The following is a 72,089-nucleotide window of genomic DNA, read 5'->3' as shown; positions in this document are numbered from 1 at the left end:
ATGCCTGACAATGTACTTTTCTGATGCCCGTGAATTTTGGGTCAATACACCTCAACCAGCGAATCACTTACAGCATGTCCACCAGCTTCAATAATTTTGGTCTGAGCCTCTACTTGTTCTGATCCAATGACCACCCCCATATGCAACCCAAGCTTCAATTGGATTTTTTCATTATCAACCGAAATCTGCCTAGGGTTTTTAATCAGTATTGGGTTCTGTTTTCCAGACCTAGATACACTATCCTAGCCTAACGCCTTCTTGCCCAAAGATTCTTCACACGTTGGTCCAAAATTTGACACCATATGCGACCCATACCTCAACTGGATTTTTTCATTAGCAACCGAAATCTACCCAATTGTTGGGTTTTATTTTCCAGACCCAGATACACTGTCCTGGCCTAGTGCCTTCTTACCTAAAGATTCCTCACCCGTTGGCCCAAAATTTGACTACAGCTTTTTGTCATTTAAAGATTTCAAAAATCTCCCTTCTCGAACCTAGTCCCCATAAAATCAGCTTCCTTTTCCTTCAATCTCATAGAATCTTTACCCAGTAGATTCATCGTCGTTAATCTAGAACCTGCCAAAATTTCCTCTGTATTTTTTGTATTTTGGATTTTGTTGTCTGCCTGGTTGCACCTAGACTTGCACTCAACGACCATCCAGGGATCGAAAGCTTCCTCCGTCATCGCCAGAGTTGGTTTAATCTCCACCGAGTTCGAAGCTTCTCCTTTTCCATCATCATTGCTCCGACCAGTAAAAAAAAAGGACAAATTTTTTAGATGCCCGTATTTGCCACAGGTAAAACATATCGCGGGTAAAGCCTCAAACTCCACCCTTTGAACCCTCTCGTTAATCATAACTTACGAGATAAGTGGTTTTTCTAGACCGAAAAACATCGCCATCTTGCTAAACTGACCTCTTGCTCCAATGTTTTTCTTGATATCTAACTTTTCCACTTTTTTTAACCAAACTTTCGATCTCCTCCAAAACGTATTTTTTGTATAGAAATCCCAGTAAACCAGGGAAATGGATCCAAGCCAGCAACATGCTTCGGAAAGGTCTCAACGGGTTGAAATGTTAGAGTATGCCCAAAACCAATCATGATATTATTGTAATCACATGCTTGTTTTACCTTATTTATTAATACGAGGTATTTCCATTATTATTTCAATTTCTTTTTGTGTATATAAATAAATTGAATTGTAATAAAGTCCTAAGAAAATATAATTATTCTTAAAAGGTCCTTAGTCAAGTATTATTGTGGGCTTGAATAACAATAATGCATTGAGAATAATGTGTAGTTGATTGATGACAAAAAGTTGTCATTGACATAGGGATGTCAAAATCAATACATGAGTATGTATTAGAGAACAACATATTGGACTGATCTGCTATGAGTATGTTTTTTGAATTATTATGTAATAGTCACAATATTACTCATAGTGATAACTATGTATATGATCCTTAGAATTGAGATCATCACTGTCCCAACATTATGAGTCATATATTTTGATACAATCAAAAAATGTCTATCGTAACAAGTTGTACTATAAAGACTGATGTTCGATATACCACAATCCATGTAATGATATGGTTGATCAAGATAGGATTTATCTCTCCTACATAATGGGAGCAATATCTTAGGTCTCTTGATGGAATGAGACTATAAATGAATGGTCATGCTCGAATAAGTTGATATGAGATATCACACTTATTTGTTTATAGTAGTTTGCTCAAAAAATCAAGAAATATGATATTGGACTAGACAAGTGTGACTATTCCATGACTTGTGTCTAATCTAGATATTAAGGATAAAAGGATATAATATATGAAAAGATTATCAAAGAAAGGTTGTGTCGAATCACGACTTCTTCTAACTTGGGTGGCAATGATGCATTGCTAGATGCCACTCATTGCTTGTAATATTATAAACGTTCCAATATTAGTACGAGCGTTATAAGAGCCTACAGGGTCACACCCTATAATTGAAATGAACAGAATCCAAATACATTTGGTATTGTATTTAGTTGTCACACGAATTAAATTAATTGTTGAATTAATTTAATTTGATAATTAAATATTAAACACATCATATGTACAAACTTGTTGTACACAAATAGAGAACATAGATAAAATTAATATATGTATTTGATTCATACAAAATACTAATTGTATATATTTTATCGAATTTATTAATATAAACAGTTATATTAATTAATTTCAGTCAAATTATAAAAGACATTAAAATTAATATTCTTTTGGAAAGAATATAATTAATATATAAATTTGATTCATACAAAATATAATTTTATATATTTTATCAAATTTATTAATATAAACAGTTATATTAATTAATTTTGGTCAAAATATAACAGACATGTAAATTAATATTCTTTTGGAAAGAATATAATTAATATATGAATTTGATTCATACAAAATATTAATTGTATATATTTTATCAAATTTATTAATATAAACAGTTATATTAATTAATTTCGGTCAAAATATACAATACATGAAAATTAATATTATTTTGGAAAGAATATAATTCTTTTTTCTAACTTTTCATTTGCCTTCTCTATTAATAAGGGAATAATTCTGATTTTCCTTTTTAATATGTGATATCAAAGAGGATAAAAGGAAGATAATCCCTTAGTGTATGAAGGTTACCTACTTAATAATTTAAAAGGTCTAGCAACCATTTCTAATTCTCTATGAAAAAGTTCAAGAGAAAGTGGTTGTTTGTTTTTTATGGTGTGGACTACGTAGAGGCCGAGATGTTTTCGTTGTGGCTTGGAATCGATATTGAATCAACAACATCCTCAACGTTTTCAATAAAGAAGGTATATTTTTAACCCTATTTCAACCCGACTCATTCCTCGTCCATAGATCCTTGGCTGTGGATCGTTAGAATATTTTTTTCCACTGCGCCACGGGGTGTACCAGCGGTCCCAACATGAAATCCACCATCCAGGGCTGTACTGTAAGATAGTATCCAAACACTATCCATGGACCTTGAGTCAGAGCCATACCGTAATCAACCTTGTTTTGAAATCGGACTAAATAATAGCCATTTTCCACGTCCATTAGTCGAAAATTTTGGGAGGGTTTCCAGAGACTGGAAATTTGATTATAGAGGACGCCATATCCTATATTACACCCCAAAAGTTTGAAGACGATAGTAGTCTCCATATCCTTTACCAGTATCCTTTTGAATCGTTCCGAGAAGTCGATGGCAAGGATTTTGTTCAGGGTGGATCTAAGAATGTCCCCATCTTCAAACTTTAGATCTAAATCAGGAGAATCAACCGAGATCGTGGGTGAGGCCGAAGAACCAGTACTTTCCCTGCCCAATAACTTATCTTTCCATGAAACTCTACTCACTGGAGCCAATTTAAAATTTATTTTCTTTTTAATTTTTTGTTCTCTTCTCTCCTTTCACTTTTTCGCTTAACCAAGTGTAGCCTTAAGGTGGAAAAGTGAAGGGATGGAAGAAGAGAGTGGAAAAGTAAAAAGAAAATAAATTTTGAGTGTGTTTAACAGTGGAGAAAAGTGAGAACAACAAAAATAAAAGAGATGATCAGTTTTTTAACTTAATGCATAAAAATCAATTCTTCCAATTTAAAATGATGAGAGAAGGGAAAGCGAGATAGGAGTGTATATTAGTTCAAAATTATATATTTTTTATATGTTCAGTTTTCTTTCATTTCAATTTTTGACTCTACTAAACAATGGATGTGTTTTTATTTTTTCTACATTTCCTACTAAGTATGCTTATGAAAAGAAATATTTTCATCATTCTATTTTTCTACCCACTAATTTTTCATTTTTTCAATTTTTTTTACTCTATTAAGGATGGGTTTGGATGGGCGGTGTGTTTACTGCGGTTAGTGTAAAAACAGCGGTGATGATGAAATTAAATACTATAGTATGAGACAAAAAGTTTGAAGGTTCGTTCAAAAATTGTGAAGGTTTAAGCAAAAATATAAATTCGAAAAATGGGCTTTGACAAAAAATAAGGTCCGTTTTTTAAATGAGTTGAGCCTCGGGTAGGATTTTTTGACCTGGGCCTAACCCAAATCAACTGTTTTGTTGTTATTTTGCTACTGTTTCGTTGTTGTTTTACTACTATTTTGTTATTATATTGTTATTGTTTGGATATTATATACCTCTCGTTTTATTGTTAATTTTGCTACTATTTTAGAGGTATTTGTTTGTTAAGTTGCAATTATCTTAATGTCATTTAAGTATAAATATTTTTTAATGTATTTTCAATTTTTTGAGAAACATTTATTTTAATATTTTTAGTGTATTTCATATATTATATGTTTTAATTTTTTTACATAAAAGAATAATTTAAAAAATAATATTGGCCTTGGACAAAATTTTAAACTTATTTTTCGAACAAAGACGGACCCGAACCTAGAAAATGGACCTAAAATTTTAAGCCAACCTGAGCCATGATCAAGTATACTAATAAATATTTTTTATTCATTATAAGCTTAATAAAACTCCAACTTTAATCTTTCAAGTTAATGTATAATAATTTCGCCATTTCCCTAATCATAATCCCTTCCAAACTAAAGATATAAACATTGTATTATTGTTTAAAAACAATATATATAACTCATATAATCGAAAAATAATTAAAAATTATATCTTAATTATGTAAAAGAATATAATATTTAAGCAAAATGTTGACAGTAAAAAGTCCATAAGAAGAGGGGTGAGCCAGAGGAAAAGAAAAGTAGAAGGTCCCACTTTAGAAGGTCGAGCTTATGATTATGAATCGAGTTGTGTAGTTTGTGGGATTGACATTTGGGCTATATCAGCTTTCACTTTTCTTTTTCTCAGCAGATATTCGAAAATTTTATTTTAACCCTAAACCCTAAAATTTTATAAACACTTCGACTTCTGTTTGGGAAAATATCAATCACTTTGTCTTGGAACCAAAGTAAGTGGGCCTTATTTAAAGACAAGAAAAGTGGTCCCTGAAAAACCAAATTTAAATGAGTTGAACTAACCTGCCAATATTTTCACACTCACATTATTTTAACTATCCTAATTTTTAAATTTTATATTAGTTAAATTTGAGATATTGAATATTATAGTGTTTTATCATACTTATTTTTCTAAATTTTATATAAAATATACAAGGACAGAAATATTCTTCTAACAATGTTTGTTATCCATAATATATATAAAAGCACAAGTTTAGAAGAATTTTTGAACTAACAAGAATATCTTTTATTTTTCATTGAATTATTAAATTCAAATTTAAAAATAATTATAATTTATTAGAAATTGAAGTTGTTAGAATTACACTTTTAAAAATAATTGTAATTTAATTTACAATTATTATTAAAGAAACGACCTGCTAATTCTAAAATAGAGTTATTAATTGAATAGATTTTTTTTTTTAGATTTCCTTCCTTTTATATAAGTGTAGTATCACGATTCCTAAGCTTTATTTTTTGATACAATGCCTAGAACTACCCATAGCCCCCTCAACAAACCCACATACTCTTATATTGGCAACAATACCGATACCAACTGAGCTAAGACTCAAACGGCACTTGAATACAAATTTAAGCATAAAATATAGCAAAAAAAAAGCTTAAATATAGATATAATTATAACTATTAGTTAAAAAATTTGACATAAAAAGGAAGTTGTATTAATTTTATTTTTAAAAAAATAGTACTAATTTTATTGATGTAAAATAGAATTATTACTAAATAAAATTCTAAGCATATTAATTATCACTTAATTAATATTAGAGTTAATTAGTTATTATTTTGAATAATGTTAATTTGCATTAATTACATAAAGTAAAATATATTATATGTTGAATATGTTAAAAATGATTTAATTATTATTTAAAAAATTTCTATTACAATATTTAAATTGATAAGTTAATGTATTTTAATTATATTTAATAATTCAAATAAGAAATATTTTATCATGTTAATTATTGTAATTAAAAAATAAAATATTTTCAAATTTTGATTAAATATTAAACATGTAAAATCACATGCAACACATGTGACATTAAAAGGTAGTTTAATAAAAAGGATGAGTTTTTGATAACTTCACAACCGAGTTGAGATTTGGTTGATGAATCATACCAACTCAATTAACCCTTTAAATAATAGTATAGAGTCTGCAAATGGATTTAAACATTACCATTTTTTAATAATTTATTTTAGGGTAAACTATACACAAAGTCATTAAACCATTATTAAGTTTACGTTTTGGTCATTCAACTTCAAAAAGTTAAAAATTGGCCATTGAACTATTCAAAAATTTTCATTTAAGTCAATGGGATGTTAAAAGAAAAACTTTGGAATAGTTCAATGACTATTTTATAATTTTTTTAAATTGAGTAACTAAAACATAAATTTACCAATAATTTAATGACCTTAGATGTAGTTTACCTTTTATTTTACTATATATATATCATTCCACTAAGCCAGGTTTTAGAGTTTCAATAATTTCATAACAATTATTCCTTACATCATTTTCATATGTTAGAGGCTTTGGACCGTCCAGTTGTATCCATTTAAGATCATTAAGAAGAAAATGAAACATTCCCCTCTATATGGGATTTCTAGGGCACTTTCTTGATTTCGTGATGGGGATGCGGTTTGACTAGCATTTACTTTTCTTAGTACTATTCATGTACTTTAGGATTATTATCTATTAAAATTAGCACCGGCGAATGCTTGTTGAATTTAAATAGTAAGTAGTTTGAGAAAATACTCTCTGTTTAGGGTTCAATTTGACTTAATTTTAAATTCAGTCCTAATTTAATGTAGCTATTACACAAAAGCATAAAATTAACATAATTTAGGGTGTATTTGGGAAGTAACATAGTAATTAGATTTTAATCTATTACATGTTTAGGTAAATATGTAATCACTAAATCGGGTATAATTAAAACACTCCAATTTTTATGAGATAATAAAAGTTGAAAGAATTATAAGGAAAAATTAAATTAATTACTTTAAAACTTGTTTCATTCATTTTAAATTTCAAATTACATTTTACCACGTATTAAAAAAAAATTATCATTATTATTCTAAAAATTACAATTTCCCTTTCAATAAAATTTCACATAATGAAGTGTTTTACCAAAGGAGAGCAAACAAATTGTCACCCACCGACTTCACAATGAGATGTGGCTGACATCCAGAACTGCCCTAATTTACTAAGCAAGGGTTGGATGGTGAGAAGATATGTCTAGTTTTTGTTGGCAAATTTTCATAGGTTTTTTAGACTTTAATGGCTTGCACATGTGAAAAAGCTTTTTATCTATAATCCCCAATCCCTCATTTATTCCATGCTTATCCAATTATATATATAAACAGTGACATGTACTATTTTTAATTCTTATTAAATAAATTGTTTTAAATTTTTAATGTCATTCCAAATAAAGAATCAAAATTAAAATCTAATTGCTTTGTAAAAAAAAACCACTGCATTTATCATTTTTATCCGCATCTCATTAGCACAATTACATAAATCCCTTTTTAGTTTTTCTGTTTTTTTTGGGGGGGAGGGAGAATGGAAGTAACCAATTGAGTAAAATCGAAATTTAGTGTTAAGAAATATAAAAAAATCTATTAAAAACAATCAAATCAATGCAAATAAGCCTTCACACAATTGGCAAAAGGTGAGACGAGTATTGAATATTTAGGTTCAGATTTTATTATGTACAATTGTGCTTGTATGGATCTCTAATTCTACTTTGTGCGTATATCATGTATGAGTTTTGTCTGATTCTTTCCAATTCTTCATTTGCGATCCTTTGTACTTGTTGATATTAAGAATCAACAAGGGAAGAGGTTGATGAAGGTACAAGGCAATTCACCCTATGAGGGTAGAGAGTCGTCATGGACGGAGAGGCGATAAAGGCGGAGAAAGAAGGAGAGAAGAAGAGAGATTGCTAGAGGAGTAGAGAGAGAAGGGGATTGTCTATCTAATGTCCCCTTTCTACCGAGGTGAGAAGGCTTTTATATGAGAGATTTGGGATGCAACGTATAGGCATCTTATTAGTGAATGGATCACCTCTTTGTCCCCTATTAGAGACGGCTCTATGATCCTGTAGATCGGTAGTGAGGCAATGTAGGGTGGCTTAACAAGTAATGGTCGTCTCATCATGATTGAAGGGCTTTAGGTGTTGGGTGCCAACTAGTCTTACTTTCGGTGAAGGTGATTGATGGCAAAGGTGCACTTGATGAGACAATGCTCAAGGGTGATATGTGGAGGTGGTATAACAATTGCCCCTAATTAAGGGAGAGGTCATAAAATGACCTCCATTGAGGCAATTGAATGGTCCTAAGAGGAAGTTGTTAAATGCTAATGACATCTTCGAAGTTTTGAATGTTATACTTTGAAATTTGTGTTGAAAAAATCAACCTAGAAAACTGTGTTTTAGGCACAATAAAAGTTTAATTTTTCTTTAAAATCGAGCCATTGTGATCTTTATAGTACCAAATTTTAATCGAAATATACATGTGCTTTGTACAAGGTGATTAAGTCGATCCGGACTTTCTATCGAACGATCTTCTCCGTTATTCTCGAACCACAAATAACTTTGAGTGTGGGTTAATCGAGCACTAAATTAGTTATAAAATTACTAAAATACTTTCTCATATATAAATTAAATTATATTTTATGAGGGTGTTTTATCTTTTTATATAGCAAAATGAGATTTGAACCTAGAATACCGTGCATAATAAACAATTAGCTTTACCATGATAACCAAAACATTAATTGATTTTTATGTAAAGTTTGAACAAAAATATTTGTTACATAATTTTGTTCACTCACATCGTGAGTGCACTGTAAACTTAATAAGAAGAGTTGTCATGGTTAATCTTAAAATTTTCAGTTAGTTTCTATAAACATTTATACTATCATTTAAGTTCTTAATTGAGTTGGTGTCACTAGCTAACCGAGCACCAACTCAACTAGAAAAATTACGAAATGTCTTTCCGCATTCAAATAAGCTAAATTATTCGATGGTACTTTAATCTTTTTAATTTTTTAAAATAGACAATAAAAAATTAGCATGTGATGAGATTTAAACATGTAATCTTTGAGCTCTTAAAATCTTAATTTTATCGCTTAACTAAAGCTTTATCTTATTCAATACATTTTAATTCTATTATGCATACTTTATTTCCTCTATCAATTCTATATATTGCTAAAGTTGTTAATTGATCTAGTGTCACATGTTAACTCGACACCAAAAAAAACAATTCTAGTGTATTTATGCATTTAAATTTCGTATTACACACAATTTAATCTATTTTTTTCATTTAATATTGTATATACTTCATATCGTATTATTAATTAGTCTCAAACAATATATTTCACTGTTTTTTTATAAATTATTTATAAACACATATCCATATTCTAAATATATAATTTGGAGGTGGGTAAGCATATTTTTATTTAAGAAGGAATAACTGAATTGGTACATCTTTAAGTAATAAGTGGGAAGAATGAATTGGTGTCCCAAAACAATAATCAAAAGTAAACAAATCCTTTTATTTAGGGTTCGCCGTTTGATGGGTTCCTAAAGCTGGTGAAAGCAACGGTGTTGATTAGCTCATAAATTTTATAATATAAACAATAAAGTAGATGATTTCTTTTTAAAGAAAAGAAAAAGTAATAATTATATCTAATGACATCTTAATTTAGTTCACTGTATATGATTTTCTTTTTAATTATAAGCTTCATCATTATCTCATAATTGGTTTTTTTGAGTATATCATAATTCTATTAAATTTTCATTTTATTTTTAAAATTTTAATTTAAAAATAATAATGGTTTAACCGAATGAGTTTTAGTTCAATTGGCATAAGTATTGTTGTTAATATAAGAGGATGTAGATTCGGGTGCGTTAAAGCATATGAATTGAGAAAAAATTATGAATAATTTTAAACCTTATATTAAAAATAACATGAGATTATTTAAAATAATAATAGTCTAAAAACATTGATTTTGCATAGTAGAAAGTAGGGAGCTCACCATTTTTGAATTCCCGCAATTATTTCTTTTGAAAATATCGAAAGAAAAACAAAATCTAACCCCACAAATTTCAATAGCTGCTTGTTTGGTTCACCGTGTTGGGTATGCGATTACGCCTCTATTACGCGCGCCCCACCCATTCCTGCATTTGGTTCACTGTAAAGCCCTATTACGGGCTTATGCGGTTACGGATGTAAACGTAATATTCTCCGCTTTCTGGCCGATTCTTATTCCCTTCCAAAAACGCTGATTAGCCTATTACGGACGCATTCCCGAAAACCTTCTCTGTTTTACCCTCGCCAAAATCGACCTGCAGCCTCTCCCTCTCCCTCCCTTCCGAAATCGCTGAAATCGACCAACATCAACAGAAGCTGTTTCTGCAAAATCACCTCCACCCTCTCCCTCTCCGTCCCTCCCGAAATCGCCGCTCCCGTTTCACTCCATCGTCTCAGATCTCCAGCCCAACTATTTCGGTAAGTTGTTCTTCTCTTTTTTTCATCTCGGATTTTTATTTTCTTCCTCATGATTTTCTTTTTTATTTGTTTATTCCCACCGATTATTCCCACCGGCCGAATGTTGTTTATTTTTAGAACTGATTTAGTTTACTGGATTTTGCCCAATTTTCGCTTTAGAACATTTACTATCATCATCTGTTTTTCAATTCTTTCTCCTCTTCCTCTTCCTCACCATCTGTTTCTCTATCCTTTCTGGTTCCTGTCGATAACTCTCTCCTCTTTCCCTGTTTTCTTTTTCTATTCTTTCTATCTATAATTATATTTATCTTCTTATTGACACGGATATAGCTATGAGATCTGAGGGCTTTGTTGAACATTTTGATTGAAGGATTATCATTCTGTTTTTTTCTCATGTGATTTGCATCTTGATTATACTCATGCGTACCCTTAGCTGAATGCATTGTTATTAGCGGTTTTCTGCAATGGGATTGTATTTTTGGCTGTTAATTGGCCTTTAGTAACTCCAGTGCAATATGGAGTTGTAATGCTATCGAATAGTTGTATGATCTCAACCAAATTGTGTATGGGTCTTTAGTTTCATTTATCTTATGAACTATGTCAATCTCACTGGCAATGTCAACCAAGTTGCTTTCTATTTTGGTGCACGATTTTCATTTGGCAAGAATGAGAGGTATGTTTGCTTTTTCTTTGTCTGCTATTGGAGCATTGAGTTTCTGTTTGGAAAGCTCAATTGCTGCAGTATCATGATTTACTTTTAAAAGCTCAATTGGCATCAAAGGTTTCTTGTGTTATGCTTGAATTCTAGCTTTCTTTTCAGTGTTTTCTATTTGTTTTCAAAGAAAACGGAGGAAAAAACGATGAGAAATGTATGTTTACTAATTTCCAACTCTATGCTTGTCAAAGTGGAAATATTTCCTTTATTTTAAATAAAATTTGACCTTTTTTTAAATAGATTTTTTATCCTTAAAATTTAGTTATTTTCCATTTGGTTTCTGAGAAAGTTAATGAGCCAGGTTTTTTTCTGAGAAAGTTAATAAACTGTTCAGTTTGTGTGGTTTCTATAGGTGAACTTAATTCTTTCATAAGAAGATGATTAGATTGTTCTTTTTTAGTTTTTAGATGCAACAATTGGATTTTGTTGCTTCCTTATGTCTATGTATATGTGCATGTAGTTTATGATAAATATTCTCTGGCATACTGATTTCTAAACTTAGAGGGTATAATATATTTTGGTTATAGGTCTTCGGTGGTTTGAAATGTTATAGGAATCTTCTTCCTTTCATGGTCTATTTGCATTTTAATTTGAAGTGAGACAAAAATAACTTGTCCTTTAGTGCAGCAAATGACCACTGCTTAAATTATTAGCTTTGATTAGGCTGTTTTCTGCTCTTTAATTATGAATATAATTAAAGTGTATTTACTGCATGTGATTCTTTAGTTCTACTTCAGTAATACTGAACAAATATTTACATGCCATTCTGATGATTACAATTTAAGCTGCTTTAGTGTGGTTATTTTGGTGCAGAATGGTGACAACGAATGTTCAGAGCTTCTAACATTTCTTTCCTTCTTGTTAACTATGAATTTACTAATATGAATTACAGACTACAATTGAGACAGACTAGCATATATAGTTTTAAATGCCATACTATAGTAATAGTTGATTCAATCTAATACCGATGTGAGATAATAATTAATAACATCCTTAAAATGTAGGAAGATCTTCCTTCAAATAATTATTGCTAGCGTGGTTTCGGCAGGAGTCATATAAAAAGAAAATGGAGTCCATTTATTCTCTCAAACTCACTCGAACTTCCTTTCTTAATTATTTTATTCTGCTTGTGGCTTGGTATATATCAATGTGCTTTGGCGTTGTCTATGTTATGAAATCCATGTATTACCTTCATCAATTTCTATTTAGTTGTAAAACTGTACTTAAAATTCGTTCCATGTAAAAATTGGACCTCATATTGTTGAATGAATTGCATGCTTATGCCCTTGTTATTTGTTATTTATTTTCTTTTGCTCGTGCTTTGGCTCGTTCTTTTGCTTAAAATGTGGCTGTCTGTCACTAGGTGGATTGGCTGATTGACTGTGATTCCTTTGTAGGTATTGGACTGTTACCTACCGATTTGCTCGAGACATAAATCGTTGGCAAGCTGAATCTCTAGTTGCATTTCAAGAGGTATTTTATAGTTGCAATTCCAGTAAATTGGACTGTTTTTTTTATGGTTTACTCCATAGTAATGTTTTGTGAAAAAAGTGATGTATTTCTTTTAATGAGAGGTTTGTCGCGTAACTTCCTTTCTTAATAATAAAAACTCCTCCTCTTCTTTTTCTTGTGTTACCTATTTATACATAAATATAAACAAATGATAACATTTATTTGCAATAAATTCCTTATTAAAAATAAGATTCTATATTTGCTTAATTAAGTAAGGTCAACAAGCTTTTATATTCCATAAAAAATTTATGTTTTATAGAATTGTTTTTTTAGGAAATTATTAAAAAATAAAAAGAATTTTACAAAATGAATATACTTTAATAAATTATTTACTAAAAAATTTTAAATTAGTATAAAAGTATTATTATTTATATCAAGTAAAAATGAAATAATCTTTTTTATAGAATTAATACAAATAAATAATTTCTAATTATTTATAAATTTTAAAATTAATTTAATTATAATATAAATTATTATTTATTTTTATTCGTATTTATTTATCCAACACCCAAATGTGGTAATAGAGTTTTGGTTTTCGAGTAATCTACATTTGAAACAATTCCCAATCTCCAGTGTCAAAAACATGGCCGTTGGTTCAGAAGGTCCAATATGATTCCCATTTATATACTCTCATTGGAAAATCTTTTCTCAACTCTCAATATTTCACAACAATGACATATATTTGAGTTGACATCATATCATTGGACATACCTGCATGTTTCTCGTCTATATCTTTGAAATAAGATATTTCATTAATTAAGTTCTATGTGTTAAATGAAAGAATATTTTTATTTTGGATAATTTTTATAGGTATTTAATAGAGAGTAAATTCCATTTCTTTATTATATTTCATTTAAGATTATATTATCTTATCAAATAATCTAATTATATTCACTATGTAGTTTTAATTAATATACTAAACAAAATTTATAACTTAAATTATAACTTTTTTCTGAAAATCTAATTACGTTAATTAATCCATAATTTTAAACTATTACCAACTTAAAGGTGAATCCGTTAAAATCGTAATTAAATGAAGGGGTTGAATGCTTGAACGTGCTTCTAAAAATTATGATTGAAAGAAAAACAAATATTCATTGTTATTATGATTGACAGTGCTTCTAAAAATTCTTTAAAGAAAAATGTGGTTTGTTAATGTTAAATTTGTAACATTGTTGTCAAAAAATACGGTTAAGATTCTAAACTAGTATTGTTCATTTTTCTTTGATAGTGTGATATTGCTTTCTATTGAAGCGGCTTGTTTGATTGCTTCCTCCACCCACAGTTGAGCGTCTTCTTTTCACGCAATCACTGTAAGTTCTTTGGCAATTAAATTATTTAATTAAGAATTTTTTTATAGGTTGTTATTATCTAGTTGATGCTGGATACACAAATTGTGAGGGATTTCTTGCACCTTTTAGAGGACAACGTTATCATTTGAATGATTGGCGTCAGGGTTATCAGCCAAGTACTCCGCAAGAATTTTTTAATATGAAACATGCCTCGGCACGTAATGTTATTGAAAGATGCTTTGGGTTATTAAAAATGAGATGGGGAATACTTAGGAGTCCATCATTCTATCCTGTGAGGGTGCACAATAGGATAATTATTGCATGTTGTTTGCTCCATAATTTTATTCGAACCCATATGAGTATTGATCCTATTGAAGCGGAGGTGGGAGAAGGATTACCTACTAATGTGGTAGATGACGATGAACCGAATATCGTCAATATTCATCCATCGGATGCTTGGGCTACTTGGAGGATGGAGCTAGCCAACCAAATGTTCATTTGTACAAACTTATTAGGTTTAGGGAGAAAATTAGTTTGAGTTCATTTGTTTATGTTATTTTATGTATCTAGTTTGTGAAACTTTGGTGGTGTTTTTGAGTTTTTTGTATTGTACCAAACTTGTTGAAATATAATTTGATTTCTTTTCATTCATCATGTGTTATAATTTTATACAGTGTTGAGTTTTTTATTCATGATATTGAACTCAATTTTAATTTTATAAAGTGTTCACCTTTTGATTCATGATATTAAACTTAATTTTAATTTGTTTTTTTTCTTAAGATAATTATGTCAGGTGTTTCGGAATCAAATGTTCCTTCCCAATCATCTCGAGGATCCAAAAGGAAATGGGTTCCAGAAGAAGATGCAGCACTGGTTTCCTGTATGGTGGACTTGCACAATGTTGGGACATTTAACGCTGATACGGGGTTCAAAGCCGGTTACTTAAACGAGTTAGAAAAAATGTTAGAGAAGGCTTTACCCAATGCGATGTTGAAGGCAAGACCTAATATCGAGTCAAGGATTAGGTTACTGAAAAGAGATTGGTCAATAGTGTATGACATGCTTAATGGCCAAAACAATAGCGGTTTTGGTTGGGACGACCATAGGCAGGTCGTTGTTGCTGAAGATGCGGTTTGGGACTCTTATTTAAAGGTAAGAATGAGTTCAACTCTTGATTATCCTATTCTTACCAAACTTATAACTAATATGATTTCCTCGTTTTTATAGAGTCATAAAGAAGCCGGTCAGTTCAGACATCGTAGTTTCCCCTACTACGACCAACTTACTGCCATATACGCAAAAGATCGAGCGACTGGGAAAGACGCTCAAACAGCCGCTGACGCTTTTGAAGAAATAAATGCTGAGGATGTACCTTCTGCATATATTAATGAAGACAGAAACGAATACTATGATTGTGATGCTAATGTCTCTTTGGATGACATGGATGTTTCTGCCACGGAGCCGCAAACAGACAAAAACCAAGGGGGTTCCTCATCTTCAAAAAGGAAAAAAAAGAATTCTGATGCAACTAGTCATTTTTCTTCTTCAGTTACTGATGCTGCCACTTTATTGGCTGAAAACATGCGGGCCATTGGCGAACAAATTAGTAGGAGTATTGCCTCCGATGTGGTAGTTCACCAGGGCATCCAAGAAAAAGCGGCAAATTTATATCCAACCTTATGTGAAATAGAAGGTTTAACTGTGGATGAACGGTTTCAAGCATTGACTAAAATTCCAGATCATCCAACTCAAATGGTAGTTTTCTTTAGTTTACCTTCTGATGTACGGTTGGAATGGGTCAGAAGATTTCTTGCTAACCATTAAAATTTATGGTTTTGTTGATGACATTTTCGTAACTTTTTCTGTTTGTAATATTTGGGATGGTATGTCATATAACTTTTTGATGTGGCAAAACTGTATAACATTTGGATTGTGACATAGAATTTCATGAATCTCATTTAACCTTTTGTTAATATTCATTGTTATTATGTTTATGCAAAATACAATTCTAAAGTTATTTATTACTGCTAATATTTTTTATTGTAGAATAATTAACTTATTTGTTCCACAAATGATATTTTAGCACATTAAATATGTATTGCAGTTTAATAATAATAAAGTATATTATAAATTATATTTAATAATAATTATTTAAATTATATTTTATAGTATTATATATTATGATTTTAGTAAATTCATATAAGAATAAGAATTTTATTTAATTATTTATTATTATTAAATTATATTTAATAATAATTATTTTAAATTATATTTTAGTATTATATATTATGATTTTATTAGTAAATTTATATAAGAATATTTATTAACAATTTTATTAAATTATATATTTTATTAAATTATATTTTATAACAATTATGTTAAAATATGATTAAATTATTTATTATTTATATTAATAATCTTATTAAAATTTAATAACAATAACAATAATCATCTACTTTAAAAAAATTCTGCTAAAGGTATTCTAGTCATTTTAACTTTTTTCCTTATGCTATTACACCTCTATTCCATTCAACCAAACACAAGAATACCATTACGCCTCTATTCCATTACATTCAACCAAACAAAAGAATTACCTATTACGCCTCTATTCCATTACAGCGAACCAAACGTGTTGTAGATGTTAGCCATATAGTAAGTACACCTAAATTATTATTTTATCCGACTTAATTATTATTTAAAAATAATATATAAAAATATCATGGAGATTTCTGTATTAGGAGTCAGATTGTATTTTGTTCTCTATTTAAAAATAAACAAATTAGTCCATATATGTTAGATTAAAAAGTAAATTGATCATTTTGTTAAAAATTTAATCCAGTTTTACGGTTAAAAACTAGTCCTTGTGCATCAATATAAGATACACGTGTCACTTTCTAGTTATTTTATTAACTATTCCAGTTTTTAATAGTACAAATGCATGAAATTTTTAACAGAAATGACCAATTTGTTTTTTGATTTAATGTATAGTAATTAATTTACCCATTTTTTTAGTAGAAAGGGCAACAACAATCTCACTCCTAATATAAGGGTATTCATGGTACTTTTACCAAAATAAAAATATTTTTATTAAATTCTGATTATATAAATATATAGAGGGGAGGGATCCACTTACACCAATTTAAAACTAAAGTAGTTTGCACCATCCTGTAACTTTTTATACGATTCAGTTTTTAACAATTCATCATATTTCATGTTCCAATCATTTGATCATGCACGTCAAATTTAGTGTAAATTAAAAAACTCTAACTATTTATTTTATGTAAAAAAAGAACTTTCAATAGTTCAATATATATTAATATAGATATATTTTAGTTCGACATGATAGAAATATCAAATTAATTTAAAATTTTACATGCATGATAAATTCAACAGTTGGATTATTAATATTCTAACAGTACAAAAAATTACGAAATAGTATAAAACTACTTTAATTTTAGATTCGTAAATGAATCCACCCCATATATAAATATTAAAACAATTTTTTTATTATGTGATAAAAAAAGAATTTAACCTCAAAAAATGTGTCATCATATTTGTTTCCCTAACAACACAAATCAATGCATTATTTGAAAAACTTTCAATGAGATGATAAATATATCAGATTAATTAAAATATCAATATTTTGATAAATTTTACTGTTAAATTATTAAAATATTAATTTATAGAGATTATTATAAGAATAAAAGAATGTGAGGTTATTCATATTATTCCTCCAATTGCATTATATATTAGTAAAGATGGGGTGGGAAGCAGAGCAATTGAGCACTGAGCTTCAAGCATCTGACCCTGTAAAATGGGAAGAGAATCTGAGTCAATGATCAGTCAAAACTCAAAAACCCAATAAAACTCACTCACTATATATCCCTAACTTCAAAAATTCTCAACTACTATATATAAAGTTAATTATACGTAACTAATTCTCAAAATATTAATAGTAGTAATTAATTTCTTTTAAAGAAATAAACAGTTCATTTTAATCTCTAACTTTATAATTTAGAGGATGAAATAAACAATGATCGTACCCATTGAATAAAAATCTTGGTTTTTCTTTTCATTTTCAGTATTTCTTATCTATTAATATCTTTTGTTGATTAAACAATGAAAATGGCACGATACCAATCATCCTTTCCCCTCTATAGGAAACACCATCATTGCTCCCAACAATCCTTTTCAACCTTAGAAATTTGAGCTTCTAAGATATATTCCTTTTAATTTCTTTTTCATCTTCATCATTTTCATATTTCATGAATTCCTCTCCATTTATATAAATCCCTTCTTTTCATACCCTTTTTTTCTCCACCCCCCCCCCAGTTTCAATGGATCCATCTTCCACGAGCTCTGTGAATGGATTCTACACTTTCCTTACTCGTGGGTTAGATGATCTTGAAAGGGTGTATCTCTCTAATAACTTCATGTCAATCCAATTTCTTCAAAGGGTTCTTTGCCTTCTCAGATCTTTCCATTCCCAGTTGCTCATCCTTGTTCAAAAACTACATCTTCCTGTTGGTGATAAGTGGCTTGATGAATACATGGATGAAAGTTCCAAGCTTTGGGATGCTTGTCATGTTCTTAAATCAGGCATATCCGGCATGGAAACTTATTATTCTTCTGGGTTTAACATCATTTCTTCTCTTGATAATCATCGACATCTTAGTCCCCAGCTTTCCAGACAGGTCCTTCAATTCCCAAACTTTCTTCATAATTTCAATCATTCAATTCATGATCTGATTCCTTTTTAAATTCAAAACAGGTAATCAGAGCAATTTCAAGATGCCGGAGAGAAGCCATGGGATTAGAAGAAGAAAACAGGGGGTTCATGGAAACAAGAATCCAACCACTTTCATTAAAGTTGGAAGAGAAAGTTACAATGGAATCAAAGTTGAATGGATTCAATGGCTTCCGAGGAGTTTTATATGCAATGAGGAATGTAAGTTCATTGCTACTAATGATGTTACTATATGGGGGGGTTCATTGTTGGCCAGAATCAAGTATGGTAAGAGGGGGAAACGAAGGGTGTGTGTGTTTTGGATCAACATTCATGATATCAACAGCAAGATTGCAACAAAGAGTAGCAGAAGAGATAAACGGGATGAATGGGAAAGCAGGGATATTGTTGTATGAGTTTAGGAGGTCAAAGATGGCAATGGAAGAGGTGAGAGGGGAGCTGGAGAGGAGAGGAGGAGGAGGAGGAGGGGTGGTGGAGTGGGAAACAGAGGTGGGGTTGAGGGAAAAAGTCGACAACATGAGAGGGTGTTTTGGGATATTGAGATCTGGGGTTGAAAATATTGTTGGACAGATTGATGATTTCTTTGATGAGATTGTTGAAGGGAGGAAGAAGCTTTTGGACTTGTGCAGTCACAGGTAAGAGATTTGGGTAAAAAATGTGAAGGGAATCAGTTGTTGTTTCTTTTAACCCTTCTCTTCCTTCTAATTTTTATTTTTATTTTATTACTTCTACCATGGAGATAGTAGTTTATTTTTTCTCTTCATATGGATGCTGGGGAGCGAAACAGATTGATTTGGGCTTCAAAAATCTTGAAGAATCCCCCAAAAAGAGGAATTTTTCATGCAGGGCTTTCTCTAATGTTGTTTTTAGTTCTTACCCTAGAAAAAAAGGACAGAAGTTTCTGCTATCTTGAATTAAGAAATAATAAAGTGAAGGAGAATATTAGGGCTACTTTAATTTAATTTTGAATGTGGGTTCCCTCTTGATCCAATGCTACAAAAAAGTAGAAGGTTCTATTTTGTAAGAATGGAAAGTGAATTATAAAATACCATATATATCAGTGGCAAAATAAAGTATGATGAAAATAATTATTATTTATCAAAATCATACCAGCCCCAAATTAGGTATCTAAATATTATATTTTGAATAACGATTTGAAATCTTGAAGTGACAAAGATTTTCTGTAGCGTTTCCTAACTCGCCATCAATGATAATTAGGGGTGAGCATTCGATCGAATCGAATCGAATTAAAAATTTTCGAGTTAATCGAGTTTTTAAATCTCATTTTATCATTCTAACTTTATTTGAAGTTTTCTCGAATCGAGTCGAGAGAGATGGAACTCGAATCGAATCGAATATATTTGTTCGAGTTAAATTTTAAAAAATAATTTTGGATCCTTGTAACCATTGTCACCCATCGTAATAAAATTTGTCCACCTTAATCAAATTTTTTATTAACTTTCATCACTTCATAATTTATTTATTAATTTTTTATATACTGGTTAGCTTCTTTGCTTGCTTAGTTGTTTCAATTATCTTCAGATTCTTCTCACTATATATTTTAGAATTAAAAAATAGATTAAATGTAAAAATATGATGTTTTAATAAAAGTTATTTTAAAAATAAAATGTGAAATTGATACCAATATAAAATTTTAACACGAATATTTTATGGCATAATTAATAATTCAATTTTAATATAAATATTCAATATGACTAAACAATTCAATAATATAAATAATATAAAATGTGAAATTTAATTTAATAATATAAATAGTAGATATAAATAAAATTATTACTATCTATGTTTAGTGATTTTTTTGGATAATTTTGATTTTTTATTTGAGAGTAAAGGGTGAGAAGTAAAAGTTTAGGGGAAGAATAAAAAATTTTGGGGAATAAAAGTTTGAGGGAAAGTAAATAGGGGGAGTAAAATTTTGGAGGGAAAATATTAAAAAAATTGGAGGGGGGAGGGTTTGAGATAGATGGGAGGTGGGATGGGAAGGGAATAAAAGTTTTAGGGGAAAAGTGAGAGGCAGTAAAAATCTTGGGGGAAAATAAAAGGTTTTGAGGGTTTTTGGGAGTAAAATTTTGAGAAAAAATAAATGGAAGAGTAAAATTTTGGTGGGAAATGGATTTTGGGTAGATTAGGGGGTTGGGAGGGGAGGGGAGGGGAGTAAAAGTTTTGGGGGGAAAGTGGGAAGGAGTAAAAGTTTTGAGGGAAAAGTAAAAAGGTTTGGGAGTTTGGGGTAAAAATGTAAAATATTATAGTTTGATATTCGAATTATTCGAATTATTCGAGTTATTTGAATTTGAAAACTCAACTCGATTCGAACTCAAAATTCGAAAAAAAATTTGAGTTGATTCGAATAACTCGATTCGTTTAACTCGAAATTCAAGTTTTTTTTTTATTTTTTCAAGTCGAATCAAGTTTTTCTCACCCCTAATGATAACAATTCCAGGCTCAAGATTCTCAAATTATCACCATTGGTGGCAATTTGGTGTTGAATTTATTAAAATGATAGTTCATTTCATATTATTTTATTAAGGATAAACTGTAAAAATAATCACTTTTGCTTGCTTCATATTATATTTTAGTCATTTCTGTTTGAAATGTTACATTTTAGTCACTTACGTTGAGTTTTGTTACGAAGTGGTCACTCTGTCATTAAACTCTGCTACCTCCTAACGGTAGCCCTACTTGACAGTCTAAATGGGTTTTAAATGTCAATTTAAATGTCCAGTTGGGATGATAATAGGTTTTTAATTAAATAATTAAAAATTTTAAATTAATTACACCTTAACTAAAAAAGAAAAACCTTTCATCTCCTTTTTCTTTTATACTCTAAAAAAACATACTGTTTAATGGCAACCCTAAATTAAAAACCTTGATATTTTCTTCCTTTGCATCCATCCATTATGGTATATCTTCCTTTTTTGATATTTTCTTCACAAAAGAAGAAACCCTTAAAAAGAACTCCACAAGATCAAATCTTTAGTGTTTTATCTCTGAAACACTATTTAATTTCTTTTCCCAAATCTTTTGAGATCCAATTTTTTCTTTTTTCAAACAGAAAGTCCAACAAATGAAGAAGAATACCTAAATACTCGAATGAACAAAAAATGGAGTTGTATAAATAGGGATTGCGTTTTTATACGAACCTATAATTGAAAAATGACTTTGAATTCACAAAAGAAGAAGAAGAATACCCAAATACTCGAATGAACAAAACATGAAGAAACAAACCTTGATCCAACCCTGAACATGGTTATATCAAGGGAAATTATGGCGTTTGAAAATCAGGAGACAAAGCGAAGGGGAAGGTAAGGTGAGCGAACTATAACCAAGAGGCAAACTTTTGCATTCTATTTTCATAAAAAAAAAATAAGAACTTATTCTTATCCCGCTGAACATCTAAGTTGGCATTTAAAATTCATTTAGACTGCCACATAGGATTGTCGTTAGGGATGTAACGGAGCTTAACGATAGAGTGACCGCTTCGTAATAAAACTCTGACATTAGTGACTAAATTGTAACATTTTAAACATAAATGACTAAAGTATAATCTGAAACAAATAAAAGTGACTATTTTTATAATTTACTATTTTATTAAATAATTCTAAGGATTTATGGTTAATGTACTATTTTAACTCTACAAACAAAGTAAAAAAATTGACATGTGTTGTATTTCTTTAATATATTTATTTAAAAAAAACTTACTACATTCTATGACACAGTTATCATCACTCTTTATCTTATTTGTGGAACAAATATATTTTTTTCTAATTCAAAACAGACATTGTTTGAGCAAATAATTTATTTGTTTATTTTATAATATTTAGGTAAAAGAGCCTAAAATAAACAACAAATAGACTAGGGGTAATGAAGAGGACAATGAGATTCCCCACCAGAGCTGGCCTTATTTGATCATTAGAAAGCTTTATGATGTCCGATTCGGGGTTTCAAAAAGCAAAAGTCCAATGGCCACTTCTTTTTAATCATGAAAATGCTTCTGTTTCATTAAAGGAAAAATGAAACGCACATATAAATAGAATCCCACTTCTTTTCCTGACATGTCTGTCCCTTTCTCCTTGTCTCTTTCTATTTTTGGGGAAGCTACTCGGTTTAGGGTCAAACTATACCATCATGTGAAGATCAGAAAATTTTACTTCTAATTTACCCATTAATGATTTCGAGACTGCTAATGAAGTCTCAATTTTAGTTTTATTATTGTGTTCTTTTTAAAACCAAAGTAATAAAAATAAATCACTTTCTCGTATCTCATGCTTTTTGTCTCATGCCTTGCCTCCCTTCAAGGGTGTGTTCCTGAATACAAACCTCAAACACAAAGAAACAGTATAAAATAATGTTGGAAGTTACATGACAGACATAAATCATAGTAGTGAAACAGCAAAAAACCAAAAATATAACTTAGTTCAACATCAAGCCAAGCCACCCATATCATATGTTTTCTTCATTTGCTTTACTTCTACTTTTCTTTAAAACTAAAGCTTTTCAGCTTTTGTTTCCTCTTCACTACAATTTGACAGTAGCAAACACCAACAATAATAATAATGAAATCCCTACAACAGCAGCAACTATATTGCAAGTAAATGCACCGACAATATCATGGTATGTGGTCATAGTCTTATAAACCATCTGTATTTTAAATAATACATCAATTACACTTTTCTTTCTATACATACACATTTCCCTATAAAAAGGACATTCTAATAAATCAATTCAGAAGGCTAAACATTACTTGACAATCCACATTACATAGTACAGTTGGGTTTCTGGCTATACACTCAACATACCAAATATGGAAACTAGACTGACTAAATAGACCTTCACCAAATGTATGTTTCTTGCATCATAAACATTATTACAGTATTTTAAAGAGATGGCTCTTTATAACTTTTATCAATATAATTTTTTAAAACATAAGCAGAACTGTATGACCTGCTTTCTTTATTTTACACACAAGTTCAATGGTAAACACAGGGATATGCAAAATAACTTTTGATTACCAGATAAAAATTGAGGGTATGCCAAGTAGCAGGCAGGCCATCTTATAAATCTTCAAGAATCATATCCAGGCATTGCAAACTGGGCAGCAAATGCCTCTACACGAATCCGGAGATCAATAACATCTTTATTATTGTGAAGACCCTTGAGAAACTCTTTCTGCAATTTTCCATGATCTCTCTGCACACAACTCGTAATTTCAGCTGCTGTACAGAGAAAGTCTGCGATTGTCTCAAAATCAGACTCTAAACAACCTCTTGATGTCATAGCAGGCGTACCTGAGAGAAAAATAGGCAATTAAGACATTAATGGAGCAAGACAGACTGTAAGCCAGCACATTGATAACATTAAAATAGAAGAATATAGTCGGAGGATCACTATAAATGAACTAAATTAATGATATAGTGGGTCAGATAGAAGTATAAAACATCCATATTTAATACACTAGGAACCTCTTCTGAATTTGCTTATGCTTTTTTTGGTATTTTAAGAACTAGTCATTAACACAAAGTCATGATCATATGGTTCTAAAAAATGTCTTAGTCCCCAATAAAACCAATGCTAGTTAGCTGACAAGAAGAACAAACCATAAACACTATGTCTCTTTCAACACCTTTGAATATTCACGAAACCTCAGTTGGTATGATACCACTCCAAATACTACATGAATTAGACAATTCTAAATATGTTATTAGGGTATATAGAACATATTAGTGCATTTGAAAGAATTGATTAATGGAAGTCCAGCACATTGTGCTATGAATTGGTTCACTTGAATGATATCATGTCCCAAAAAGAAAAAATAACCGCAAACAAACCAAAAAAATGTGCTTTGCCTGAAGGAAATAGAACATCACTACTGTTCTATGAAGCTATCAGAACGAAATAGAAATTTCTTCAACATTAAATACAAGAATACTGCTTACCAATTCTCACTCCTCCGGGAGAAATAGCACCATTATCACCAAATATAGTAGTTTTATTCAGAGTGATGTGGCACATCTCACAAACTTCCTCATAGCATTTGCCTGGGAAACAGAATATGGGAAGTGTTAATTATGGAAGGAATAGTCTAAGAAAGCATGTCTTCATATGCAGGAAATGCTCCATGCATATGAACAATTGAACATATAGGTTGCTTCTCATAGTAATAAATTACTTTTTAGCTAGTCAAACAGATGGGATGGTGAGATGTAGACGGAAAAAAAACTTCTAGCAAATACAGTTGACAAGCAACCGACTCACTTCTCTTATGATTCGCCGGAAAATTGACAGCCTTTAAACTTAAGTATCACCTTCTATTTTCACTAAGTAGAATCTTTAATTATATTTAATTATTGGCTTTCTAGATTTGATTCACAAGAATTAACTTATGCTCTTTAAATTGGAAAAGAAAAACACTTTGTTGTATGCTTTCCCCTTCTAAAATATAGCCATGAATAATTGGGGGGGGGGGGAAGTCAAGAATAAAATGGTAACAAACTAGAGTTCGATCTTTACAAGGGATTTTTGATAAATCAATGCCACATTTTGCAACAAGGGAAGATAACTTCGAAATGCAAACAGAGGCTGCCCGGAAAGAAGGGGAAAAAGAAGGTTAAAAAAGCCGTTAAGAAGTTCTGGATGAAAAATTGGAAACAAAGTGAATATGCAATTTTTTAACATAATCAAATGAAATTACAAGAAAGAATAACTTAATTCAAGCCAAAAGAAAATTTCAGGTGTTAGCACAGCACGTAAATAAACCAAATTTGTGATTTTGAGCAGGCACCTGTTAAGCCTAGTGTAGTGAGATCCCACAGCAACAAATGGTTGTCAGTGCCTCCGGTAACCAACTTGCATTTTCTTTTCAGTAGAGCAGATGCCAAAGCCTGAGCATTTTTCTTCACCTGTTGCATATAGGCTTTGTACTCTGGTGTAGTCACTTGCTTCAATGCTATGGCAAGAGCGGCAATGTGATTGTTATGAGGTCCTCCTTGTAATGATGCATGGACAGCAAAATTTATCTTTTCCTCAAAATCAAGCTGGTCAGTACAATCACCATTACTGAGACACATGCCTTGCTTTCTTGATTTTGCGCCCCTCTTATAAAAGATTATACCTCCCCTTGGGCCCCGTAGACTTTTGTGTGTTGTTGAAGTGACAATATCACAGTAATCAAATGGACTGGCACATTCCTGTAATGTACAAGGGTGAACATGCCAGTATGGAGAAAGAAGAACACAAAATTGCCTTGCATTAAAAAACAAATACTGAAAGATTCACCAACGTGAAGAGCCATTATAAGTTGAAGCTATTAATTTCTTACAAGGGCCGAGGCATATCGAATGGATTTTATTTTCTTTTTGGGGTGTGGGGAGACAACTCAAACAATAACTTAGCACACATTTCTAACAGTTCAAGCCTGAAAGTCACACAATTGTTCCTGTTAATTTGTACATAAATAACCCTAAAAAACTAGATTTATGAACTTTGAGAAGAAAAACACCCTGTAAAAAAATCAACAGTCTGTAAATTGTATAACTTTGAATTTCATATAGATCACGGTTGATCTAGCAACAGCGAAGTATTCAAACAAATAGAGCTCTCCTAAATGTATTTAGCATAAGGGAAACCGGAAACTATGAAATTCATATGCTTTATCATCACTGTAACAGTCAAAATATAAATCCTATCCTTACATGTCTTCCAAAAATCTCCTTTTTTCTGAAATAATTAGACTCATCCGACCAAAAGGAGAAAAGAACAAAAGGAATGAAACATCACATTGCCATGACTAACAAGTACAAAGGTACAAAGGATGAGATCCATTTACATTTATTCGTATATAAACCCAACGCATATGTGTTTAAATTGACATATTACCAATTCTAAGAAACTCAAAAGTTTTTAGGAACGGAAAAGAAAACAAAGAAAATTTTAGAAGATCCATACAGTTCACAGTTCATAATAGTATATGATAAATCAGCCCATCTGAAAAAATCTAATAGATAGGTTTACCCTTGGTTCAACTTCAATAAGTTAAGTTGTTTGGATATACAAATTCACAGGCTGACAGGATTTGGTTTCTGCCAAATAAGCTCAAGCTTTCTCTCCAGAAAGCAAGTAATGTGCCTTTTGTTTCAGGTCTTTGTTAAATGTAAATCTGAGCATGTATGGTTCGGTCCACATGGGATCGAAGGTTGGGTGTGAATCACAAGCATACTTGACAGGCAAACAGTAACACTAGTACATTACTTGATGTTTACCAACAGCAATGCTGCTTGTAAGTTAATCCCAGTGGTATCTAAGTGATTAATACTTTTTCTAGACTAGTTAAGTAATTTACCTCAAGCCTATCCACCGAACAAATTGCAAGAAACCTTAACTCGTGGAAAAGAACCTTTGAACTACAATCAAAACATCAAACCAATAAGTAATTTAAACAAGAAAATTTTCAAACCTTGGCTGCCACAAGACCACTAATATGAGCCATATCACACATCAAAACAGCTCCACATCTATCTGCAATTTGCCTAAACCTTGCATAATCCCACTCTCTGGGATAAGAACTCCCACCACAAATTAGAATCTTGGGCCGATAATCAAGCGCCTTTTCCTCAAGCTTATTATAATCAATAAACCCTGTTTGAGGATTCACCTTGTAAGGAAAACTCTCAAAGAATATCGACGCAGCAGACACTTTCTTCCCACTCGGCATATACCATCCATGGCTCATATGCCCTCCAGATGGCGAATCCAATCCCATCATCCGATCACCAGGCAACAAAAGTGCCGTATAAACGGCGAAATTTGCAGAAGTACACGAATAAGGCTGCACATTGACTCCCCATTTGTCGGAATCAAGATTAAAAGCTGCCAGTGCACGATCTTGACATAGGCTTTCGATTTGATCAATAAAATGATTGCCCGTGTAGTACCTCGCTCCAGGCATTCCTTCGGAGTATTTGTTTGTTAAATGGCTTCCCAAAGCTTCCATCACAGCTCGGCACACAAAGTTTTCAGAAGCAATAAGCTCAATTCCTAAGAATTGCCTCTGCTTTTCCTTGCTCATGATCTCACTCAATTCAGGATCGGCCTCTTGTAGCCGTTGGTTTCCCCACGACCTGACCGCGGCTCGTCTTTGGTCCAGACCAGGGTCGGGAGCAAACCGTTTACAAGGATTTGGAAGAGGTTTAGGATCCCTTTGTCTTTTCACACACATAGACTGCCCCCAAATCCTAATTTCTTCATCACTTTCGATGCGATTTTCACGGTGACCGTCGTCTTTTTCCTCGAACAACTGTAACGGAACGGGTGAGACGGAGAAGCGAAAGGTGGTGTCCATTTGAAGCGAAATCGGATCATCCGCAATGGAGGATTTAGTAAAACCCAGGGACAGACCCGATTTAGTATGAAATAAATCCATTGAAACCCTAAAAGGGAAATTTTTTGAAGTGTTTGGGGGAACTTTTCCCGAGGAGTTGAAATTCCTAATAACGGAAATAACGATGCTTCGCACAAACAGAGCTTCCCATAGAATATGTATAAATAAATTTTGTGAGTGTGTGTTTACAAATGGGTCCCTGAAACTGAAACCTTAGAAAAGGCAAGGAGGGGAGGTGGGTTACCGGAAGTGACAGGTGGTTGACGAAGATGTGGTTGAATGAAGGTAGATGAGATTTTAAAGAATGGAATGTTTTGTTGACCGGGGATAGCAGGTAGGGCATACCGGCTTGCTCCAGTAAGATTGCACGTGGACAAAATGGAAAATAGGTGGCGTACGAAGAATGGTTCACTTGGTTTGGTAAACTCATGCAGATTGAATGACGGCTAGGTTCATTCTTTTTAAACAATTAGATAAAAAATGATTTTAGTTTTTAGAAAATCACGATAAATTTGTATTTTCTGTCTTTCAAAATATTTTTTCGTTTTTCTCTCCCTTAATCAATTTCATTTTTTTTGTCTCTAAATTTATATTTTTTTAGAAATATTAATACATTTTTTGTTTATTTAAATCTAATCCAACTCAAAATAGTAACTTACAATTTTATCCAAATCAATTTATATTTGTAAATAGTTAATCTAAGCTCATTTGAGGCTTGCTTATATTGTTTTTAAAATATTTATATTAACTTTAATTTAAATTTTAATAATTTTATATTTTTTCATTTATTAAATTTTATATATAAGTAACTGAACATTTTTTAATGTTTACATCATGATTATATATACTACTATAGGTTTTATTTTTTGTATTATAAATTACCAATGGCAGAGCTAGGATATTAATTTTGGGGGCGGGGCAAGCTAAAATTAGAAGTGCTATGTAACAATTGGTTTAAACATATAAACAATCGATTAAAAAAAATCAGTATTCCAACATGATAATCAATTTAAACATATAAAAATATATTCAAAAGAAGCAGTATTCCTACAATTAAGACAAAATAGCTATCATTTGACTCAGTTAACCATTTTTTATTCCTTTTTCACAGGAATGCTCACTGCTCCACAAGCTATCATTTGACATAATTTTAAACAAAGTGACTAAGGTGTTCTTCCTCCCCTTTACTTTGGCCGAAACTTATTATAACATTATCTAACTACTTTTGTTTCATTTTTACACTTCTAACAAGTTAGAAATTGTCTCCTAATCATTTTTCATCCCAAAACATACACATTTCACTTAATTTTATAAGCTTCCAAGTTCCATCATTAATATCCTTTAATGGCAACTTTTAATATACTTGATAAAACAAAAAAACTATTGGTACATATATGTAAAACAAGTTTCAAATATTCAAAATCTATGAAAAGTTTGACGAAAAACATACCTTTAGAGAAAAAATGATAAAGAATTTTTTTTTTCTTCTTCTTTTCTTGGTAAGCACCAATATGAAGAAGAAAGATTATAAAAGTCTCTTCATCTTTTCTTTTCTTTTTATATATATTATTATATTACTTATAAAATATTATTATATTAAATAAACATTAATTTATTACTATTTAACAAAAATATCATTCAAAAGTTATCATGAGTAATTTAGCTTCTTCAAGAAGATTTTCTCTTTGTTTTTATCAAGAATAATTTTTTTAATATTATTTTTAATCCGGGCCTACTTATATTTTTAAGAGGGCTATAATATATATACAAAGGGGAAATTTTAAAAAATCTTAAACCTTTGGGGGACCTACTTATATTTTTGGGAGGACTGTAGTGTAAATTTACATAGGACTAAATTAAAAAAAAATTAAACTTTGGGGCGCCATGACCCCATGGGCTTCAATGTGGCTCCGCCATTGTAAATTACATAATCTATGGTTGTAATCTATTAGAGAAACTTTTGAATCGATAAAAATACGCTTTACTGTTCACTATATCACTAAACTGGCATTAAACTAATAACTACTTTTTTTAATAATAAAATTTTTATTCATTTAGTACATTAATTAATTAATTAATTATAATCTAATTTGTGTTACAATTATATATAAATTAATATTAATATTTATCATTATAAATTGCATTCAATAATAATTTTATATTTATTTGTTTGAATTACATAATTGAGTATAATAATTATTAGATATTATTTTAAATTAATCATCATCTAATTACTATTATAATTCTATTAATTAAAATTAAAATTAAAAATTACCATTATAAATAGCATTCAATACTGAAGTATTTTCAAATAGTAGAATCTAAAAAATATTAGTATTATTTATGCAACTCCACAAATAGAAAACAGCAACTTTATAATCAGACCAATCAAACTACTAATTTTTATTCAATCAGTTTAACACGGTTTAACCATTGTATCAACATATTTACCTATTAAAAGATTTGAGCAAAAGAAAATAAAAATTTAATAGATAATTGAACTTGTTGTCCACTTCTTTCTTTTCGTATTAAAATAATAATTTCCTATGAATGTTTCAATCAATCATACCTTTCCATAATATCAATAAACAAAGAAATTATTTTTAGTTCTTCTCAAAATGTTTCCTTAACTGAATTTTAGTCTTCGGAATCTTTTTTGGGGAATACCATGGAAAAGAAATTTATTTTAAATTGATAATCCACATGTCATATTTGAGTTTTAAAATCATCTTTTAATTTAAATAATTTTTTTTATAAATTTTATTTTTAAAAAACATATACTTTCGTCAGTCGCAAGGCCAATTTGAGTTTCGTTCTGATAATTATATTTTTTCCCTATTATTCCGATAAATAATTTTTTCCTTCCTAAAAGATTGAAGTTGCTTTCTATGTTTTTCCATGAGTTCATCTTTTTCACCATTTTCTTTGCTTTTATTATTATTATTTATTTAAAATCCTTCTTAAGCGTGAGAATTTTTTGTCAGAAGCTAACAAATTTCAAATCTTATTCTTGGTAAATGTTTTTCTTGTCTGATAAACTGAACATCTCTCAAATCTGAAATCACTAGTTGATGAAGTCATGAAGAGGGAAAGGAAGACGATAACCTAAAGCAATATTTTTATTTTGTTTGGATACATATGTTTTTTGTCAGTTTTAAGTTTTTAACACTAGGCTTTTGCTTTTATTTTATTTTTGTTTGCCAAATTTAGCCTAAATATTTGAAAAATCCTTTCGACCGTTTTTTTACCAGTTTTTTCCATCTTTATTGGTTAGCACTTCAACCGCGATTCTGGTTGGTTCGCGATTCAAACAGGATTTTAACCTGCTTCAAACCGGTGTACCAATCGGTACCTGGTTCAACAATTTCAAAAACATTGGTTGAAGATAAAACATTTCAATGGCAAGATGAAAATCATTTTTAGGGTGGATGATAGATTTTGTTCTCTCAACTCTATTTTTATATTCATGTACAATGTAAGATTATAATAATGATAATAATAATATTTGTTTGCACTTTTGATTCTATACTTTGTACCAGGGGTGAGTGTTCAAACATTCGAATTGAATCAAGTAAAAAAAATTTTGAGTTGACGAGTCTTATTTTATTTTCCTAACTTAATTTGACATTTTTTCGAATCGAGATGAGTGAAATTAATTTGAGTCGAATCGAATCGAATCGAATTAAGTGAAATTGTTTAAGTTAAATTAAAAAAATAAACATGTCAAATTAAAATTTTGTTACAGTATAACTAATTCCATGTTAAAGCACATAAATTTGAAACTATATATATTTGAAAACATTTTCAAAGCAAAAAAAAAAAGATGCTTTAGTATAATAAACTTACCATTAATTAACTTATTTAGGTTCCCAAAATTATTATTTTAGAACATGTTTAAAATTTTAAATTTTTTATATATTTAGAATTTTTTAAAATTTTTTATAACTTTTAAAAAAATATAAATTTTGAATTTTTTTATAAACATTTTGAATTTTTAAAAATTATTTTGATTATTTTGTAATTTTTGTTAAGATAGACCAATTTGCTCATTTTCAAAATTAATAGGGACCAAAAGGGTATTTACACAAACCTATTATTCGAATTATTCAAATTGTAAAATTCAACTCGGCTCGAACTTGAAGCTTGAATTACTTATTCGGATCTTTACTGGCGATCCAATTTAGTCCATTTTCATATTTTCTTTAAAAATCAATATTTTTGATAATGCAATTGTATTCTTTTAATTTTTATTTTATAATTCTCATATGCAATTATTATTATTATTTTATATGTATATTTAAGCATGTATTTATGATTTTCGCATACTTATATTTTATATACACATGTTTAATTTATTTAATTAATTTTAATATTATATTAATTGTTTAAAACTTATGTACTTTTTTTATGTGTACATGTATATTTTTTTATTCGCTTATTAATTTATGTTTGCATATTTTTATTATTATCTTGCCTATTTATTTGATATTTTGCACGTCATTATTTTGTTTATTTATTTGTTTATTCATATTATTTCTATGAAATTGTTGTATTTATTATTAATATTTGTTTAAGGGGCATTCATTCACATATTCAACATAACATTACCCTATCTCTTATTTAATTTTAAAATAAAACGCTTCAAAATAGAGGTAATACTCGTATTTAGGATTTCTCAAGGAAATTGAGACCTAACGTATTGGATTCTGATTTTTTTTGAAAATCTAACAATCGAGGATTTCTCTTTAATAAAAAAAATAAGAACTCATTATTGGGAATTCAACACGTTGTGTCCTAACGTATTGGATGTGACGCATTGATTTCTCAAAATGAATATTTTTTAAAAAAAATAATAAAGGAAATATTCCGAGTTTGAGATTTTAGAGGAATTGTGCCCTAACGTATTGGGCCGCGATTTCTTAAATCTTGAATAAATGGATATTCTTTTACATTTTTTATTGCATTAGTATTTTGCCCTAATTCATTTTTGGGGAAAATTAGAATGTCGTGCCCTAACGTATTGGGTGTGGTATTTTTTTTCTCTGAAATGATAAGGGTCTTAATACGTAACGTTTTAAGTTTTTGCTAAGGATTACGATTTTCAAATTTTCGACATTAAGACATTAATTAATTAACTAGGTACCATTTTTTGGGTGTAATGAGGGTGCTAATCCTTCCTCATACGTAACCGACTCCCGGACCTATTTTTCTAAAATTTGTAGACTAAAGTCATTTTTAGGTGACCCAATTACACCTTAATAAAAGATTGGTGGTGACTCTCAATTTTCATTTTTTAAAGTCGACAACCTAAAGTTTTTGTTTTTTTCAAAAAAATGGTTTCGACATAACTTTTATTAAAAAAATCATATTTTTACATTTAATATATATTTTAATTCCAAAATACATAGTGACAAGAATCTGAAGATAATTGAAACAACTAAGCAAGCAAAGAAGCTAACAAATATATAAAAAATTAATAAATAAATTATGAGGTGATGATAGTTAATAAAAAATTTGATTAAAGTGGACAAATTTTATTACGATGGGTGACAGTGGTTACAAGGACCCAAAATTATTTTTTAAAATTTTACTCGAACAAATATATTTGATTCGATTCGATTTGAATTTTATCTCACTTGACTCAATTCGAGAAAACTTCAAATAAATTTAGGATGATAAAATGAGATTCGAAAACTCGATTAACTCAAAAATTTTCGATTCAATTCGATTCGATCGAATGCTCACCCCTAATCATGTTACAATGGAACACTTTGAGTATTCTAAGGGTCGAACCCAAAGTATTATCAAATTGGTAAATGCATTTATCAAATTAATTATAAGTTAAACAATTGCTAATCTAGTTAAGCTGGAATCATTAGTGCAACCAATAAAATCATATTTAAGCTATATCTAAATTAACAAATAAAAATACCAAACTAACTTTCTTCTTTTTTACTAGAAATAATGCAAATGGATTGAAATGATGGTCGAATGATTTATGGATTACCAACTAAGCTAATAAAATTATGATGATTATATTGTTTGTCACTCTTAGTTAGGAATCTCCTTTTGATTTCATCCTAAACTAAAAGATACCACTTAAGCTCTCCTCTTGGTCTCATTTAGGCATATAGATCTCACATTGGTCTCACTATTTGGTACAAACGAATCAAAATCCTACATGATAGAGTTTCCTCTTGGTCTCGTCTATCTAAATCCTCCATTGGAGGCATCAATTCTAGTTTAATATGTAATTTAATACACTTGAACAAACAACTAATCAAGGCATAGATAATAACTTAGTTAAGTACCCACTTCTTAATCAACCAATAAAACAATTTAGTGCATGATTAAACTTAAATTCCACACAAGCATTTTAACAAACACATGGTAGGCATAAAATATAAAAGATAAGGGTTGAGAACAAGCTCATTAATAGATAAAAATTCGATGAAGTGCGAGAGTTTAATCCATCTCCATCCACAAGGTTCCAAAAAAAATTAAGAAACAAGAATGCCACATCAAAAAGAAAAGAAAAGGAAAGAAAAATGAAAACCTAAACTAAGAAAAAAAGAGTAAAACTTATCTAATGTCTAACCGCATTTTCTACACTAGCCTAGCCACTTAAATAGTTGGTATACGGTGGTATTTATAGGTAAAATTTTTTTTACCTAACATTAACAATAATTCCCTTTAAATGAAAAGTGACTTAAGCTTTTATTTGGACACAAAGTTGCCCTTGCAATTTTTCACCTATCAAACTTTAAAGTCACAACACCCAAGCTTTAGTGACGTGACATTCGTGAAAGTGTGCACGAGCTTGACTTGGGGGCACTTGGTGTCGCGACACAACCTTGCCGGTGTTGTAACCTCAATGATAATAGCCATTAGGTTTCTTCATTTCAAAAATTTTCTTGGATTTGCTACCTCGAGGGTTTGTAGTTGTGAATTTGAGGATCGGTGTCGTGACATAACATGCTTAGTGTTGCGACTTCAACGGCTAACTTCAAAGTCGCAACACCCAAGCTTTAGTGTCATGACACTCTTGAAAGTGGGCACGAGCTTGACTTAGGGGCACTTGGTGTCGCGACACAACCTTGCTGGTGTTGTAACCTCGATGATAATAGCCATTAGGTTTCTTCATTTCAAAAATTTTCTTGGATTTACGACTTCAAGGGTTTGTAGTTGTGACTTTGAGGATCGGTGTCATGACATAACATGCTTAGTGTCACGACTTCAACGATAGGTTGCTCCAAGTTGGGTTTTTATTGAAGTTCACTTCCTTGAGGTGATGGAGGGTCAGTGTTGAGACACACATGCACCAGTGTCGCAATCCCTACAACAGCTAGGATCCTCCTTGATGTTTGGCCTTAATCATCTCCCTACACAAGCTCAAATCAATTATTAGACTCTTAATGACATAGTTTTGCCAAATTGGGTCTCAAAAGAAGTAAGATATAAATAAAGCTATCAATAACACTAAAATCTAATAATCGATAAAAAATTAAAAAGGCTCGAAAACTATTTGAAAACAAGCTCATTAAGTACTCGAGAGAGCCTAATTTGACATATCAAATTACGACCGGTCACTTGTTTACGATTCTTGCTTTTCCTTTTCCTCGAGATTACCTAGCGCCGTCTTTAGCTAAGTTCAATAATTCAATTATAAAACAATGTCATTTCACATCCTAATCACATTAAAATACATAACCAATATATTTTTCATTTTATTCATTTTAGTCCCTATATCTAGGATACTAATATTTTTTCGTATTTAAAATCGAATCAAATTTTGATTTTACATTCTTTCATTATGGGCCTTATACTTTCTATTTATAGCATAATTTCATGACAATTTTTAATTTATTCAATTTAGTCTCTAATGTTACAAAGTTATCTAACAAGCATAACTTAATTTCTAACTTTGACCTTAACATAATCTAAGTTCACTATCTAATAATCTCTAATAATTTCAAGTCTAATTCATCAATTTTTCTCTAATGAAAAATTTTTAAACATCTAAAAATTGAATAAATTGATACATGGGCTAGCTAAATAAAGCTCCCATGATTAAGAATATGCAAAACATTCAAAGAAATTACTTGTTTACTTTAGCTAATTTTGAACTGAAACTTGAAATGGAGGCAAGGTTTTCTCCTTTAGCTTGGATGGCTGGAATGAAGAAGATTATATGTTTTTATATTTCATTCCACTAATTTTGTTATTTATACCTTGATTAAGGAATAGATAGATTTAACTAATCATGATTATGCCATTAATTAACATTATTTTTATTCTTTAATTATAATTACATATACTTAATGGCCATCATCATCATCATCATCATCATCATCATCATCATACTCCACTATCTCCTATTTATAATTGGTTAATTAATCATTTTAGTCCCTTGGATAATTATTATCTAGGTCCTTAAGCAGTTTCTAAATTAAAATTCAATAGCGATTGAATTTTTACAATTTAGTCCCTGAACTTTAATCAACGATTTTTTCAATTAAATTACTTAACTGATTTTTAATATATTTTCATATTATCTTTGTAAATATTTTTATTTTAGATTTACAGACTTGATTTATAAAAATAGAGTTTCAAATTCGCATTTTTTGACACCGACAAAAGTCGGGTCATTACAATAACCAAGCTCGACGGTTGCATTATCATTTGATTCATGTATTGCAATCATGATTTGTACATCATATCATGTTCAATGGTAACTACAAGATATCTTATTGGATCGTGACGCAGAATATATCCATACTTGAAAGAATCAACTTAAGCCTATTTTTAACTTCATCTTCTCTAATGTGAATTTTTTAACATCATATTAATTGAATATTATTACTTGAAGACTACACAATTTGGCCTTTAAAATTGAAAATTGCAACTGTTGCTCATCTTGTATATAATTTCTATATACGATATCAAATTAAATTAAGAATTTCATGAAATAGTAAAGTTCTTTTTCCAGAAAAACATAATATACATGTTCACACCACAAGACGTATTACAAATTCAAAATAGAAATATAACTTTTCCTAACTTTTAATTACATATTTCATATTCGAATCATAAACACATATGAAACCTTAGATATTTGTTTGTTCCCCCTCCTCAAAATCACATTTACTTTTACTGATGTAACTTTCTTTTCATTGGTAGTTAATTATAGTTTATTACTACGTTTTTATGATATATTTCAATTATTTTATTGTTTGTATTGTAAAAGGGATAATATCAAATTTATACATGAACTTTGATTTTGCGCTATTTTATACACTAAATTTTGATTTGATTCAACTTTCAGAAATCACTAACTATATTATCAAATTAGTACCATTTTCTGTTGATATATTGCACACACAAACTACTATATTAATTCAATATCAAAATAAATGTATTTATTTATTTATTCAAAATCAAAATTCCATGTATACATATGAACCACAATTTAAGATTGATATGTATAATTACATCAAATCAAAGCTCATATATCAAATTACACAATAAAATAAAGTTCATGCATAAATTTAATATTTATCTCTATTGTAAAATTATATGTACAATAAATAATGATGTAAAAATTAATTCAACCATAGTGGAGACTTGGAGTATTAAAAAAATTATGTTCAAGTTCGGCCATTGGGAAACTCCTATCTTACTCTTATCACAATTTAATCCCTTCCAAGAGTGCCTATAACAATTGATTAACTATGTAAGGAAATAAAAACATTGAATATTGCACTCCTTATTTAATTTACTTGTTTTATTTTGAATATTATAAAGATTCATTTTGATAAAGGGTAAACTACATTGGTAGTCACTTAACTATAAAAAATTTACATTTTAGACACCTAAAATAAAAAGTTTGCAATTTAAACATCCACATTATATAGTTTGCTCATTTTGGTCACTCCTGTTAAAAACTCTAACGGAAATCTGAATGACATTTTTCTACACGTAGACCAATCATTGAATTTCACATGGCACACTTTACGTGTTGCATACTACTTTAAATGACTAAAATATAATTTGCCCAATACTAATTATTAACCAAAATAAAAGAAAAATAATAATTAAATAGTTGAAAAACTCCAGAAATCCAAACCCTATCTTCCTCCTTTGATAAAAGAAAAGCATTTTTTTCTTCTGAATAGTAATATGAGATTTATTAATGCATTGAGGAAATACACAATACAAAAAAATGACGACTCTATGCTTAGATAAGAAAGAACGATAGAATGAACCAACAAATAGCGAACTCAAACATGACCATCTACAACCAGCTCTACAGAAATCAGATCAGCCCAAAAGAAGTAATCAAATTTTTTTCCTTCAATTTTTCTTAATTTCTCTTCCGTTGAGAAAACCCAATTTTTTCCATCAATTTTTGTTTTGGCTTTAAATAAAAAGAAAAAGAAAATCCATCAAGGATTTGCAATTGAAGTTTTGGGTTCTCCCCAATTTATTTTTGTAAGAGATTCGGATGCAATTCAAGAAACCCTTTCTATTTTGATCTTGATTGTTGTTGGTTATGGGCTATGTCTAACTTGTTGAATCTGGTCCATGAAGGGGAAAACAGACCATGAATATTGTGTTATTTGGTTGGGACTTTTTTTTCAATTGTCTGAATGTGGTTTTTTTCTTTTATCAGAACTTCTTTATTTTTTACCATTTAGAAGAGAAAACTGAAAAAAGGAAGCAAAAAGGAATATAAAATATGAGAAAGTTTATATTTTATTTTTCTTCTTTTGTATATATACTAACAAATTGAAAATATATTAAAAAATATCTTTATATTTAAATAATATTAAGATAGTTGCAACGCAACAAGTAAATGCCTCTAAAATAGTAGCAAAATTAACAATAAAACAAGAATTATACAATATCCAGACAATAACAACAAAATATTAGCAATATAATAGTGAAATGGAAGCAAAACAGTAACAAAAAAGAAAGTTAAGACTAATTCGGGCCGGGTCGAGTCCAAGCAAAAAAATCCTACCTGAGTCCCGACCCTTTTAGAAAATGAGCCTTATTTTTTTGTCCAAACTCATTTTTCGAATCTATATTTTCACCCAAACTCTCCCACTTTTTAAGCGGGCCTTCAGGCCAGAACGGATGACCCGACCCATGATCAAATCTAGCAATAGCCAAGTTGATTAAAACAAATCACAAAAAGAGAAATCTATATATTTGAGTTTATTATTTTTGGTCATGGAAAATTGGGGATGTGAAAAAGAATTTTTTTTTTAAAAAAATTATGGTTAAAATTTATTTTTTTAAAGTAGGGTTAAACCTCATTTATATTAAAAGATTGAGGACTAAAATGATAATTTTTTTTATTTTACTTATATTATGTGGAAAAACAAAATTTTAGAAATAATTTATCATTGGAGTTTTTAACGAGAGTGACAAAAATGATCGAACTATGTAACGTGGGTACCTAAATTGTAAACTTTTTATTTTAGGTGCCTAAAATAAGAATTTTTTTTAGTTCAGTGACTATCTGTGTAGTTTACCCTTTGATAAATACTAATTTGCTAGCATGATCTAAATTAGTACTTAGGTAAACTACACCTAAGATCACTAAACTATTAGTAAATTTACACTTTAGTCACTCAACTTAAAAAACATTCAAATTAGTTACTAAATTATACGAAGATTACAAGTTGGTCATTGACCTGTTAAGTTCCTAATGGATGTTAGATGTGAGGATGGATAAGTTTACAATTTGGTCACTAAATAATGCTCAAAATGACTTGTAAATTTGCTAATAGTCAAGTGACCAAATTATAATTTTACTAATATTTAATTGTCCAAATTGTAAATTTACTAATACAAGAGTGACCAAAGTGTAAACTGACTCATCCCCGCATCTAACATTGGTTAGGAACATAATGGCTAGTGACCAACTTATAATTTTCGAATGGTTCAATGATCAATTGTATCTTTTTGAAATTAAATAATCAAAGTATAAATTTATTAATAATTTAGTGATATTTGGTGTAGTTTAGGTTTAATACATTTATTTTTAGATGAAATAAAAGTTTTCATAAATATACGTATCGATCCGAGAGGGAGTTATAAGTAGAATTGTCCATGGATCGGGTCAAGTTCAGGTCAGGCCTTAACAAAATTTTAGGCTCGAGATTGGCCTGGGCTAGCCCGAAAAATGGCCTAAATTTTTGCCCAAGCTTAGCTTGGATTAAAAAATGCTAAAACCCGAGCCCAACCATATTAATTTTCTTATTTTTATTTTTTATATAAAAATTAAAAAATATAATACAAAAAATATACAAAAAATATTAAAATAAATATTTTCCTATAAATTGAAAATAAATTAAAAAAGTCTTTATAATTAAATAACACTAAGATAAGTGCTTGTTAGTAAAATTAATAATAAAACAAGTGTTATACAATGTGCAAAAATTAACAACAAAATAGTAGTAATATAATGGTAAAATGTTAGCATAACAGTAGAAAAAAGTGAGAAAACAGTAACAAAATATGGAAAAACAATAGCAAAACAACAAGATTCTTTTTATTGTAAATTCAAACAAGGTTGGGCCTAACCCAAGCAAAAATTTTTACCCAAAACTCAACCTATTCTCTAAACAGATCTTGTATTTTATCCAAATCCCCTCAGGCAGATGTTCCATCGGGCTGGTGACCCAACTGATGGACAACTATAGTTATAAGAGTGGAAAATAATGTTCAGCATATTAGCTGTACAGTTTTCTCTCTTTCTTTTTTGTTCCTTGTCAATTATTAGTCAATTAATTAGATCGGAGAACAATCAATCAAATGGAGTTAGGGGAACTGTGGGCGATCTTCGGTCCCGGCGTCGCTGGCGCAGTGTTCGGTGCCGGCTGGTGGTTTTGGGTCGACGCCGTCATATGCAGCTCCGTCAATGTCTCTTTCGTCCACTATTTACCTGGTACATCGTGTTTCACCTTTTTTTCTTCCATTAATTTATCAGCTTCCTTTCTAATTTCCTATTATCAATGTTTATATGGTTCATCATTATTATTATTTATTTATTTAGGAATATTTGCTTCTATCGCGGCTTTGATGTTCAATTGCGTTAGGAAAGAGGATATTGATTACTCTCCTTATGATGAAGGCGAGTGGAGGTTAGCTATTTCTTTTCCTTACCTATTTTAATTGAAGCTTTTTTCCCCGAGAAGTTTCCTTCCATATGCTCTACAGAGTTTGATTATACATTCTATTACTGAATTTTGCTAAAATTATAATAATCTTGCCAGTGTTTTGAAAGTTAAGTACTTAGTTAGGGTTTTACTATTTGCTCTGAGTTGTGATACTTTCTGGTGAAATTGAGCTGCTTTTTTTCATATGGCTACTTGAAACGAGGTTTATTGATTTTGTAATGATTACTTTTGAACTCCGAATTCCATAAGCATATTTCTTCGGATTCAACCATAAGCCTGGCAATAATCGTTTCTTTATGACTTGAAAATTTTCAGTAGTAAATGTAAAGAAGTTTGCAGCATGTATTGATGCCATTATCTGAGGGTGAGGGTGTTATATCGGCTAACAATATGTGTTATGCATGGTTTGTCCTGTTCATCCTTGTGTTTAGTGGTACTTAATAAGCTGATCTATTCATCGGCACTTGTAGAGATTAGAATTCTGGATTTGGCACTAGGGCTTTATTTGAATTAAAGCAATTGGGAATTGCTAATGGTGTTTATGCTTTTGATGCACATTCTATCTTGTTTTGTTTTCTTGCCATGCGCCTTGGTTTTCATGTAATTGTGTTTATTGCTTATATTAAGATTGTTTATGTGGCACGTTTCTAGTTGTCCCAACGAATCTGCTGACCATCCTCGTAAATGTTCTGCTATATATTCCAACTCTAGATTCCTTTTATGAAAATTGCTATAAGATTGCTTGTTTTGGGCTAATGGATGCTAATCCGTGATTACAACAGGTTGAAGCTCTGGCTTTTCTTTGCTTATGTTGTATCCTTTGTCTCACTAGCTGCTTCAGTTGGCCTCTTGATACAAGACTCACTAGTGAAATCTGGTCCTTCAATGTGGACGGGTACTGCAGGCATCTTACAGTGTGTGTTTGTCTTAATCAGGTAAATGTTTTCCGTATTTGAAATTGCAGCTATCATCCATATCATGTTAGGTTAATTTTTCTGTAATTATTTCAATTGGAAAATGAATATCAATCTTGTGTGTTGTTCCTATATGAGAATGAGACACAATAGTCAATCCATACATATACTGCCATAGACATTCTAGAAGAAATCCTCTGATTTCATTGAATCTCTGACTGCAGTGGGCTGATATATTGGACTTGTCACTCAGAATAACACATATATATATACAACCTAATCCGCCAGTTTGGAGCCTGGGACTTGAGAAGTGAGGTATCCTTTGTAATTAATCAATGGTTTAAGATGGTTAGAAAATTGCTTCACTTTCATAAATATTGTATTCTACTGTCATGAGTTTGATTATGAAAGAAGGATTGATCCTCTTCCCTTTTGGATATTTATGTGATGATGCTTTTTCGAGTCTAGTTTTCAACCACCTGCCTTTTGTCAATAGACTCGGCTTGGTTTTCAATGAGTTTGGATAGGATAGAGTTTCGTAGTTCAGATTTTTAAAGGTGAAATGGTCAACTCAGATTGCTTGATGCCCACAAATGCAAATTGCTTGATTTGGGTATCTATTTTAGCATAATGACTTATTTGATCTTTTAACTTCAAAAAATAGTCATACCCACCATTTGAATTTTTGCCCCTTTTAACCTTAAAATTTGTATTATTTATCAAATCATCTCAAAATGATTAAAAATTTTAACTAATTTTACTAACATGGGCTGCAATTAACTAATCTTCTAAAATTTTAAAAATTCAGAAAGTTATTTTTGCAAATTAAAAATTATAAAAAAATATTTTAATAAAATTAAAATTTAAAAAAATTAATTAATTATTAACATTACCCCACATTACACATTACGTTTATTTTGACCGAGTGATTTAACAAATAATAGCAGCTAAGGACAAAATTAAATAGGGTTAAAATATTTTTTTTAAATTGAAGGGACAAAAGTAACTTTTCGCAGTTATTAGTTGTGGTACTGAAATATGAGCAGGAATACCTTTTTGGGGCTTGAAAAAAAAATGAACAGTTCCCTAGAAGTTACGAGGCTATTAAGACATGCAAGAAAGAAAACAACATATGGAAATTTAGGCTAAACTAAAAATGGAACTTTTTTTGATTTCCCTTCTTTTTCCTTTCCAAACAATTGACCAAAAACCAACAATAAGATATTTTTGCCTGTAACATTGATTGAGCCTTCTTGAAAGGACCAAAAAGGAAGGAAAAGGAGGAAAATAACCCTAAAAGCTGCTTCTTTCCATCATCATCATCATCTTCCCACTGCACAGACAAAATAGCCCCAAATCAAATCTTTTCCCTATTCCATCAACCTTAGAAAAACCCTAAAGAATTCTCTTGTTATAAGTGAGCAGGACTTATTGTACTATTTGCAAAATGCACCCTCTCTCAAAACCCTAAATCCACCACCTTCCATACCCAACTCCACTAATCAGCTTTCTTTCAACCAGAAGACATCAAAAACAAAGGTGGGGAAAAAAAAAAAAGAAAAACTAATCATCTGCCATCAAAAATTGGAACTTCTTTGGATTTTACTATTCAAGGGCAAAGAAGAGTCAAGCTTCAGATCCAGAGTCAGACGAGCTCAATTCCGAAGAAGCTCCATCTAAATTAGTTGCAAAAGATTGAGCCAGCTTTGGTTGCACACCATGGCGCAGTTGCAGTGATGGCCTCAGTTTCATGTACTGCAAAACCAAATCAATACAAAATAAGCACAAAACATATAAGAATCATCTTATAAGGGTTCTTACTTCTTACTTTACATCTTTTTTTTTTAAACCACACTACTTTTACACAAAATTTACACAAAAGAAAGGAACTGAGTAGACATCATGTTGCAGATGAAAGCATATAACAAGAATACCCGAACCTTAACAACATTCCAATGGAAATAAAGAAAAGAAAAAGAGTTCCATTAGCATAACAGCTCGACATTATTTCCGATATACACTTAAAAGGTTCGATAGATATATTAATACTAGGAATCAAGTCATATAATAACTTCAAAGCAAATTTGTGGAATGAATCCGTTATATCAGTAAAGGGAAAGTAAAGCAAAAAAATTATAAGATATATCTTGCCTCCTGATAAAAAGCATTGATCTCCTCTTCTGTAAGACCTTCATCGTCACCAGAGTGTTCTTCCCAGCCAAGCGAACGAAGGAAAGCAGCCTCTTCCTCATCTGGATGAACCATAGCATAGGAGCTCATATTCTTTTCACCATCATCAGAAAATCTTTGAGCCTCTTGACAGGTGTCACCATTGCTAGTTGCTGCAGAACCATTCTCATTAGCATGAGTAGTCATAGAAGGACTATCTACATTCTTTGTAACTTCAGATTTCTCTGTGGTGGATGATGAAATATGAAGGTTTGCGCCTGAGAGACCAGCTGCAGTGTTTGCTGACGTTTTCTTCTTCAGGAGATTAAAAAAATCATTTCGACTCTGGGTTTGAGCCAAAGAAGGTTTCTTTTCCACAGTGAACCCAGCTATTGGATTCAAGGCAGCTGCTTTGCGCTCCCCAGAAGAAAGCTTTGTGTTGTTATTTCTTGCAGGAGCAGATGTAACAGCAGTAACAGCATGTTGGCTAGTTGCAACTTTGTTGTTCACATTTGTTGGACCAGCTACATCTTTTTGAGTAGGAGATGAGACCCCATTTTCCCATCCTGGTTTCAGAACCAAAAGCTTCCCCGATGTCTTTGGCATCTCAGACTTGACATGTCCACTATGAGGAGATTGATTACCATGATGAATAGAGGAAGGTTGCTGCTGCCCGCTTTTGACAGATATATTCATCTCACTTACTCTGATTGCTGGTTTGGCTTTTGATTTATCCACTGAATTGAGAATCTGGGAGTGGGACAAGAAAATTAGGTAATTATTACCTGCAATTACTATGTTCTTTTATGCATGAAGTAGACAGGTAATAAAGCATTTATGTAAACCACCTACAAGGTTTTGTGCCTTATGGAGAAATCCAAAGAATATTCAGACATGGAAAAACATGGACCAACCTCAAGCTCCTTACAAGTCATAAGAGTCAAAAAAGGCTACAAGAATTCCAAGATAGTAGCTGAGCTTCTAAACAAACATCCAACATACAATCTCAGATGAATAAAGACAGTGTCCCAGAAAGGAAAGAGAAAGAGGGAGGGAGACCAAACATGTTTAATTGGAATAAAACAACTTAATGCAGCTACTAGACAAGATTTTGCCGAAACCTAAGGCAACTGGCTTACCGAACCCTTAGGCATCGAAGGTGTCACTGGTATTAGTTGCTTTGATTGCTTAATAGCCAGTTCCTCACGTCTTTGGGTCTTGACAGACAACTGTTTGAAACAGAATGTTTGGTTAGATCAAAGATATAGGTTATACATGTAATGAGAAGTTAGTGACTGAGAAGCTTACCTGGGGAGCGGTACGGGTTCGAGAAGGAGCTTGAGCTAGTGCTTCAGCCATATTAAGACCAACTGTGACACTTTGGACCCCAGAACTAGAGGTAGAAACAATTAGGGGGGCAGGCAAAGAACCTGTGCTACTACTTCCAACCATGGTGGGCATTTCTGCCAAAGCTGAGGTCCATCCTTCCCCACCAATTAAAGCTGAATTACAAGCAGGTGAACTCAGAGAAGCTGAACTCAAACCAGGAGAAGATACTCTAGCTATCTGAGGCCCTGCTTGCCTGTCTTCAGTTCCAAGTGAGGGAAAATCTTTCTCAAACACAGCCTTGTGGATGTTACTTCCGATAGTACCACCAGAAAGCAGACCATTGCCATTGTTATGATTATTGTTACCACTATCACCTGAGCCCACTGCAATCTTTCGAGGCAAAGGCTCACTCTGTTTCCTAGAGACCATAGAATGAGAACGTCGCAATGCATCTATCTCAACTCTACTGGTAGACACACCAGATTTCTCAACCCTACTGGTAAAGATACTTTCTAAAGGGTCAGAAGAATCACGCTCCCAATGGTCCCCAGAGCTTGACCTATCTTTATCCCTTTCTCGGTCCTTATCACGGTGATTCCTACTAAAGCTACTGTAAGCATGCTTTGCAGAACCATTACTAGAACTCCTCCGTGAATTCAAAGAAGACGCCCGATCCAAAAAAGCATAACGAGGGGAATCAGAATCACCTATATTCCTAAAGTTTCTATGTCTTCCATGATGAACCAGTGAAGAAACATCTAAGACAACAACAACAACAATACAGTTACTATATATTCCCAAATATACATACAAACATTCCTACAATGACAACTATAAAAAGAACATTAGTATAAATGCAATGAGAAACACAATGGCTTAGAAAACAAAAAGTGTACCAAAGGCATATCTAACAGACATGCATGTCCAAGAGTAACATTGTAATGGAGTATAACTAGAATGAGAAATGCAATGTATTCCTAGAAGCTGAGGCGTCAAAGGGTACCTGAATTAAAAGAAGAGGAAGCAAAGTGGTGGGCTGAATTGCCACCACCCCCAGTAACAGGGCCAGTACTTCTCAACCATTCTGGAACTAATGCTGGTTCACTTCTTTCCATAAGGGATATCGAACATGATCATCAGAAAACTAATAATATAAAAGAACACACTTTTTGAACCTTCTTCAAACCCTAACCCACCATATGAATTTTCTTCCTACACAAACTCAAGCTCTTACCCTATTCTTTGTCATTCAAACCACCATAACTTGCCAATAATTTTGCGGATTTAAGGTGAAACTCAACAAATGACAAAGGAGTTGTTTGATCAAAAAGCACAATATGTTTAACACGAATAGGAGGCCATAGCAACCAAAACAAATACAATGACAATAAGGAGATTAGATTCTAATAATTAACTCACTCCTTACTCCATCTTTGATTAAAAGATGGATTTGCAGATTGCTGATTTTTCCAGTTTCAAATGGCCCTCAAATTTCTCATAAAAGAAGATCCAACCCTCTTTCTAAATCAACAACTTAAGCAAGAACAAAGCAATAAAAGGACTATTCCAAAATAATGCTAAATGCCCATAAACCAGTAAAATTAGGAAAAAGAAAAAGTAGCCCTAAATAACAAATAAGTCTTGAGTAAAACTAAAAACCTTAGATTTAATTTTAATTATAAGTTCCCAACTGCTAGGATTTGAACCCAAACGACAAGAAGAAAATTTGGGGAAACATTTGACAAAGAAAAACGGAGAGAACTAACCCTAATCTCCGCTTCAATTCCAGGCTATTGCTTCGTTTCGCGTTCCCAAAATTCCACTCTTTATTTTCCCGGAAAAAAAGGAATAATTACAAAAAGAAAGAAAAATAATAATAACAAAAATAAGATGAAACAACGACGGAAAGTTTCAGTGAAATAAAAGAACAAAAAAACTGGAACAATAGAGAAGAGTGATGAAGAAATAAAGGGGAAATGCCGCAATTTCTGAAATTAGGGTTTTGTTTTTCTGAGGGCAAAGATGGAGGCGTAATTTATTTTTGTTACTATTTTTTGTTTTGATACTGGAACGAAACATATGAAGATCAACCTCTTCTTCCAACCAAAAAAATAAATATTCTATTTTGTAAGTGTAGTTTTTTTATATTTTTATTTCTATCAAATTTTTATTCAAATTTTGGAGAAAGATTTTTATGAGAAATTATTATATTAATAAATGCTCAATAATCTCTTAATTTATTTATGTTATTCCAGATGGTTGTTTTTGTCTATTTATCTTAATATTTTCATCATTAATTGTTCATGGGTATGCTTTACAATCTAAAAAATAATAGTGTTTTTAAACATATTTGATAAATAGACTTTTCTCATAAAAACATTAAAAATGATATTTTTCAACTTATTTTATCTTTCTTTTAAATATTTTTCCTTTAAAATTTTAAAATCTACATTTATAGAACAGTCTAATTAAATTAAGTACTAATACACTTAACAAATTTTATAACTTTAAATTCATTACTTAATTTTTCATTATTTAATCTTAGGCTTTGCTTAGTACAAAGGAAAGTAAATTAGAAAGGTAGAAATTTGAAGAGACAAAATAGGGATGGCAATGGAGTGGGGCGAAAGCCAATATTTCTAAATCCATCACTACTTTATAGTTGGCACAGTCTACTCCACCACTCACCCTACTCCACTACGAATGTATAATTTGAAAACTACTACCACCTCCATGAATGTTGGACACATCCATCCCTGCCCCATCCCGCTCTACTTTAATTAAAATTTTAAAATTTTGCTACTTATATTTAATATTTTCAATATTTTGAAGTCAAATAAACATTTAAACATAATTCTTGAAAATTATTTAAACATAAAATATATAGATCTTTTCTATATCATGTTATTCTATTTTTACCCTTTTAATAGTTTATATATACAAAAATAAAATGGTAATTTCATATAGTGGAGCAGGTCAAGGTGAGGCAAGCAATTATCATAATCACTTCATACTCACTATTCAAAAGAAATAATCCACTCCACATCCACTTTTCAAAAGAAAAAATTCGCTCCATTCGAAGTGAACCGATGCAGAACCCATCGAAAGGTTTAGGTTTTGCCATCCCTAAGGTGGAAAATGTAAATTTTCTTTCCATAGGTGTGCTTGGTAAGAAAGATGAGAAATGTAACGCCCCAGACCTAGCGGGACGGTCCAAGCCAAATTTCAAACATCACAATAGCCATCAAGGTGACTTTCCATTTAAAACTTTACGAACCACACCAACAATTGTACACACCACGCATTTATAGAACATTTCAAATAGAAAATTAGACCTAAGTGCATGATTTTCTAAATTAATCATTTATTTCACATAATCAGAAGGTATAGGGTGAGTGAACCTTAATACTCGGTGGTTTCCTTTAGTTGTAAATATTTGTTAGTTCATTTAATTATCATCAGATTAATCAAGTAATAAAACCATCCAAACAAGCAATCAAGTAAGCAATTATAACGTTCAATAATCCAAAAAAAAAAGTTTGTAATGTTCGTTTACAATCCATTGAAAATTTTATTTAAAATGTCTAAGTCTAATTCTATTACTAAACCCTTAGAACGACCCACATTGCCTTCACTTTGGAGTTTAAAAGCTCAACACACATACTCCAAAAAATATGCCTTGCGATGAATCACCAATTTACCGCTGTCCTCGTTAACCTGTGAACTATTTATCTGCAAGGTAAAGTAAAGACAGTGAGCTTGGAGAAGCTCATTGAGTACACATGCATATAACAAAAATATACACACCAGATATGCCAGATATGTTAGGATTTAAACATACTTTAACAATTCATGTATAACACAAATTACATACTCAACACAATGATATATTGGTAATTCGTGAATATGAAACATGGTCAAATTATATACTTATTGGATAAACGGATCTCCGAAACACTCCACATGACTCATAAAGTCGTATGCTATCTCCATGTAAGTGTAGCACGTATGCTCACACTCTCGAAACACACCTCGCTACAACAGTAAATGGAGCTATGCTCGACATTCCCTTATCTCTCCAACGCTATCTCCGGGCCACAATGCCCAACACATAATAAAATGTGAGTACTCACAATCCTATGACATGTCAGTGGTATCCAACGGTTTCAAGTGTTCACATTGCCCACATATCTAATTAATCACATTTTATTACACAATATAATTGGCTTGCACTACTGTTGAGCTCGCACTTAGCATTTCACAATAGTATAATTTTGCACTAATCAAAACTCGCTATTTCATAAAACTCAAAATTCACTTATGGGTTATTGTATGCATGAATGTGCACTATAAATAGAATTCACATGTTATAAAAGTCCGCATTATATAATTTATCTTTATGTCCACTTGCAAGTACTACATAACCATAAACGAATGTATATTACATATATATACATACCTATTTAGTGACCTTTGTCACATCAACTTTAGCATACATTAAAAGTCTCATATACATTTAAATATATTAGATAATACAAAACCTATAACCACGTATATATTATATATAATAAAACCCACACATATATATGTACTATGTATATACAGACCCACACAAATATATTATACATATAACACCCATGCACTTAAATATATATTATATATTATATATGACACCCATGCATGCATATATATATATTATATATAAATAACAAAACCCCTATACGTATATATTAGATATACGTACCTTCGAAATTTGCACATGGATATTCAACAATTCAAACAAAATCGCAAGAATTTGCACTTGGAAAAAGTCGAGGTTCACATACCATAAGTGGGGGTTCGCAAGCCTCAATTTGACTTTCTAGATCTCGTAATTCATGCTAAAATAAGACATACAAATGCACTCACCTGTAGGTCACCACGACTTGTCGAACTACATAACTTTATGCTTGCCTTTATTCCAATTTGTTGAGGCTCCACCAACGCTTTCAGCTTCGTACTAAAATATACATATTACTAAGCATTCAAAAACAATCTAGCTTACTCTCTTTGTGTTCATACAATGGTTCTCCTCTCACACATACTTATTCGACTTATTTCGAACAATCTATTTCGCTTAATTTCATCTTTTTAACTTATTTAAATCATTAATTTCTACCTCCTAACCCCTAACTTGTGCCTAATTATAGATCTAGGCCGATAATTCAACTCAATTTTACTAACACTACTTTTCTAAAAAAATCCACCATTCATCCTCATTCTCAAAAGAAAACCATTTAATTCATGCAATTATTTAAATATTTTGATAGATTGAATTTGCAAACCTCTTAGCCTCATCAAAACATACTAAAAATCATTTTAAAAATATCTCTTAGCTTTTTATTATGTGATTCACCATTTTTATGCAAAAGATAGCTTTAAAACCATGGATCTTTAATTTTCTTGCTTAGATATATGAAAATTCAAATTAAAAACACCTAACAAAATTTTAATACATAAGAAAATAATAGATTTACCATTAGTTTGAAAACCTTCATGAATTTGCATCATTGAGCAAAAAGGAGTTAAGTTTAGGTGAGAAAGTGGAGAAGAAATAATGATTTTCTTGCAAAATTGAAAGAATAAAGAGTGTTTGGATGCCAAGAAAATATAGAAGATGTAGAAATTTTTGTGAGAAAATTTTCCAATCATGATCTAACAAATTTTTAAAATTAAAAAGCATGGAGAGAAATTGGGAAGGTAAGTTGCTTTTATAGCCAACTAATTTTTTTTTTAAAATTGGGCTATTTACCCTCTAAGTCCACTCTTATTTCTCCCTTGTTATAATAACTCTTTTTAAATACTAGTCTTAATTTACACATTTAACCTCTACTTTAACCATTATTCCAAATTAGTCACTATTAATTTTTACTAATGCCCCAATTATTAATACCATTATTATTTAATTTAATTATTATTTTTACTATTATTAACTAATTGATTATTTTATCATATTTTAATTCTTGTGACACAAAATTTGATTTTTCTCTTGAGCCCACAATCTAATACCCATTTCTACTAACCTGGTTTTCGAGATGCGACAAATCCCCCTTTAAAAAGAATTTCGTCCTCGAAATTACCTAAATCAAATAGATAAGGATATTGATGTCTCATCGCATCCTTGGTTTCCCAAGTAGCCTATTTGGTTTTGTGATTAGGCCACAAAACTTTTACTAAAGGTATGGTCTTGTTACGCAACACCTTAACCTCACGAGATAGGATTTCGATCGATTCCTTTTCATAGGTAAGATCATGTCGAACTTTAATTTTCTCTATTGAAACAATATGAGATGAGTTGGATTGGTACTTCCGCAACATAGACATGTGGAACAAATCGTGTATACGCTCAAGTTCAGTCAGTAACCTAAGTCGATATGCTATCGGTCTGATCCTCTCAATAACCTCAAAGGGTCCAATAAATCTCTGACTCAACTTACCTTTTCGTTCAAATCTCAGAACCTTCTTCCAAGGTGAAATCTCAAGTAACACTCGATCCCTAACCTAAAACTCGATATCACGACGTTTTAAATCAACATAAGACTTTTGCCTGTCCGAAGCGACTTTCAGTCTATCACTAATCAATTTCACCTTCTCCTCAGTCTCCTAAATCAAATTCGGACCCACAACACATCTTCCATCCAACTCGGACCAACATAGAAGAGTCCTATAGCTCCTACCATATAGTGCCTAGAATGGTGCCATCTAAATACTCGACTGGTAGCTATTGTTGTAAGTGAACTCCACTAAAGACAGATATCGCTCCTAACTACCACCAAACTCGATGACACAACTACGCAACATATCCTGTAGTATTTGAATTACCCGTTTCGATTGACCATCTGTCTAGGGATGATAATCCGTACTAAAGTTAAGCTTCGAATCCAAAGCTTCTTGAAGACTCCTCTAAAATCTCGAGGTAAAACATGGATCTTTATCAGAAATGATCAGAACTGGTACAACATGAAGTCAAACTATCTCTGTCACGTACAACTTAGCTAATCTTTCCATCGAGTAATTAGTACGCACTGCTAGAAAATAAGCACTCTTCGAGAACCGGTCAACAATCACCCAAACAAAATCTTTTTTCATTGAGGTCAATGGTAAACCTAAGACAAAGTCCATCGTGATCCTCTCCTATTTTCACTATAGAACTTATATCGATTATAAGAAACCCGAAGGTTGTTGGTTTTTCGCCTTCACTTTGTGATACACTAAACATCAGCCTACAAAGTCGGTAACATCCCACTTCAATCTAGGCCACCAGTATAATTCCCGAAGATCCCAATACATCTTGATACTACCGGAGTGCATAACATAGGGGCTACTATGTGCCTCGATAAGAATCGCGTGCCTAAGCTCCACATTAACAGGCACACATAGTCTCCCACGAAAACTTAAGATACCGTTGGGATTCAACTCAAAGTCTCCACCATTACCATCCTCAACCTATCGGATCTTTTTCACTAAAAACTCATCAACCAACTGCCTCTCCTTAATCTGACGTGATAAAGTCGACTTCACCTAAATTTTATCCAACAAACCACCATCACTGGTTAAACTCAACCGTGCAAACATGGCTCACAACTCAAATATCGAATTTTGACTCAAAACATCAACAACCATATTCATTTTGCTGAGATGATACTCAATCACGCAGTCATAATCTTTCAGTTGCTAAATTTAGCACATCTGTCTCAAGTTTAACTCTTTCTGGGATAGGAGATACTTAAAACTATTATGACCAGTGTAGATAACACATCTCTCACCATACAGATAATGCCGCCAAATTTTGAATGCAAAAACCACAAAAACTAAATCTAAATTGTGGGTCGGGTAATTACACTCATGTGGCTTCAACTGCTTCGAAACATATGCTACCACCTTCTTATCCCGCATCAAAACAAACCCAAGTCTTGTATACGACGCATCACTGTAACCACATACTCCTTCTCGGACTCTAGTTGAACCAACACTAGTGCCTCAGTCAACATCATTTTAAGTTTCTCAAATCATTTCTACCTCTCCTCGGTCCACTCAAATGGCACATTCTTTTGAAATATCTTCGTTAAGGGTGCAACTATGATGGAGAACCCCTCAATGAATCTAAGGTAATAACTAGCTAATCTTTGAAAGTTTCAGACCTCAGTAACATTCCTCGACTGTTTCCATTCTAGACTAGCCTTGACATTCTTTGAGTCAACACGGATCCCCTTAGAAGATACCACGTGATTGAGAAACATCATCTCTTGAAGCCAGAACTAGCACTTACTCAGCTTCGCATATAGCTACTTCTCACGCAGAATTTGAAGAATAATCCAGAGATGTACATTATGATCATCCTCGGTTCGGGAATACACGAGAATGTCATCTATAAAGACAACTAAAAACTGATCCAAATACGTGGAAAACCTGATTCATCTGGTCTATGAATGGTGCAGGCGCATTCGTCAACACAAATGGCATAACTAGAAACTCGTAATGCCCATACTTAGTTCTGAATGCAGGCTTCAGGATATCAACCACTTTTACATTGAGCTGATAATACCCAGACCTCAAATCGATCTTCAAAAACATCGTTGCTTCTTTGAACTGATGAAATAGGTAATCAATTTGAGGTAAAGAATACTTGTTCTTGATGGTTAACTTGTTCAACTTTTGATAATAGATACACAGCCTCAAGGTACCCCAAGGCGATACGCTCGATTGAATAAACCCTCGATCTAACAAATTTTGTAACTGGATCTTCAGCTCTTTGAGTTCTTTTGGTACCATGCGAGAAGGTGCAATTGACACCAGTGTGATACCAGGATAAACCTCAATACCGAACTCAACTTCCTGATTTGGCGGCTAACTAGGTAGCTCTTCTCACATCAGGAAAATCCCTTAAGGTGAGAATATCCTGAACCCTCAAATACTTACTTCTTGAATGTAGTACATAGGCTAAGTAAGCTTTGCAACCTTTACTCAATAGCTTCTCAGCCTTGGCTTTCAGATGATTTTGACCGATCGGAGCCCTTCTTCTCGGACTTAAATACTACCGGTCTCAATAGCTAGATCAACGTCTCCTTTACTGCATTAACCTTCTCCACCAAATCATCGAATGCCTCATTGCTCTATGTTACTAGATATACTCGAATATCCTGATTTAGCCCAACTCGAAACCTCTTACACCTCTCATTCTCAAAGAACACCATATCTGGAGCATATTGGTTGAGTTGTACAAACTTGGACTCATACTCAGCCACAAACATATTTCCCTAGACCAGATCTAGAAACTCCTTCTTTCTAGCATCCAGGTACTACTCTCTTACGTACTTCTTTCAGAAGGACTCCAAAAAGAACTCCCAAGTTAGGTGATCAGCAGTGATCCCTCTCTTTATCATATTCCACCAACGACGAGCTTCACTTTTTAGTAAAGATACGCTGCAACCCAACTTCTCATTTGATTAGATTAGCTTTTTTAGCTTATCGAAATTCTTTACCACTCAAAGCTCAAAGTCGTTCGAGTGGCAACCCTCGGCAGCTAGGGCAGAGTTCCCACTGGCTATCCTTTAAAACGCCCCAATCAACATTTCAACAAAGGGCCCGAAACTAGTTCCAAGTACAACTTACCCCGGGGCAGGTTCCACCAGTACATTAGTAGTTGGATGCCTGCGTCGAGAAGATATTCTATCTACTATTTACATAAGTTTAAATAAAACAGGAAAGTGAGAAGTGGCAAGTGATCCAAGGCAATTTTTTAAGAAAACACTTTCAAAGAAGGCAATGTGTTTCTGTTCCAACCCCAGTTACAACTAATTTTCATACAAGGTTATTTTTGTTAAAAAGGTTAAATTACCATTTTTATTTTAAATTTTTAAAATCAAAGTATTTATATTTTCAAAAATACTAACTTGTGTCTCCGCTTGAGTTTTTGTAAACCTGATTTTGATACCACTAAATGCACACCCCAAACTCGGCCGGAACAGTCCAACCCGAACTTTAAACATCACATTAGCCACCTAGGTGACTCTCTATTTAAAACTTTATGAAGCATTCCAACCAACTGTACACACCACGCATTTGCAGAACATTTCATATAAGAAATTAGACCTAAGCACATTCTTTTCTAAATTAATCATTTATTTCACACAATCAGAAGGTATAGGGTGTACCTTAATACTTGGTGGTCTCCCTTAGCTGCAATGATTTGTTAGTTCATTTAATTATCACCAGATTAATCAAGTAATAAAACCATCCAAACAAGTAATTAAGCAAGCAATTATAATGTTCAAAATTAAAAAAAAAAGTCTGTAATATCCATTTACAGCCTGTTGAAAATTTTATTTAAAATGTTAAAGTCTAAATCTATTACTAAACCCTTAGAACGACCTACATTGCCTTCATTTTGGAGTTTAAAAGCTCAACACTCATACTCAAAAAAAAAAAAAATACCTTGCGATGAATCACAAATTTGTCACCGTCTTCGCTAACTCGTGAGCTATTTATCTGCAAGGTAAAGTAAAGAGTGTAAGTTTGGAGAAGCTCTGTGAGTGCACATGCATATAACACAAATATAGACACCAGAAATGCTAGGATTTAAACATACTTTAACAATTCACGTATAACACAAATTACATACTCAACACAATGATATATTGGTAATTCATGAATATGAAACATGGTCAAATTATATACTCATTGGACAAGCGGATCTCTAAAACACTCCACATGACTCATAAAATCGTACACTATCTCCATGTAAGTGTAGCACGTATGCTCACACTCTCGAAACACACCTCGCTACAACGATAAATGGAGCTATGCTCGACATTCCCTTATCTCTCCAACGCTATCTCCGGGCCACAATGCCCAACACATAATAAAAGGTGAGTACTCACAATCCTATGACATGCCAATGATATCCAACGGTTTCAAGTGTTCACATTGCCAACATATCTAATTAATCACATTTTATTACACAATATAATTGGCTCGCACTACTGTTGAGCTCGCACTTAGCATTTCATAATAGTATAATTTTGCACTAATCAAAACTCACAATATCATAAAACTCATAATTCACTTAGGGATTATTGCATGCATGAATGTGCACTATAAATAGAATTCGCGTGTTATAAAAGTTTGCCTTATATAATTTATTTTTATGTCCACTCGCAAGTACTACATAACCATATACGAATATATATATATTACATATATATACATACCTATTTAGTGACCTTTGTCACATCAACTTTAGCATACATTGAAAGTCTCATATACATTTAAATATATTAGATAATACAAAACCTATAACCACATATATAATATATATAATAAAACCCACACATATATTATGTATAGGAGAACCACGCTTATATATGCACTATATATATACAGACCCACGCAAATATATTTTACATATACCACCCATGCACGTAAATATATATTATATATTATATATTATATATAAGACCCATGCATGCACATATATTATATATATAAATAACAATACCCCTATACGTATATATTATATATACGTATCGTTTAAATTTGCACAACATGGATACTCAACAATTCAAACAAAATCACAAGAATTTGCACCTAGAAAAAGTCGAGGTTCGCATACCAGAAGTGGGGGTTTGCAAGCCTCACTTCGACTCTCTAGATCTTGTAGTTTATGCTAAAATACGACATACAAATGCACTCACCTGTAGCTCACCACGACTTGTTGAACTACATAACTTTATGCTTGCCTTTATCCCAATTTGTTAAGGCTTCACCAACGTTTTTAGCTTCGCACTAAAATATACATATTACTACGCATTCAAAAACAATCTAGCTTATGCTCTTTGTGTTCATACAATGACTCTCCACTCATACATACTTATTTGACTTATTTCGTACAATCTATTCCGCTTAATTTTATCTTTTTAACTTAATTAAATCCTTAATTTCTACCTCTTAACCCCCTAACTTGTGCCTAATTATAGATTTAGGCCGATAATTCAACTCAATTTTTCTAGACACTACTTTTCTAAAAAAACCATCGTTCATCCTCATTCTAAAAAAAAACCATTTAATTCATGTAGTTATTTAAAGATTTTGATAAATTGAATTTGTAAACCTCTTAGTCTCGTCAAAATGTACTAAAAATCATTTTAAAAATATCTCTTAGCTTTTTATTATGTGATTCACCATTTTTCTGCAAAAGATAGCTTTAAAACCATGGATATTTAATTTTCTTGCTTAGATATATGAAAATTCAAATTAAAAACACCTAACAAAATTTTAATACATAAGAAAATAATAGATTTACCATTAGTTTGAAAACCTTCATGAATTTGCATCATTGAGCAAAAACGAGTTAAGTTTAGGTGAGAAAGTGGAGAAGAAAGAATGATTTTCTTGCAAAATTGAAAGAATAAAGAGTGTTTGGATGCCAAGAAAATATAGAAGATGCAGAAATTTTTGTGAGAAAATTTTCCAATCAAGATCTAACAAATTTTGAAAATTAAAAAGAATGGAGAGAAATTGGGAAGGCGAGTGGCTTTCATAGCCAACTATTTTTTTAAAAAAATTGGGCTATTTACCCTTTTTGTCCTCTCTTATTTCTCTCTACTTCTAATATCCCCTTTTTAACTATTAGTCTTAATTTACACATTTAACGTCTACTTTAACCATTATTCCAAATTAGTCTCTATTAATTTTTACTAATGCTATAACACCCTTAATCCATCTCTATTGCCTGATTAAGGTTATGGAGTATTACAACACATATCATAACAATTACTAACATTTAACCATTCAAATAAAAAATTAAATAACAAATAATCAAATTCAAATGTCATTCGTAGCATAATTACAATTATTGACCTTAAACCGAGCCTACAGGGCCCTAAAAATAGCTTAGGGACATTTAGGGATCAATTTGAAACGAAATAGAATATTTTAGAAAAACTTGAAAATATTGAAAACAGGGGTCACATAGCCGTTTGACAAAGCCCAAGCCGTGTGGCACAGGGACATGGCCGTGTGGCCAACCATTTAGCAGCTCGTGTAGCTTTCGAAATAATTTCACACGGTTGTGTGCCAGAGCGTGTAACAATCAAAATACCTTAACATAGCCATGCCCCAGGCTGTGTGCATATTCGAATTAAAAACACATGGCCGTATGGCCACTCTACATGTTAGTGCTACCAAGCCGTGTAACCTACTGATGCAGTATGATTTAGAGTCACATGGACATGTGACAGGACCCGTGAAACCTACACATAAAAACAAAAAGAGTCACATGACCTTGTGGGTTGGCCATATGTGACACATGACCATGTGACAGCCCATGTCTCAGGTCGTGTGTACCTTAAATAGCTTCATAAACAAACCAAAACATAACCTATTTCTTAGGTGCCAAGACAAACCAAATACATATGCTTACAAGCCTCCAAAAGAAATCCAAATAGACCCAAAACATACCAAATCATTCAAGTTATGTGCCTAACCAATGTGCCCTCATTGACACCACAATTCAAATATCCAATCAAGTTGCATTTCAAGGTTTACATGATCACATTTTAAGACATGCCAAATTTACCATTCATCCACAACATTTAATCCATTTCACCAAACATCAAAAATCACATAATTATGAACCCTTACAAACCAAACATCAAAAATCGATTCACATGTACTAAAATCCATCCAAAGGCAAACATCATTCAAGTTTAACAAACTCCACAAGTAACAAGTAACCAAAATATTTTCAAATCTCCTATTATATTCCATATAACCAAAAGTGAAAATTCAAAAACTACCAAAAGATTTCTGAATAGTGTGATTTCTTCGAGTTGATCTGATCGCCAAATTTCCACAAAATGCTATCTATAAAGAAATATGATAAATAACATGAGTAAGCTTTTATAGAGCTTAGTAAATTCAATGATTACAACAATAAAGCTTACCGAAATAACATAAAAATATTAATAACAAGATTAATAGTCAATGTTTCTTGTCAACCACAATCCATAATAGGTGAGTTTATACATGGATTAATATGTGACACATTTGAATATAATTATACGAAATCATTTAATATCAAGTCACAAGTCTATCAGGAATTCAAGAAAAATATTCTGAAAAATTCCATAATAATTCATTTAACACTAGAAAAATTGCTCGATGCTCAAACAAGCTCATTTAATCTCAAACTACGAATATGAGTACACAATTATCCATTTGAAACACACCAAATGCTCAAACAAGATCATCTAACAGAAAACACGCCTTGGCATCAAGTGCCTAGCCGTTAGGCTAACATCCCTCCGAAAACATGCCTGGGCACTGAGTGCCAAGCTCGAAGGGTTTACTTCTGCCCTCGGTAACATGTTAGAATCATTGTAATATATCACGATAGTTCGCAACAAATGTTGAACCTTGATATACTCAGTGTATAAACACAAGTCAGGTGTCATCACTTTATCACAAATCAATCCCGTGTAGTACACATTATAACCTATTGGCATGCCAATCGTACTCTATCCTACGTTCATCTTGCTCAAGAGATATCATTACTGAACAATGTTCCAACAAATTCCTTTTTCAATTCACTTTAATTTAACATCAAACATTCAATTAAACATCCAGAAACCAATTTCTCATTCAATTACAATTTAAAATAAATTAAACTAAATCGAATGAACTTTCCAAGCTAAACTGCAGTAGTGGCAAAAGTTTAGGGACTATTCTGCAACTTTCCCTTTTCCTTGGTTATCTACTTGTTCTTGACCTATAATATAATTTATTTCAATTATTCACTTGAATTTCATATGCTATTCAATTTAATACATATAACTTCTTATTTACAATTTTTCAACTTCTTATTTACAATTTTTCATTTTTTCCCCAATATTTACATTTTATATAATTTAATCCCTAAACTCAAAAATTACGAAATTAACTCTTTTTAAAGACATCCCATGTCAACTGAATTTTTAGGGTCTCAAAAAAGCCCTTTATTTAACATAATTTTACAACAATATCTCGAGATTTTACCATTTAAATAATTTAATCCTTTAGCATTAAAATCAACAAAAACTACGTTATAAAATAGTCTTATTTAACAATCAAGTTTAACAATCTATCATAAAGTTTGACAAGCTCCTCATACTCATCCATGGCATAATCCAAAACATTTAACAATTTTACAAATTATCCTCCAGGTTAATTAGATTTAGCTAAAACGATTACAAAAGCATAAAAATTACTAAAAACAAAACTAAAAATCACTTTCGTGCATAGATAACAAGTGCCAAATATTCAATCTACAACCATGGCTTCTCTCATATCCAATTTTTGGCAAAGAACAAAAGAAAGATGATGATTTGTTTGTTTCTTTTAAGTTTTTAATGTTTAATTGTCTAATTACTAATTTACCCTTTAATTAAAAATCTAATTTAGCTAAAAATCTAGCCTTAACCGTTCGCTACAATTAAAATAGGTATATTTACCATTGAAGGCCACCACTTAAACATTTCATAGCTATTTAATACTTTTAATTAGTAGATTCTAACTTTTACAGCTTTTACAATTTAGTCATTTTACGTAATTAACTACCTAATGATAAAATTTCTTAACCAAAATTTAATACGACACTAATAACTTCGTAAATATTATATAGCGAAAATTTGCAGATTGATACGTCGAAATTTTGGTCCCGAAACCACTATTTTTGACACCACTAGAAAACTGGTTGTTACAACTCTTCCCCCTTAAGAAATTTCGTCCTCAAAATTGTTACCTAAGAATAAGTTCGGGAATTGTTTTCTCATTGATTCCTCAGTCTCCCAAGTAGCTTCCTCGATACCATGTCAATGCCACAGAATTTTTACTAACGACATTCGTTTATTCTGAAGTTCTTTTACCTCATGAGATAAAATTCTTATTGGTTCTTCAGAATACGACAAATCTTGCTTTAATTCAATCTCACTGGAAGTAATCACATGTGAAGGATCTGACTTATACCATCTCAGTATCGAAACATGGAAAACATTGTGAATCTTTTCAAGTTCTAGAGGTAGAGCGAATCTATAAACTACATGAACGATTTTTTCAATAATCTCATACGGTTCGATAAACCTCAGACTCAATTTCCTTTTTCTACCAAACTGAAGCACTTTCTTCCATAGTGAAACTTTCAAAAACACTCAATCACCAACGACAAATTCTATATCTCTTATTTTGAAATCTGCGTACGATTTCTATCGATCAGATGCAACTTTCAAAAAATCCCGAATAACACAGACCTTGTCTTCAGTTTCACGAATCAAATTGGTTCGAACTAACTTAGATTCGTTCAAGTCGGACTAGTACAACAGTGCTCCACATTTTCTACCGGATAAAGCTTCAAATGGTGCCATTGTAATACTAGATGGATAGCTATTATTATAAGCAAATTCAGCTAACAGCAGATATTTATCCGAGCCACCCTCGAAGTCAAGAATACAATATCGTAACATGTTGTCCAAAATTTGTATCACCCGTTTTGATTGTCTTTTAGTCTATGGATGAAATGCCGTACTAAAACGAAGTTTGGTGCCCAGAGCTTCGTGAAATTTACCCTAAAATCTAGAGGTCAATCTCGGATCTTGATACGAAATAATAGATATTGACACTCAATGCGATCTAACAATCTCAGACACATACAACTTAGATAATTTTTCAAGTAAATAATCCATTCTGACAAGAATAAAATGAGCCGACTTAGTCAATCTGTAATATCCCGAATTAGGGCCTAATCAAAATAGTGGTTTTGTGACCACAAATCCGAGATAGAAATAATTATTTTATAATTATTTTGAGGTTTATGATATGATTGCATGATTGGGTGAAAATTTCGTGATGAAATTCTATGCCTAAAGTGCTTAAATTGAAAGTAGGGACTAAATCGAATAAGTTGCAAAACTTGCATTCTAGAAGTTTTTAGTATGAAATTGTTTTGGAATATTAATGAGGAGGTCTTAAATAGAAATTTGACCAATTTTAAGTTCATGGACAAAATTAGGACATGGAAGGAATTTTTGGAAAGTTTAGTAGTAAGGGTATTTTGCTCATTTAGTTATTAAAATGAATTAAAAACAAAATTAAAAGCCAATTTTTGTCCATCTTCTTCATTAGGCCGAAATTTCAAGGGTTCTCCATAGCTAGGGTTTGTTTCAAGCTTCCAAGCTCCATAGTAAGTGATTCCAAGCCCCGTTTTTAATGATTTTTACGTTTTTGAGATCCCGGTAGCTCGATTAAGCTTATGCTAACAATAATTCAACTTAGGGTTCATATTTGGAAAAATACCCATAGGTGAAATTTGTGTATTTTGATGTTTTATGATAGAATATGGGGTTTTAAATTATGTTAGACAACTTGTGCTACTCGGTTTTGAGTGAAAACGAGTAAAATGGCTTAATCGGTAAAAATACCTAATAGTCATAAGTACATGTTAGAGTGAGAATTTGATGTTGCCATAGAAGAGACAAGTGATCAGCATGTTGTAAAACATAAGAATAAGGAATAAAGTTTAATCCCGAGCCTAGGGGCAAAAATGTAAATATGCAAAAGTTTAGGGGTAAAATTGTAATTTTGCCAAAATTTGAGTTAAGGATTAATTTGATAATGTGAGTATTAAATAAGCTAAATGTGTAATTTTAGATCAAGAAAGACGTGGAATCGACCTCAATCGAGGAAAAGAAAAGATTGTGGACTAAATTGCAAAATCTTTGTATTTTGGTACCAAGGTAAGTTCATGTGTAAATAATGTAGCATAATGGTTATTTTTAAGTTATTGATGTTAATTATATGTTATGCTAAATTTTATTATGAAATGTATGCTTTGTGGTTAATTTCAAATAATATGTAAATTATGTGAACTACTTGTTAAATATAATTGTTACCGAGTATTGATTTCGGCATTCTACGGAAGACGGTAAGGATAAGTGTTCGAGGAAAAAGCCCGTTTGAACCTTAGGAATAGATTAGGATACAAGTGACATGTCACTAGGATGGTTGAGCATCCGAACTCGTTGAGTTGAGTCCGAGTTCACTTATGGATGCGAATGTCCGAACTCGTTGAGTTGAGTCCGAGTTCGTGAGATGTAACTAGGCATCCGAACTCGTTGAGTTGAGTCCGAGTTCACTTATGGATGCGAACGCCCGAGCTCGTTGAGTTGAGTCCGAGTTCGCTTATGGGCGGGTTACATGATTGCTTGATTGAATATGTGGCACTTATATGCAAATTATCCATGTATCCGAATTATATTCCGATGTGTTCAACGGGTAAAGTTCTACTCAATGGAGGAATATTCGAGATGTAAAGAGAAGTATTGGTGAGTGATGTGAAATGGTTATTTTGGACAGGTATGTATTTAACCCTCGGGTTGAGTATTGATACAACCACGATAAGGTAATAAGATGATGAAAAATGATTAAAAATGTGATATGTGTTTTAGTGATACATGCTAATGTTGATTGGTATGACTGTTTGTTATGTTACTTATTATTTGCATATGAACTTACTAAGCATTTATGCTTACTCCCTCCTTCTTACTCATTGTAGTTTTGGACAAGCCAGCTCAGGAGTCGGGATAGGTCGAAGGCTCAGTCACACTATCCGGAAGACTTTTGGTAAATGGCTTGTAAATTTAAGTATGGCATGTATAGCAATATACCTATTTTGTGTAAATGATCTTATGGTATGGTTGTGGAATGGTTGAGGAAATGCTTGATAATGATAAATTATGAAAATGGTTAGTGTAGATTATGTTTGATGTTAAGGAAAACTATTAAGATACTTAGTGCATAAAAACTCATAAAAAGGATGAAATTTGCCATAAACAGAATACTACAGCAACACTGACGCGAGTTTGAAAATTTATTAAAAATCATAGCAATTGAATTTGGTGATGGAATACATATAAAATTGAAGCTTATTATGTCTAGTTTCACATGAAACAAATGAAACAGGTAAAGGAATTATATGTTAGAAGATATTTGAATTTTAGTGAAATAGGGTCGTAGTAGTTTTTGAATCCCCTGTTCCAACTTTAGAAATTCATTATAAATTATAAAGATATAATTAGGTGGTATATTTTATATCCTCAGAATCCTTATTGAGTCTAGTTTTAGTAGAAACAAATCTCATAGTCATATGAATCTTGTACAGAGAGAAATGTGGTTCGTAGTAAACAGAGGTCAGACCAGTCGAGTCCTAAAACAGGGGTAACTTTAACTAATAAACTGTACTAATTGACCTAACCAAAAATTCTAGAAAAAATTTAGTAGATAGGTATATGAGTCTAGATTCAGGAAAAATTTACGGATCTTGATTTCAAGTTTTGTAACTCGAGATATGATTTTTCTTGTGACTGTGACGCAAGTAGCTTAAAAGCTGTGAATGTAGAAACAATAATCCAAAGTTCTAAATATGTTAAATTAAGCTTAGTAACACCTCATACTCGACTCCAGCGACGGTCTCGGGCGTGGGGGCGTTACATTTAGTGGTATCAGAGCAGATTTAGTTGGTTCTCGGACTACGTGTTGTATGTACGGATTTTGCTATACATGCCATATGTATGAATTGTGATAGTGTGACGACTTCTGACCTTTTTAAATGATTTTTATATAGTAAATGGATCCCGATCCAGCTGTGGCAGATGAAGTAGAGAGTAATGCGCCAGCTCCGGCTGAAGGGGCAGCGCCGACTGAAAACCCACCTCCTACTGTTGGTCAGGGAGGAGGAGAAAGGGATCGGGAAGCCTTTCTCCAAATGATGAGTGCATGGTACTCTGAGTTCGTTCGTACGAACCCAAATGTACGACCTCCCCCACCTCCCCCAATTCCTCAACCTATACCCCCGATGCCTCAAGGTATGGATATGATAAAATTTCACAGAACCCCCGTTGACAGAATTCGTAAACAAGGGGCTGAAGAATTTAGAGCAAATATTGATGATGATGCAGAGAAAGCAGAGTTCTGGCTTGAAAATTCTATCCGGGTATTTGATGAATTATCTTGTACACCTGAAGAATGTTTGAAATGTGCTACATCTTTGTTGAGAGATTCAGCCTATAATTGGTGGAAGACTTTGATTTCGGTGGTACCGAAAGAGAGGGTAACCTAGGAATTCTTTCAAGAAGAGTTTCGGAAGAAATATATTAGTGAAAGGTTTATTGATCAGAAATGTAAAGAGTTTCTTGAGCTGAAGCAAGGTAATATGACAGTTTCAGAATATGAAAGAGAGTTTGTTCGATTAAGTAAGTATGCCAGGGAATATGTTCCTACAGAAGCCAAGATGTGCCGACGATTTGAAGACGGGCTCAACGAAGACATTAAAGTATTTGTCGGGATCCTTGAACTAAAAGAAATGGTAGTATTGGTTGATCGAGCTTGCAAGGCTGAAGAACTACTTAAAGAAAAGAAAAAGGTAGAGGCTGAGACTAGAAATTGGAAGAAAAGACCGATGGGTAGTTCATTTTCACAACAACCTAGAAAGTCAAGGAATATGAATCCTCGTTCCCAAGCTTCAGCTGGGCAATCATATGGGAATTATAGGAAGCAAAATGTGGGTCCTAAATCCCAGACTACTTCGGCAGCCAGTGTAGGGAACTCGAGATTTGTTAAACCTGAGTGCCAGCGGTGTGGTAGAAATCATTTTGGTCCGTGTAGAGCAAATGAATGTTTTCGATGTGGTTCTCCGGATCATTTTATTAGAGACTGCCCAGAGAGAGCTGAAAAAGAAAAATTTCAGAATACAAAAGCTAGTGGTGCAGACTCGAGAGGAAGATATTCGAGAAAAGCTGGAAATGAAGCAAGCAGCAAGAATGTAGCCAGAGGTTCAGCAGCTAAATCTGAAGTAAGGGCTCCAGCTAGAACTTATGCCATAAAGGCACGTGAAGATGCTTCCTCACCTGATGTGATTGCCGGTACATTTTCTCTCTATAATGTTAATGTTATTGCTTTGATTGATCCCGGTTCTACTCATTCATATGTGTGCATGAAATTGGTGTCTAGTATGAATATACCTGTTGAGAACACAGAATTTATGATTAGAGTGTCGAATCCGTTAGGCAAATGTGTGACTGTTGATAAAGTATGTAAGAAATGTCCTTTAATGATTCGGGATCATTACTTTCCGGCCGACTTGATGTTGTTGCCGTTTGGTGAGTTTGATGTTATTTTGGGTATGGATTGGTTGACATTGCATGATGCTAAAATAAATTGCAAAGAAAAGATTATAGAATTAAAATGTGGAAATGGTGAAACTCTGCGGGTTGAATCAGATAAATCAGAGGCATTATCTAGTATGATTTCTTCGATGTCGGCTCAGAGATATTTGAGAAAGGGTTATGAAGCTTATTTGGCGTATGTAATTAATACAAAAGAAGTTGAAAAGAAAGTTGAATCAGTGCCGGTTGTGTGTGAATTTACGGACATATTTCCAGAAGAATTGCCGGGTTTGCCTCCAGTCAGGGAAGTAGAATTTGGTATTGATTTGATACCGGGAACAGCTCCGATTTCGATTGCTCCGTATAGAATGGCACCAGCAGAGTTGAAGGAATTAAAGTCGCAGTTGCAAGAGTTGACTGATAAAGGTTTTGTGAGATCGAGTTTTTCACCTTGGGGTGCTCCCGTGTTATTTGTGAAAAAGAAGGATGGTTCTATGAGGTTGTGTGTTGATTATCGGCAGTTAAACAAGGTGACAATCAAAAACAAGTATCCGTTTCCAAGAATTGATGATTTGTTTGATCAGTTAAAAGGAGCGACATGGTTTTCAAAGATTGACTTGAGATCTGGGTATTACCAACTGCGGGTAAAGGAGTCGGATGTACCTAAAACTGCTTTTAGAACAAGGTACGGTCATTATGAATTTTTAGTTATGCCATTCGGGTTGACAAATGCTCCTGCTGTGTTTATGGATTTAATGAATCGCATATTTCGACCATACTTGGACAGATTTGTTGTGGTGTTTATAGATGATATTTTAATTTATTCAAAAGATGAGACAGAGCATGCTGAGCATTTGAGGATAGTTTTGCAAACTTTGAGAGATAAACAGCTGTATGCTAAGTTTAGTAAAAGTGAATTTTGGCTCCGGGAAGTTGGATTTTTGGGTCATATTGTTTCAGGTGATGGTATACGGGTTGATCCTAGTAAAATTTCAGCCATTGTTGATTGGAAACCACCGAAAAATGTAACTGAAGTTAGAAGTTTCTTGGGGCTAGCTGGGTATTATCGGCGGTTTGTAAATGGATTTTCTATAATTGCTGCTCCTATGACTAGACTACTCCGAAAGGATGCTAAATTTGAATGGACGGAAGAATGTCAACAGAGTTTTGAAGAATTGAAAAAGTTATTAACTGAAGCACCAGTGTTGGTACAACCCGAATTAGGTAAAGAATTTGTGGTGTATAGTGATGCTTCTCTAAATGGTTTGGGGTGTGTACTCATGCAAGAAGGAAAAGTGGTGGCTTATGCTTCGAGGCAGTTAAAACCTCACGAGAGGAATTATCCTACTCACGATTTGGAATTGGCTGCAGTGGTGTTTGCTTTGAAGATTTGGCGACATTATTTGTATGGTGAAAAGTGCCGAGTATATACCGATCACAAAAGTCTTAAATACTTGATGTCACAAAAAGACTTGAATTTGAGACAGCGAAGATGGTTGGAGTTATTGAAAGATTATGAGCTTGTTATTGATTATCATCCGGGAAAAGCGAATGTGGTTGCCGATGCTTTAAGTAGAAAGTTGTTGTTTGCTTTGAGAGTTATGAACACTCAGTTGAAAATGTCAGATGACGGTTCGATTCTAGCAGAGTTAAGAGCAAGACCGATGTTTTTACAAGAGATTTCTGAAACTCAGAAAAATGATCAAGATTTGCTAGCCAAAAGAAAACAGTGTGAAGCTGATACGGGATCAGATTTTAGAATTGGTTCTGATGGGTGCTTAATGTTTAAAGATCGGATTTGTGTACCGAAGAATGAGGAATTGATTCAAAAGATCCTACAGGAAGCACATAGTGGTTATTTCTCGATTCATCCGGGTAGTACGAAAATGTATAATGACTTGAAGAAAATGTATTGGTGGAATGGAATGAAAAGAGATATATTAGAGTTTGTGTCCAAATGCTTAATTTGTCAACAGGTGAAAGCTGAACACCAAGTACCTTCAGGATTACTCCAGCCTATTATGGTTCCTGAATGGAAATGGATCGGATTACTATGGATTTTGTTTCAGGATTGCCATTGACTCCGGGAAAGAAAGATGCCATCTGGGTAATAGTTGACAGATTAACTAAGTCGGCTCATTTTATCCCGGTACGTACAGATTATTCTCTTAACAAGTTGGCTGAACTGTATATTAGAGAAATTGTTAGATTACACGGAATACCATTATCGATTATTTCAGATAAAGATCCAAGGTTTACCTCGCGGTTTTGGCAGAAGTTGCAAGACGCGTTAGGTACGAAGTTAAATTTCAGTACTACTTTTCATCCACAAACCGATGGACAATCAGAAAGAATAATTCAGATTCTTGAAGATATGCTTAGATGTTGTGTATTGGAATTTCAAGGAAGTTGGGAAAGATACTTACCGTTGGTGGAATTTGCTTACAATAATAGTTATCAGACGAGCTTGAAAATGGCACCTTATGAAGCATTATATGGTCGTAAGTGTCGAACGCCATTGTATTGGACTGAACTCAAGGAAAATTAGATTTATGGAGTTGATCTAATAAAAGAAACTAAAGAAAAAGTGAAGATAATTCGAGATTGTTTGAAAGCTGCTTCAGATAGACAGAAATCTTATGCAGACCTAAAGCGAAAGGACATTGAATTTCAAGTTGGTGATAAAGTATTTTTAAAGGTGAATCCGTGGAAGAAAGTCCTTAGATTTGGACGGAAGGGCAAATTAAGTCCGCGTTTTGTTGGGCCGTATGAAGTAATTGAAAAAGTTGGACCGGTAGCATATCGGCTAGCATTACCACCTGAATTAGAGAAGATTCATGATGTGTTCCACGTATCTATGTTACGTCGGTATCGTTCGGATCCTTCACATGTAGTTTCACTGACAGAAATTAAACTACAACCAGATATGACCTACGAAGAAGAACCGATTAAGATTTTAGCTCGAGAGGTCAAACAACTAAGGAATAAAAATGTTGCACTTGTGAAGGTGTTGTGGCAAAGGCATGGAGTAGAAGAAGCTACATGGGAATCCGAAGAAACTATGAGAAATCAATACCCACATCTATTTACAGGTAAGATTTTCGAGGATGAAAATCCTTAAAGGGGGGAGAGTTGTAATATCCCGAATTAGGGCCTAATCGGAATAGTGGTTTCGTGACCACAAATCCGAGATAGAAATAATTATTTTATAATTATTTTGCGGTTTATGATATGATTGCATGATTGTGTGAAAATTTCGTGATGAAATTCTATGCCTAAAGTGCTTAAATTGAAAGTAGGGACTAAATCGAATAAGTTGCAAAACTTGCATTCTAGAAGTTTTTAGTATGAAATTGTTTTGGAATATTAATGAGGAGGTCTTAAATAGAAATTTGACCAATTTTAAGTTCATGGACAAAATTAGGACATGGAAGGAATTTTTGGAAAGTTTAGTAGTAAGGGTATTTTGGTCATTTAGTTATTAAAATGAATTAAAAACAAAATTAAAAGCCAATTTTTGTCCATCTTCTTCATTAGGCCGAAATTTCAAGGGTTCTCCATAGCTAGGGTTTGTTTCAAGCTTCCAAGCTCCATAGTAAGTGATTCCAAGCCCCGTTTTTAATGATTTTTACGTTTTTGAGATCCCGGTAGCTCGATTAAGCTTATGCTAACAATAATTCAACTTAGGGTTCATATTTGGAAAAATACCCATAGGTGAAATTTGTGTATTTTGATGTTTTATGATAGAATATGGGGTTTTAAATTATGTTAGACAACTTGTGCTACTCGGTTTTGAGTGAAAACAAGTAAAATGGCTTAATCGGTAAAAATACCTAATAGTCATAAGTACATGTTAGAGTGAGAATTTGATGTTGCCATAGAAGAGAAAAGTGATCAGCATGTTGTAAAACATAAGAATAAGGAATAAAGTTTAATCCCGAGCCTAGGGGCAAAAATGTAAATATGCAAAAGTTTAGGGGTAAAATTGTAATTTTGCCAAAATTTGAGTTAAGGATTAATTTGATAATGTGAGTATTAAATAAGCTAAATGTGTTATTTTAGATCAAGAAAGACGTGGAATCGACCTCAATCGAGGAAAAGAAAAGATTGTGGACTAAATTGCAAAATCTTTGTATTTTGGTACCAAGGTAAGTTCATGTGTAAATAATGTAGCATAATGGTTATTTTTAAGTTATTGATGTTAATTATATGTTATGCTAAATTTTATTATGAAATGTATGCTTTGTGGTTAATTTCAAATAATATGTAAATTATGTGAACTACTTGTTAAATATAATTGTTACCGAGTATTGATTTCGGCATTCTACGGAAGACGGCAAGGATAAGTGTTCGAGGAAAAAGCCCGTTTGAACCTTAGGAATAGATTAGGATACAAGTGACATGTCACTAGGATGGTTGAGCATCCGAACTCGTTGAGTTGAGTCCGAGTTCACTTATGGATGCGAATGTCCGAACTCGTTGAGTTGAGTCCGAGTTCGTGAGATGTAACTAGGCATCCGAACTCGTTGAGTTGAGTCCGAGTTCACTTATGGATGCGAACGCCCGAGCTCGTTGAGTTGAGTCCGAGTTCGCTTATGGGCGGGTTACATGATTGCTTGATTGAATATGTGGCACTTATATGCAAATTATCCATGTATCCGAATTATATTCCGATGTGTTCAACGGGTAAAGTTCTACTCAATGGAGGAATATTCGAGATGTAAAGAGAAGTATTGGTGAGTGATGTGAAATGGTTATTTTGGACAGGTATGTATTTAACCCTCGGGTTGAGTATTGATACAACCACGATAAGGTAATAAGATGATGAAAAATGATTAAAAATGTGATATGTGTTTTAGTTGTACATGCTAATGTTGATTGGTATGACTGTTTGTTATGTTACTTATTATTTGCATATGAACTTACTAAGCATTTATGCTTACTCCCTCCTTCTTACTCATTGTAGTTTTGGACAAGCCAGCTCAGGAGTCGGGATAGGTCGAAGGCTCAGTCACACTATCCGGAAGACTTTTGGTAAATGGCTTGTAAATTTAAGTATGGCATGTATAGCAATATACCTATTT

General features: G+C 32.1%; 5 protein-coding genes across 7 annotated transcripts; 3 read left to right on the top strand and 2 right to left on the bottom strand.

The window, feature by feature from the left end:
- The first annotated feature begins 11,103 nt into the window (after positions 1 to 11,103).
- On the top strand, positions 11,104 to 15,968 carry LOC121214520 (uncharacterized protein At2g29880-like). The gene is made up of 4 exons (XM_041088290.1): positions 11,104 to 11,186; positions 12,626 to 12,701; positions 14,813 to 15,184; positions 15,260 to 15,968. Exons 1-4 carry the CDS (start codon positions 11,104 to 11,106, stop codon positions 15,854 to 15,856), a joined length of 1,128 nt encoding a protein of 375 aa, XP_040944224.1. The 3' UTR covers positions 15,857 to 15,968.
- Positions 15,969 to 18,143: 2,175 nt separating this feature from the next.
- LOC121214631 (uncharacterized) lies at positions 18,144 to 19,730 on the top strand. Its single transcript, XM_041088473.1, has 2 exons — positions 18,144 to 18,726; positions 18,804 to 19,730. The coding sequence occupies exons 1-2, from the start codon at positions 18,370 to 18,372 to the stop codon at positions 19,416 to 19,418; spliced, it is 972 nt and encodes a 323-aa protein (XP_040944407.1). The 5' UTR covers positions 18,144 to 18,369; the 3' UTR covers positions 19,419 to 19,730.
- A 3,204-nt stretch (positions 19,731 to 22,934) lies between these two features.
- Positions 22,935 to 28,598, bottom strand: LOC107910588 (serine hydroxymethyltransferase 7). Of its 3 annotated transcripts, none has more exons than XR_001687682.2 (5): positions 27,250 to 28,441; positions 25,579 to 25,984; positions 24,734 to 24,835; positions 23,810 to 24,085; positions 22,935 to 23,117 (listed from the first exon to the last, which is right to left on the bottom strand). XR_001687682.2 is itself a non-coding variant. In XM_016838470.2 (4 exons), the coding sequence occupies exons 1-4, from the start codon at positions 28,213 to 28,215 to the stop codon at positions 23,862 to 23,864; spliced, it is 1,698 nt and encodes a 565-aa protein (XP_016693959.1). In that variant the 5' UTR covers positions 28,216 to 28,598; the 3' UTR covers positions 23,407 to 23,861. The 3 variants fall into 3 exon arrangements, 1 of the variants encoding a protein (XP_016693959.1); XR_001687683.2 differs by having other exon boundaries at positions 22,935 to 23,105; XM_016838470.2 differs by lacking the exon at positions 22,935 to 23,117 and having other exon boundaries at positions 23,407 to 24,085; positions 27,250 to 28,598.
- Positions 28,599 to 40,779: 12,181 nt separating this feature from the next.
- LOC107910589 (transmembrane protein 50 homolog) lies at positions 40,780 to 42,714 on the top strand. The gene is made up of 4 exons (XM_016838471.2): positions 40,780 to 41,131; positions 41,240 to 41,327; positions 42,146 to 42,298; positions 42,502 to 42,714. Exons 1-4 carry the CDS (start codon positions 40,999 to 41,001, stop codon positions 42,533 to 42,535), a joined length of 408 nt encoding a protein of 135 aa, XP_016693960.1. The 5' UTR covers positions 40,780 to 40,998; the 3' UTR covers positions 42,536 to 42,714.
- Positions 42,715 to 43,423: 709 nt separating this feature from the next.
- Positions 43,424 to 47,892, bottom strand: LOC107910590 (mediator of RNA polymerase II transcription subunit 1). Its single transcript, XM_016838473.2, has 5 exons — positions 46,779 to 47,892; positions 45,755 to 46,533; positions 45,586 to 45,675; positions 44,429 to 45,196; positions 43,424 to 44,032 (listed from the first exon to the last, which is right to left on the bottom strand). Exons 1-5 carry the CDS (start codon positions 46,888 to 46,890, stop codon positions 43,904 to 43,906), a joined length of 1,878 nt encoding a protein of 625 aa, XP_016693962.1. The 5' UTR covers positions 46,891 to 47,892; the 3' UTR covers positions 43,424 to 43,903.
- Positions 47,893 to 72,089: the final 24,197 nt, after the last annotated feature.

This window comes from Gossypium hirsutum, chromosome D02 (assembly GCF_007990345.1).
Source record: "Gossypium hirsutum isolate 1008001.06 chromosome D02, Gossypium_hirsutum_v2.1, whole genome shotgun sequence".
In the NCBI taxonomy this organism is placed as follows: domain Eukaryota; kingdom Viridiplantae; phylum Streptophyta; class Magnoliopsida; order Malvales; family Malvaceae; genus Gossypium; species Gossypium hirsutum.
This window is presented reverse-complemented; position numbering and strand designations above follow the sequence as displayed.

What these genes read in the sequence shown, in the direction of transcription:
- LOC121214520 (XM_041088290.1), top strand. Translation starts at nt 11,104, where the DNA reads ATGAACTATGTCAATCTCACTGGCAATGTCAACCAAGTTGCTTTCTAT. An exon ending in CTCTAGTTGCATTTCAAGAG is followed by an intron (nt 12,702 to 14,812) that starts GTATTTTATAGT and finishes TTTTTTCTTAAG; the next exon opens with ATAATTATGTCAGGTGTTTC. An exon ending in TTTGGGACTCTTATTTAAAG is followed by an intron (nt 15,185 to 15,259) that starts GTAAGAATGAGT and finishes TCGTTTTTATAG; the next exon opens with AGTCATAAAGAAGCCGGTCA.
- LOC121214631 (XM_041088473.1), top strand. Translation starts at nt 18,370, where the DNA reads ATGGATCCATCTTCCACGAGCTCTGTGAATGGATTCTACACTTTCCTT. An exon ending in GTCCCCAGCTTTCCAGACAG is followed by an intron (nt 18,727 to 18,803) that starts GTCCTTCAATTC and finishes AATTCAAAACAG; the next exon opens with GTAATCAGAGCAATTTCAAG.
- LOC107910588 (XM_016838470.2), bottom strand. Translation starts at nt 28,215, where the DNA reads ATGGATTTATTTCATACTAAATCGGGTCTGTCCCTGGGTTTTACTAAA. An exon ending in GTGGTCTTGTGGCAGCCAAG is followed by an intron (nt 25,985 to 27,249) that starts GTTTGAAAATTT and finishes TGTACATTACAG; the next exon opens with GAATGTGCCAGTCCATTTGA. An exon ending in CACTACACTAGGCTTAACAG is followed by an intron (nt 24,836 to 25,578) that starts GTGCCTGCTCAA and finishes TCTGTTTCCCAG; the next exon opens with GCAAATGCTATGAGGAAGTT.
- LOC107910589 (XM_016838471.2), top strand. Translation starts at nt 40,999, where the DNA reads ATGGAGTTAGGGGAACTGTGGGCGATCTTCGGTCCCGGCGTCGCTGGC. An exon ending in TTTCGTCCACTATTTACCTG is followed by an intron (nt 41,132 to 41,239) that starts GTACATCGTGTT and finishes TTATTTATTTAG; the next exon opens with GAATATTTGCTTCTATCGCG. An exon ending in TGTGTGTTTGTCTTAATCAG is followed by an intron (nt 42,299 to 42,501) that starts GTAAATGTTTTC and finishes CTCTGACTGCAG; the next exon opens with TGGGCTGATATATTGGACTT.
- LOC107910590 (XM_016838473.2), bottom strand. Translation starts at nt 46,890, where the DNA reads ATGGAAAGAAGTGAACCAGCATTAGTTCCAGAATGGTTGAGAAGTACT. An exon ending in GAACCCGTACCGCTCCCCAG is followed by an intron (nt 45,676 to 45,754) that starts GTAAGCTTCTCA and finishes TGTTTCAAACAG; the next exon opens with TTGTCTGTCAAGACCCAAAG. An exon ending in TCAATGCTTTTTATCAGGAG is followed by an intron (nt 44,033 to 44,428) that starts GCAAGATATATC and finishes TTGGTTTTGCAG; the next exon opens with TACATGAAACTGAGGCCATC.